We start from the raw sequence: 72089 nt of genomic DNA, 5'->3' as shown, positions 1-72089 counted from the left end.
TTAAATTTAATTATAGACAAATAAGTGATATGCTGCATCATACGTACTGTTTAAACGTCAAATACTTATATTTGCTAACACATCATCGAAGTTGCCGATTTAGGGGAGGATTATTAAGAACTTACGCAACATTCTTAATGTGCATATATATATCCGAAGTAGGTAGCTTGTAATTCAGTTGTTGCTTGTCTTTCAAATTGTTTTTTCCGTTTGTTTAGTCATCTGGTTGAATTGTTTAACATTTAACAATAATTTAATTTTGGATGTAACGCGTCTTCTGATTGGCTGACGTTATTTTGTTATGAGCCCATAGACATAATTTAGTCATGTGACCGTGACATCATCAACGTTTTTTCATGGTTTTCTACGGTTTAAAATAGAATTTAGAATTAAATTATAAGATATGACTGTAATATTTTTTCTGTCTATTCGAAATAACATAAAAAATGTGGTGCACACTGTTAAATAACCCGTTACGCGCGTTATTAGTGTGCACCAAATTTTTTATGTTATTTCTTCATAGACAGAAAAAATATTACAGTCATTCCTTAAATGTATGGGGCTTATAAAACTTACTTTACGAGTTTTGCTCATTGTTGAAGGCTGTACGATGACATATAGTTGATAATTTATGTGTCATTTGGTCTCTTGTGGATAGTTGTCTCATTGGCAATCATACCACATCTTCTCTTATATCAATATATCAAGTTGACGCTTCAAGTCGTAGTACCTATAATATTACACATTTTGTTGAATAAAAACCAAACAAATCATAAAAAGTATAAAACACATGTTAATGTTTTACTAAGATTGATTGCACATTCAGTCAATTGATTAAAGATGTATGGAGACAGCAATTTTGTTTTCATAAAAGCTATTAGGCGAGTGTAATATTTGAAAAAGACGTCTAGTTAAGGACTTTAATGCACCCACCTAACACACGGCTAATTTCTTTTTTAAATGAAAGAATAATGATTTAACTTTGATTTTTGCCCGGTCGTCACAAAATCGTACGGTGCAGTTTTTGTAAAATTGACGTTTATTTCAGAAATTAGTTGAAAATTATAAAATTACGACATGTTTTTCAAGCAAAAGAAATTAGTCGTTTCTCTCCTTTGAGACAGATTAATTAAGTGAATTAGATTCTTAAAATAATGAAAAACAATATTTACAACTATAACTCCGCATGCTTTTGCATTTCTTCTAAATATTTGACATTTTGTACGAAAATTGTCATAATCCTGACCTTTTCTGATCTACATTTAAATTTTTTATTTATGCTTTTGCACTCTATCCGTTTTTGAACACACCAAATCACTCATCAGTTATCGTTTTTTTTCATTCAAGATCAAGACTTTATCTCAACATTTCTTAAAATCACGAATTTCTGTAATTTTATGATGTTGGGTAACATCACTATAGTTTCCGGAATCCCTTATCTATTTCGTTATCGTTTTTTTACTGAATATATTAGTCGATTTCCGTGTACTTAATAGTGCTATTAGAGTACGATAAATCATATTTAAACGGTTCTATTTCTATCTTGAACTTCAGTGTAGCTTAAATAAATATAAAATCGTCCGAAATTAAGATCAAATCAAAGTAAAACATAGTTTTTGAGTTCTGTAGAATTCACCCATTTCTAAATAAGGAATCGTATCGGAAAATTGTAGAAAATCTTCCGAGTCAAGTCAAATTTTCACAGTCCAGTTCACAATGAAACCCTTCCTATGCTAATTTATATAAGAGCAAAAACTATGCATTGATTGACACAGATGCATAGTCTGTCATGTATTTACTACATAGAAACTATGTAGTTAAACACTTAAATGAAGATACAGTTGTATTGCAGCAGTGGGAAAACGAAAAGATGAAGTTTACAGAAGACTGGTCGATGTGTGATGAACATGGTTCATCAGTTTTATTTTACTAGGGTTCATCTTATTTCTTTTATTAGCTGAAACATTGTTATACGAACTTGTTATGTTTGAAAGTTGAACAGTTGTCTACATTCGGTTTTGTTTTGTTTACATTGCTATGGATATTTATAATATTTAGAATCAGTAACGGTCAGGTCGTGGTTAGCATACCCGGAAATATTCCGATCGGTAGTCGTAAACATAAGGGCCGTCATTCAAACGTTTTAGCATTAAGGGTTAGGTAATTATAAACACTCATATGAATAAGACATGTGGTATCGTCCAAATTAAATGGTATGGTCCAAAACCTTAGTATATAAGCTGATGTGCTGTCAGAACAAGGGTCGCTTGATGGATAATCCAGACGCCTTAAAGAAGGGAAAAGGTAATTATTTACACTTTATAAAAGAATTAATAGAATCTGAATAAGAATCTATCTGCGTACCTGAATAAGGTTGCAGGAGTATTAAAGTTGTATTTACGCACCGGGTAATAGGTGCATAGGCGACTGTGCGGAAATACGTGCCCTGGTTAGGCAGTGCACAGGCTGAATAAGCCAGATAGTGCACAGGATAGCGGTGCACAGGATAGTAACGCATAGGTAGACATTAGCAAGGTTTGGAATAGTGCACAGGTTAGCACTGGTTGTTGCTTAACACAAGGTCTGTTCAAAGACAGCAACACGTCCCACAAATTGTTATTGTGTTTCAGAGGCAAAAGTTAACAAATTAAAGATAAAAATATAAGAAACGGTGCAGCTTCCAATATCCAGGGGTAAACTTTGGTACGATACCCAGAAGTCACTACCCCGAGTACGTGACAGATGAATATGAAAAAAATGAAAACATCCCATTTGAAAATACAAAATATCATAAGAGTTGCTATGAATATTTCAAAAGTAAGCACAACCTATCATCTTCTGTTTTGTCTGTACAAAGACTTTGTACTACATGTACCAATTCTACCGACCAGTCTCTTCTCATATATCAATGAGGGCAGTAGATCTACAACTCATTCTGATTTGTCTGTTTGTTTATTTTGCAAATGTATAAAGCCTATAAGCAAGTTAAACAACTTCATAAGGTATCCTCTGAGTAGCAAACTCAAGCTTTAGTGGGTGTTAATAAATATATCTCCTACAATATATAAAAAAAAGATGTGCTATGAGTGCCAATGTGACAACTATCCACAAAAGACCAAAATGACACAAACATTAACAACTATATGTCACCGTACGGTCTTCAACAATGAGCAAAGTCCATACCGCATAGTCAGCTATAAAAGGCCCCGATAAGACAATGTAAAACAATTCAAATGAGACAACTAACGGCCTTATTTATGTAAAAAAATTTAACGAAAAACAACTATGTAATTAACACTGGACACTTTTAATTTGCAAAACACTCATTTGCAAATCCGCCGCCGCCTCAAACAAGAGCTACATTATCATGTATATAACCAAAATGTGCAGAATTACATGGGATTCAATAATTTCATTGGTTTTCTACAGTTACTTTCATATTTATTTTGCAATTTGAATTATAAAAACATGGGATTTTCAATATCCCATGGGACAGGGCAAAATCCCATGGGATTTACCATTATCCCATGGGATTTTGGTTAAATCCCATGGGATTTTTTTTTGTCCCATGGGATTATTGTAGTCCCATGGGATATTTGTTGTCCCATGGGACAAAAAAAATCCCATGGGATTTTTAATATCCCATGGGACAAATTAAAATCCTATGGGATTCTAATTGTAAATATATAGATATAAATAAACAGTAATGTGTATGTTACAATGTATTCTATTTGGTGGTAAATTATTATAAGATGATTCTTTTTAATTGAATATCTTTTTTTCTTGGGAAATGTTAATTTAGCATATTGTTCTTTAACTGTTCAAAACTAAACTTTTAAACAACAAAGCAGATAATATAAGTATCAATATATGTTTATTCATGAATCATAGAATACTTTCTTGAAACACAATTATTTGCCATTTGAAATCAATAAAAACTCTATTGTTAGGCTTAACATACTAGTAGCTATTCAAGTAAATCTATTTTTTTTCACAATATCTCTCAACACAAAACATTAATAGTTTCTTATCATCCAGCATTGTTTGATGGTATAGTCCACTTTTTGGACATTCGGCACAGAACTTTGACATTATTGTAGTTTCAATATTTTTTTGAATTTAAAAGAACTTCAAATCATTGACTGAGTGATGAAAATAATAACTGATCCAACTTTTGTCTTTGAATTTATTCTGGTCTTGTTTCTATGTTTTCTCCATTTATTCTAGGTGGTGAATTTCAATCCTTCTGAAAAAGAACCAATAAAATCTAAAGTAATGGATTATACAAAATTGTAAACCTACATGTAGCAATAATATGATTTTCAATAAAAAATAGCTATGTGGTATGGATTTTACTGATTGTTAAAGGTTGTCCAGTGTCATCAGTTGCTAACGGCCTACATCCTTTGGTCTCTGATGGAGGGTTGTCAAATTAGCAATATACCACATCTTCCTATTCTAATACCATATAACAATCAATAAAATTATTCTTCTTTATAAGATTTGGGTATTTTCCCAAGTGATATACATAATATATATATATATATACTGTAAATTCGGAATTAATGCAAGTTTTTTTTTATTGCGAAAAATGCAACAGAGTTGTAGACACAATAATTTAAACTCGCATTATGACAATGTATGAAGTATTTTATATGGATTAAACAGGATTTTTCTCAAAATTGTAAAATTTAAAATCGCATTTAAGTCTAAAATGACAGAATCACAATAATAAATGCATGCAATAATTTATGAATTTACAGTATAAAGATCAATGTTAAAACTTTAGACAACTATAATAACATTCCATTATTCACAAGAATTTGCAATATATTATACAAAATGCAGACAACAGAAACAATATTTCTTTAAGCTTTTGAAGTTCAGACAGATTTCATTTTGTGTTTTATTTCAATGAAAAAATACCTTGAACTCTTTGAACATATTGGAAATTATAACATTGATACAAAAAAAATATGTATGTTTTATCCTTATTTTTTGTGTTGTTGGCTTGCTGTCTCATTTTAATATACATTTAAACATACATCAATAATCTTCTTCTTTATTAAAAGTAAAAATGGGATATTTTTGATTTTGATATCCCAAAACATTATGGTTCTATCAAATAACTTATTACCAAGTTCAAAAACACCAATGTGTTTGATATTAATTTTAAGACATGTATAAATGTTCCAGACCATATCAGTATTCGGATCTTACTTTTACGGTCCAGAACTTACAGTCTCACCATATGTGTACAGTCAGACCATTTAAGTATACTTGTACTGTCTGTTACCAGCTCGACCAAACCTGTGTTTTTATTTTAACTGCAATTAAACTTTTTGTATTATTCTATTAAAGATTTCAGTTATGTTGATCTGATTTGTTTGTAATAAACTTGACCAACTATTTAAAATTGGGCAGACTGTATGCGTACAGTCCAAATACTTGTATGTTCTGGAACATAAACATGATTATACTGCAATCAGCTATTTTACTATACAGATAAAGCTATATGTATAAACGTAAGCTTTATACGTCAATGACCCCAACTAACCTATAAGCCTCGCCTCCTTATTGTATTTCATCAACAACGTCACGTCACGACCATGACAACGTAAAGTAACAATGACCAAATTTTTATGAATTTACACTTTTATGTCTTTAAATTGGTTATTTATATACCATGGTTATCAAATATTATCAATTAAGTTCATTTCCCCTTTCTAATCCCTTAATATGTCAATGTTTTACCGCCTGGACTACGCTCTTAGGGAAATACCCCAAAATGGTACCCCAAGAGGGAAATTCCAAACACTTTTTTTAACAATTTTTGTTACATAATTTTATCATTTTTAAATATTTTTTTTCGATTTCAGTATAAAAACAATATACGTATAGTGTCTTGAAATATGAAATTTATTTGTATTCGGCACGAAATGGGAAAATACTCAGTAGAACCTCGCATTTTCCCGTTTCTAAGCCTCATACAAATAAATTTCATATTTCAAGACACTATACGTATATTGTCTAATTAACAAGCATTTGGCAGGATGTCATGCTAAAATCCCATTAATATTAGTACTAAATTTTGAGTATATACATGTAAATCCACAAGTTACTTACTGAAATTCATGGTGAACACTCACCAAAATCTTACAATTTAGAGGAAAGACTGGAAAGGTGAATGCACTAACATTATCAAAACAGAGCATAAAACTTACCGAAAAACAAGATGTTTTACATTTATCCAGGAGCAGGATAATTGAAAAGTTGTTTTTTCTTTCTCTGCTGTCCATCATATAACCTTTGAATTCATTCATGCAAAATATGAAAATCTGCAAAGGTAAGACCTAGAACCTCAACTTATCCACATTTTGAATTTTGAACTGCATACTTGTCCTTTTCATCTTGCTGACAACCTAAACATAAAAAATGATAAAAACATAATTCTAGATTGACTAAATGTGTTTTTATTTTTGTTGGTACATGTACAAATAATTTTCCCAACTTTAAAACGAACACATCATCACCAAAGAGGAGGTCATACTAACCTCCGAAATATTTAAACAAACCGAAATTATTACTTGATTAAGATCTTGTAAATTAATGGCATAGATACTCTTATTTTTGAAAACTTGATGTCTATTGCATACTTATATTCCTTTGTACGAGAGTATGCATATTAAGATAGACTCCATGGACTTTAATGTAAGCATGATTAATTTTTCAGTCACTGACCATGCTGACAGTTTTTCAGCTCTATGTCTACATCTTGAGAGAATCTTGCAAAACTGTATATTCTGATATTCAGAACTTATTGTGAGATTTTTATTAATACAACTGAAAGCTGTATTTCGTTTTCATTTCTGATACATATTTATGAGCTGAAGACCAGTGCCGAATTTTTCTCACTGCATTGAAGACCCATAGGTGACCTTCGGCCGTTGTCTGCTCTTTGATTGGGTTGTTGTCTCTTTGTCAAATTCCCAGTTTCCACTTCCCATTTTATATCATGTATGCTGATTTTTCTTAAATTACAATATTCAATCATGCAATTTTGTCCATTATTGAAAATACGATAAGCAAAAATAAATGCACAAAAAATTTAACATTTTTATATATGTAATGTAAAAGACTTTTTTTAAAATTCAAAACAGTTGCCTACACTGTTAATTTCCTTGTTTGATTTCATATTTTTAAAGCCTTTATAGCTAGCTAGATGGTATGCCGGGGCGGATCCAGACATTTTAAAAGGGGGGGTTTCCCAACCCAAGACAGAGGGGATGGTCCTATATTCATTTGATTTGTTTAATAGTCTCATACAAGAATATATATGGTTTGAGGGTGGGGATCAGGGATCCTGAAATTTTTTCACCTAACCACTGGATGACAGGGGATCTCAACCATTTAAAAGTTTCTCAAACATGTGTGAACCCCATGGACTCTCCCTATATTTCCTTTGATTTGTTTTATTGTTCTATACAAGAATATATAAATATGGTTTAGGGGTGGGGATGTTGACTGTTTACAAGTTTTCAAACTAGAGGGGGTGGGACTTCACTTTTATTTTATTTCATTATTAATTTTATTGTCCCCGACAACAATATATATATGATTTAGGGGTGGGGATCTGGATCGTTCACAAGATAATAGCACATTCTCAAATTGAACAGGGTGGGGGGTAACCCCCTAAGACCTCCTTTTAATTTCATTTGATTTGTTTTATCGTCCCATTCAAGAATATATATGGTTTAGGGATGGGGATCTGGACCGTTTACAAGATAATAGCATATTCTCAAATTGAAAGGGGTGGGGATTACCTCCCATGGACTCACCCTCCCTTCTTTCTTCCCCCCAAAATACCTTTTAATAAGCCCCAATGCACAGATAGTTCACAGTATTTTCCCTTGATTTACACTAAAGAAAATACACTATACAGGTGTATTTTTTTTTTAAAAAGATAATACAACTGAAGACCACCATGACCACAGTGGTGGATCCAGAATTTTTCATAAGTGGGGCCCACTCCTGCCATGACTCAGTGATTCCATATATAATCAACTAATTCTTTTCCCAAACAGGGGGCCCTGAACTCCTGATCCCCCTTTATTTTCCTCATTTCAATCACCCTGATATAAATTTAGTTTTATCACTTACAATAGGAATGGTTTGAATTCCCCAATAATTCTTATATACCATTAATATCAACATATTTCATTGTTGATAAATGAAAGGCAAAAGTTTTCTATGGGTAGAAATGGATAGTAGGAAGCTTTCAGATTCACACCATGCCGGTGGCTGTGTTCAAAGTGCTGGGTTTTGATGACCCTCGTTGTTTGCGCACTAACTATTAAGGCCAGTGGATTATAGTGTGCGTGCATTAATCTTCTATACCTTCTTAATCAATATATTCAAATACTGACGGCAAGTGTTGTAATGATGTATCAATGTCTTTTGAGATCACCGTGCTATTTACATGTGGGATCGAGAATGCAGGGGATGGAAACTTGTCAATTATGTTTATTTCTAAATTTTTAAATATAAGCCAAAATAAAATGAGCCGCCGTAAAATTAACCTTGGGTAATAACAGTGCATGTAAGGCTCGTCTCGGAGGGGTGTCTTTTTTTCTGTCTTCTTTTTTTAGTTATATTTTTAATAACTTACACTTTTTCAACATTATTCTCTTTCTTTCACCATACTTTATTCCTTTTTTTCTTTGTCCTTTGTTCTCTATTCTGTTAATTCACATCCATACCCTCTTAATATGTGTATGTGGACTTACCGTAGTTTATTTTTTAGTTCTGGCAGAGATATAAGATACAATATGTATGTCTCTGGTTCAACTTCTGGTATTATGCGATAAGTCAATTTCTTTTTCATGCAGTGTCATGAAATATAATGGTTATATGCATATCAGCCAAGATTGTGAGAAACATTTTAATAAACAATTCAACACTATATACACGTTTTGTGAATTTTATTAAAAATCGATGAGGAACATAAATTTGGCAGCTGGTGCCCCTTAAACAGGTAAAGTTCAATTAACAAATTGTGATCTACTGGCATTCAACACCAATTTACTTACTTGCTGTATATTGATAAATGTGATTGTATATTGTCAATACCTCAACATCGAGAATACGTCATGCGAGGTGTTGGTCGCTACGTTTGAAACGGGGTCAACGGTTGCGGCTTCGAGACAGAGAAAAATATCCAGGTAAAAAGTGTAGAATTTAGTTTTTGAAAATTTGAGTTGTAAATTTTCCTAAAAAGTACTTAATTCCGTTCATCTAGTTGTAAATTTTCCTAAAAAAAAGTACTTATTTCCGTTCATTCATTATGGGTATAAACTAAACTGAACAAGAAAAGTATTAGTAAACAGACAGAAAGTCCGACGTTGAAATAATTATTTTACAATGAATTGTTTAAATATATGAGAGAATGTTTTAGGCGAATTTTCTTTAATTACAGATAAATGTATTTTAGGTTCAGGTAATGATTTATTCTTCGGGTACGCCTAAACAACCCCAGGACCTCCTGAGTGCACTCAGGACATACAAAGTGCACTCAGGACCCATTACCGTAATCATATCTGCACACATGATGGATGTTTATATTCGTTATACGCTTCTTATTTTAGAGTTAAATTTTGGTAGAAGTTGAAATCGCAGGGGCGGATCCAGCCATTTTAAAAGGGGGGGTCCTAACCCAGGACAAAAAAAAGGGTGGTTCAACTACATGTCCCCATTCAAATGCATTGATCGGTCAAAAAAAGGGGGGTTCTAACTCCCCGGAACCCCCCTCCCCCCTCTGGATCGGCGCCTGAATCGAACTTAGATAGATATGTTAATTCTTATAAAATAATGAGGGCACGTGTCACTGATTACACAACTACTGAGCCATGAATTATCCAATCAACAAAATTGATTGGATTATCTTTATTGTTTTTTAGGAATTGTATTGTTTAGCTCAGTTTTACCTTTAAAGGGGCACTAGCTACGAGATATATAAAAAAAACTAATGTATGATTTTATTTTTGTTCAATCAATAGTGAAAGTGAAATAGTGAAATAATAATTCGCTTTTAGCAAGCAAAATGGTTCAATTTTGTCAAATTAAGCGAAGAAACATTGATAATTACTCCTTCACTTGCAAGTGAAATAGTCGACCTCATTAAATCCGTATTCATGTGAACTTCAATTTAACCCCTTGCTAGAGATTGACAACGCATGCATTGTACGTGTACTGGTTATTTAAAGAAAAAGAATGTCAACAATGAAAGTGAAACTACGGTAAAGCATTTGATTACTGATTCGATCCATATAAAATCATTCTTATACGGTTAAAACAATGAGAAACATATATTTTTAATCTATAAAATAAACTCTAACGGACCTAAAAAAATCCAATTGCACGTGTTGATTTAATCTATTCATATCTTCATTCATGTTTACATCGCTTATATGGTCATCTGAGGTCAAATCGATAGTTAATTAGATGGCGTCTGGACTAAAATACACACGAAACGAACCTACATATTATCTACCCCATGCTCTGTATACTGTTTATATTAGACTTTTGGTAGTTAAGATAAATGTTTTACACTATTATAAATCAAATATGAGAATTTGAGTCAATTTGGTGACCACTAATTTGACAGCTAGTGCCCCTTTAACATGAATTTGCATATAGAAAAAATAAAATATATATCTCATTCGATGTGCTTTTTCAGTTTATTTTTCATGATGACGGGTAAATTAATTTGTTGTGTTATACGTTTTGCAGTCCTGGTGCAGTTCACGAATAAAGAAAATTATTTTATAGTTGCGGTTTTTTTTTCTGTAACAAGTTCGATTTTTGTTTTTCAGTGTGATTCTTCTCTCTCTCTCTAAATAAAGTTTTTAAACAAACACAATGTTGACTGAATATAAAATTTTATTACATTTGTATATCTTTATTCTCAACAAACCATTATACAAGAGAAGACAATTATGTACAATATTCAGTTTAACCTTAACTGAAATCTGTGCACGAAGACTTAGTCGTGGTTTGAACGGATTTCGTGTCAATAAACTGTCTTCGAAATAGTCTTTAATGTTTGTGTCATTTTGGTCTTTTGTGGATAGTTGTTTCATTAGCAATCATACCACATCTTCTTTTTTTATGATTTCTCGCTACTACAATCTAACTTACATATTTTTTAGAAATAATTATACCCAAAATATCATAATTTTCAAAAAAAACAAGACGAAAACAACGACGACAAGTTCATTTTCAGAATTTATTTCCGCATTGAAATTCGTTTCAGGCTTGTGAAACTGGACAAACGACTTTAATTAGAGAAAAAAAACTTAATAAAAACGGATTTCTTAAAATATTCGTATAACTTAAAAATAAAATTCCTGGAAAAGTTCGATAAAAATTAGAAATAACATCTAACTACATGTATATGAGTTTGATTGTTTGAAAAGTACGGCTTTTACCGTTAAGAACGGATTCCATATACAAAACTTTAATTAATATAAATTCTTTTAAAGTATGAACATTAATTTCCATTTTCAAACTCGTGCAAAGAATTAATTACTGGTCCAGGACATGATAATAACATTAAGAATAAAATTTAAAAATTTATGGAACGAAATTTTAATAAAAGACGAAAATCTTAAAACATCGTGATATGCATTCTAAACGTCACAATATTACTTCCCGCATGGTCACACTGTACTAACAACACAATATATAAAACAACAATAAAGATAATCCAATTAATTTTGTTGATTGGATAATTCATGGCTCAGTAGTTGTGTAATCAGTGACACGTGCCCTTATTATTTTCTAAGAATTACAAATGCAACATATCTATATATCTAAGTTCGATTTCAAATTCTACCAAATTTAACTCTAAAATAAGAAGCGTATAAAGAATATATGCATCCATCCTGTGTGCGATGACTATAAAGGGTCCTGAGTGCACTTTGTATGTCATGAGTGCAATCAGGAGGTCCTTCAAGGCTGAAGCGGTGTTTAGACGTACCGTTATTCTTCTGGAAGCTTCAATTTTTTTTTATCAATAACTTTTACACAAGGAGACATTTTTGTTTTTTGACAGCATGAACCCCAGTTAATGAGAAAACACAAATTAAGAAAGAAAATCGTTTGCAATTAAATTTTATAGAAGGAAAAAGGGGGGGGGGGGGGGGGTAATATTTTTTTTTTATTTACGCTCACATACTTCTAAACAGATTTGCATATGTAAGCTCTCTATAGATAATGTTAAATTATTTCAGGAGTTTTGAAAAAAAGAATATATACAGTTTAATTTCGACTAAAATAGTGATTCTTTTTATAAATTTGGTACCTCAGTTTCGACTCAACATTTCATTTTGAATTGTTAGATGGCAAACTCTTTAGGAGAATATTGTATCTGTTCTTTGTGTAATTATGGTGATATTGGCGATAATATTCATTATAACAAGGCCTTGTACAAATCCTTGATTATAGAATGTCTGGCAATATAAAAAGACGAAAGTAGACAAACCCTAATTATGCAGGGTTTCACAAGTTGATCTCCAAGCGGCCCACATTGTACATATAATAAGATCTATATTTTGCAACGTTTTCAAAATGAAATAACTTGAATTGAAAATTTCCCAACTGTGAAAATTTGTTATTTCTAAACGTCTTTAATAATTATTTCGGAAAAAAAAATATTTAGCATATTCATATATTTTCATAATTTTTTCTAAGGAAACCTTATTTTTTGCAAAGTTTACTTCTATATGTTTTTAACTATCACCAGCGACTTATTCTCTGCCATCTCCAATTAGTCCTAATTATTAAAGATCAATTGACCAAATTCAAATGATGATTGGTATATCGTATGGAATATGACCATCGGTCATCCGTGACGTATCCCAAATAACGACGCATGCCGATAGATAGATCATAGTTTATTAATTAGCGTCTCGCAATTTAAATTTCATCAAGGGGACTTAATTAAACCAGTTACTATACAAATCTTGAAAAAACGATGTACATGTACTTTTTAATATTTTAAAAACAAATTACGAAAACGTTTAGTGTAAAAATCACCGAATATAAATGTTTCTTTCTTGCAGGTTTTGGCATTTGTAAATAACATTAACGTTTTGGAATTCTAATGCAAAAGACAGTCGATTCAAATTGAAATAACTTCTTTAAAGATGGTTTGATTTTTTCAAAGACACATGTATTATATATGTCTCAATACATGTATTATATATGTCTCAATACATGTATCATATGTCTCTGATTTTATCAAAACAATAATTACAAAATTATAAAATATGTATACCCTGAACTCTTACTATTATATATTCATGTCCTAAGTTAATTAATGTCCCGTGTGCAACCAGGAGATCCTGAACGGTTTTTAAACGTACCATTATTTTATACGCATATATTCAAAGCTGTTCTTAATTATATGCATACTAGGTATCAGTGGCGGATCCAGGGGGGTTCTGGGGTTGGAACCGCCCCCTTTTTGAACGATCAATGCATTTGAACGGGGACATATGGTTGGAACCACCCTCTTTTGTCCTGGGTTGGGACCCCCCTCCTTTTTAAATGGCTGGCTCCGCCGCAGAGGTATATTTATATATATATGAGTGTACCAGCCCCCTCCTAAATCTTGGGAAACAAATGGTAGATTATATAGGGAATCACGGAAGCATGACTGGACGTGACCCCTCTAAGGCAGTCAATGAGTCCCCACTTATGAAAATTTCTGGATCAACCATTGCTTAGTTCTAGTTATCTTAGGTCCTAGTGTGAAATAAAGCCAATAGGTCTTTTTAAACACATCTTTATTCATACATGTATATATACGTTTTCTCACGGATTTGTTCATGCAATATTGAAATTATGTTTACTCAATGCGCAATTACTGAAGTTTATATTTGCTACTTTTCTTCTTAATTTCATATAATTTTTTTTTTGATTTTTTTTCTTCGAAAAATTAGTGGTGTTGAAATAGGGAATGGACACAGATACCTTATCACATTTAACCAAAGAAATGTTGTATAATGTCATCAATCTGTATTACACGTAGACAGGATGTTCTCTAGAAAACTATACGTTATACACACCCGAGAATACACGCACTGTCGTAATGGAAAATTACTGTATGTTATAGTTACCTGTAATCAGCTTTGCAACACCATGTCATGACAGTTCAAAAAGATTTTCTTCAAATCAAAATGGAATATTCATTTTTTCTGTAAAATTTAAAACTTTAAAAAGTAGACTTTGACAAAATTATGAAATAGCAAGAATTGAACAATTTAAAATCGTATTTTAACAAAGATTTAGATATAATTTTACAACGATCCTTAAAAAATAACCAAACAAACGTTGAATCAAACGATATGAACCTACGCAGTTTTATATTAGAATACTGACACACACCAGTTTGCCATCTCAGTATGCAAGGCAAGGGTGATTGGTGAGGTGCTGGAACTTGATGTACATGTATCATTAAGTTAATACAGTTCTGTTAGGATTGACTGCCTTTTTACAGAGACTTTCTATTCTTACTAGTTGTTATCAGTTAGTATAGACGGTTCCTGGCTTAGAATGATTCTCTGCTCAGCAAATGGTGCGTAATTAGCATTGGAATCAAATTTCTTGTAGAAGTAAAAAACACAAATTAATTTGACTACTTTATTCAGGAGCACAGTCTATATTATCCGGCGTAAATAACTTCGAGATTTATGTGGAAGTTTACTCTGTTGCTCGATCTATGCTAATCGATCGATGTTCCAGTTTAATTCATATTTATATTTATTCGTGAGGCCTCGTCATCGTTTATATTCACTAAAAGCACAGTCGCCTAAATATTTTATATGGCGAAAAAATTCCACGAAAATTGGGGGCAATAATATATTTTTAGTAGCCATTATTATATTTAAAATCTTAAGAGGTTGCTTGCAAATTTAACTCTAAAATGAGTGGTGTATGACGATCTATAACGAATATATACATCCATCATGTGTGCAGATACGGCGGATATATAGGGGGTCTGTCATGAGTGCACTTTGTATGCCCTACATGTGTGCACCCAGGAGGTCCTCCTGAGCGGTGTTTAGACGTACCGGGAAAATCTTATCTGATTCAGGATCAATTCATCGGTTACACTCCCCTGTCATCAGTAATTCTTTTTTGCTGACTTCTGAAAAAGTATTGTGTCCCTGTGTAAGTGTTGACTCTCAACTTGCACATGTGATTTTTTAACACTCCCCGGACTTCTGCAAAAAACAATTATTCAGTTCACTGATTAAGATGGAAGGTAAACGAACAGAAAGTCACAGGACATTCCGACAAAAAGTCACAGGACAAAAAGTCAAACACATGTCAAACTCAGACATAAAGTAACAAAGTTGATAGGACAAAAAGTCACAAACAATTTGTTGACAATTGATTGAATCTAAATGAAAAAAGATTTTGAAATATCTTCTTTTTATTACATATATATTCATTTTTAATTTTAGGAAATTGTTCATAATATAAAAAAGATGTGGTATGATTGCCAATGAGACAACTGACTGTCCACAAGAGACCAAAATGACACAGACATTAACAACTAGAGGTCTTTACGGCCTTCAACCATAAGCCAATATAAAGAAGATATGGTATGATTGCCAATGAGACAACTGTCCACAAGAGACCAAAATGACACAGACATTAACAACCGTAGGTCACCATACAGCCTTCAACAATGAGCAAAGCCCGAGGTAAAGCCCATACCGCTTAATCAGCTGTAAAAGGCAATCATACTATATCTTTTTTTTATATTTACATGTTAAAAAATGTGTGCAAATGTAATCAAAAGCTGCACTTAAACGTAGTGATTTTTGTGCGCAAATGTAATGGTAATGTGCGCAAACCTAATGCACTGATTTATTTGTTTTTAATAAATTTTAATTTAAAGTTGCTACATCATGTTCATGTATATATAAAACTTCAAGAAAAATACAAAAAGAGTGTTTTCTTGTTCAAAGAAAAATAATCTCAAAACTAAAATGTGACTTTTTGTCCTGTGACAGTGAGTGACTTTTTGACTGTGACTTTCTGTCCTACATTCAGATTGAATAGGGGAGTTTGGTTGACCCCTCTATCTGAGACTACTATCTCAGTGATGAGCTTTATGTTTCATGTACAAATGTATTGTGTTTTAATATCATATATGTATGTCGGATAAAAGCTCTACAGACATGACAGACCTTTAATATGTTGTATTGTTATATGTATAACCGACAATACATAAATAGTCCCTAACAAGTAAGAATTAGGTTTCTTCTTTTTGTTTTGACATCTTGCATGGGTTTTTATAGTCCCGTATTAAAATTATGCCCCCACTTTAAAAAAAAAGGGGGGGGGTATACTGTTTTACCCCTGTCTGTCCATCCATCCTTGCGTCAGTCAGTCCGTCCGATGAATATTTTTCGTCACATTTTCCTTATGAACTACAATAGAAGGATTTCTGAAATTTGGTTTCAGGGTTAAATAAGTCAGCTATACCGTGTGATGCATTTTCAGATTCATCACTCGACAACTTCCTGTTTTCCCAACACTTGTATGATTTAACACATGATAGCCAAGTTGAAAGTTGAAAACTAACAACCTAATTTATGTACAAAAAAAATGAAAAACAGATATGTTACACATAAACAAACGACAATCACTGAATTATCGGATCCTGACTTGGAACAGGCACAACCATAACAGATAAGCAGGGTATAAGGAACTTTGAAAATATTTAGTTTTTGTGGTTTGGTCTATTTTCCGGATACTGTAAGCAATAAGGCCCCTTTATTTAGTGAATGAAATAATTGTAAGATGCACTTAGCTGTCTGTCATATTTTATATGAACTTGACCTCATTTTCATGGTTCATTGGTCAATGAAACACTGCATTGTTTTGTCAGTTTATCATATGTTTAAAGTTACAGGTATATTATATTTGGTAGATATGAAACAATTGTAAGGTGTGCATGTCTGAATGGCAGATTCATATATATACCATGACCGCATTTTATTGTTCTTTGGTCAATGATAAGTTTTCTTGGTTTTGTCATTTTATCAGGCCACATTTAAAAGAATGTCTGTTTTCCCTCCCCCGGGTCTACCCTTTGTAAACTGACCAGGAAGGCAGGTTCTTTTTAGCTCACCTGACCTGAAAGGTCAAGTGAGCTTTTCTCATCACTTGGCGTCCGTCGTCTGTCGTCCTGCGTCTGTCGTCCTGCTTCCGTCGTCCGTAAACTTTTACAAAAATCTTCTCCTCTGAAACTACTTGGCAAAATTCTACCAAACTTGGCCACAATCATCTTTGGGGTATCTAGTTTAAAAAATGTGTGGCGTGACCCGGCCAACCAACCAAGATGGCCGCCATGGCTAAAAATAGAACATAGGGGTAAAATGCAGTTTTTGGCTTATAACTCAAAAACCAAAGCATTAAGAGCAAATCTGACAGGGGTTAAATTGTTGATGAGGTCCAGATCTATCTGCCCTGACATTTTCAGACGAATCAGACAACCTGTTGATGGGTTGCTGCCTGTGAAATGGTTATTTTAAGAAAATTTTGCAGTTTTTGGTTATTATCTTGAATACTATTATAGATAGAGATAAACTGTAAAAGCAATAATGTTCAGCAAAGTAAGACCTACAAATAAGTCAGCATGACCAAAATTGTCAGTCGACCCCTTAAGGAGTTATTGCACTTTATAGTCAATTTTTAACAACTTTTCATCAACTTTTTTAAAAATATTCTTCACTGAAACTACTTTGCCAAATTTAACCAAACTTGGCCACAATCATCATTGTGGTTTGTAGTTTAAAAACTGTGTCCGATGACCCAGCCTACCAAACAAAATGGCTGACATGGCTAAAATTAGGACATAGTGGTAAAATGCAGGTTTTGCTTTATATCTTTGAAACTAAGACATTTAGGGCAAATCTTTTAAGATTTAAATGTCTATCAGAATAAGATATATCCCCTCACAAATTTTCAGTTGAATTGGACAACCTGTTGTTGGGTTGCTGCCCTAAAATTGGTGATTTTAAGGTAATTTTGCAGTTTTTGGTTATTATCTTGAATACTATTATAGATAGAGATAAACTGTAGACAGCAATAATGTTCAGCAAAGTAAGATCTACAAATAAGTCAGCATGATCAAAATTGTTAGAGGACCCCTTAAGGAGTTATTGCCCTTTATAGTCAATATTGAACAACTTTTCGTCATTTTTAACCGGATTTTTGTGACAAAAATGTCGGTTATTGATTTGGGGATGTACGGCGGGCGGGCGGTCGGGCGGGCGGGCGGTCGGGCGGGCGGTCGGGCGGGCGGGCGGCAATCAAATGTTGTCCGTGCATTAACTCATGAACCGTTCAACCAAAGCTTTTAAAATTTTAATATGTTGTTACTGACAACTATATGAAGGTCAAGTTCAATAATGGCGATTTTGACTTTTACCGTTCAGGAGTTATGGTTCTTGAAAGATTGAAAAATGGAGTTTCCAGTCATGTCCGTGCTTTTACGCATGAACTGTTCTACCTAAGCTTCCCAAATTTTAATATGTTGTTACTGATGACAAAATGGAGGTCAAGTCCAATAATGGCGATTTTGACTTTTACCGTTCAGGAGTTATGGTTCTTGAAAGATTGAAAAATGGAGTTTCCAGTCGTGTCCGTGCATTTACGCATGAACTGTTCTACCTAAGCTTCCCAAATTTTAATATGTTGTTACTGATGACAAAATAGAGGTCAAGTTCAATAATGACGATTTTGACTTTTACTGTTCAGGAGTTATGGTTCTTGAAAGATTGAAAAATGGTGTTTCCAGTCGTGTCCGTGCATTTACGCATGAACTGTTTTACCAAAGCTTCCCAAATTTTAATATGTTTTTACTGATGACAAAATAGAGGTCAAGTTCAATAATGACGATTTTGACTTTTACCGTTCAGGAGTTATGGTTCTTGAAAGATTGAAAAATGGAGTTTCCAGTCATGTCCGTGCTTTTACGCATGAACTGTTCTACCTAAGCTTCCCAAATTTTAATATGTTGTTACTGATGACAAAATGGAGGTCAAGTCCAATAATGGCGATTTTGACTTTTACCGTTCAGGAGTTATGGTTCTTGAAAGATTGAAAAATGGAGTTTCCAGTCGTGTCCGTGCATTTACGCATGAACTGTTCTACCTAAGCTTCCCAAATTTTAATATGTTGTTACTGATGACAAAATAGAGGTCAAGTTCAATAATGACGATTTTGACTTTTACTGTTCAGGAGTTATGGTTCTTGAAAGATTGAAAAATGGTGTTTCCAGTCGTGTCCGTGCATTTACGCATGAACTGTTTTACCAAAGCTTCCCAAATTTTAATATGTTGTTACTGATGACAAAATAGAGGTCAAGTTCAATAATGACGATTTTGACTTTTACCGTTCAGGAGTTATGGTTCTTGAAAGATTGAAAAATTGTGTTTCCAGTCGTGTCCGTGCATTTTCTCATGAACCATTCAACCAAAGCTTTTGAAATTTTTATATGTTGTTACTGATGGCAAATTAGAGGTCAAGATGACGATTTTGACTTTTACTGTTCAGGAGTTATGGTTCTTGAAAGATTGTGAAATGGCGTTTCCATTCACGTTGTTGCATTTACTCATGAACCATTCAATCTAAGCTTTTCAAATTTTAAGATGTTGATACTGATGACAAAATGGAGGTCAAATTTGATATTGACGATTTTCACTTTCACCATTCATCAGTAATGGTTCTTGTGATATTGCCAGGACACAAATAAATATTAATAAATCCGGTTTGCTGTCGTTGTGACAGCCTCTTGTTGTAAATTGTATAAAATCATTTCTAAAACTACTTGGCCATATTTAACCAAACTTGGCCACCATCATAATACAAGGGTATCTATTTTAAAAAAAGTGTCTAATGACCACGCCTACCAACAAAGATGGCCGACATCAGTAAACACATTAACAGGTGAGCGACACAGGCTCTTGAGAGCCTCTAGTTTTTTTTAACTGGATGTGATTGTCATAGCATGGTCACATGAATGGTTTGACTTGTCCAGTCCAGGCCACTTGTCAGTTGTTTGTGCTCAATTTGAGTGTATTTATTTAGATTATCAATCCTTCTGCTTTCAAGCACTTTCCAAAAATGGAAACAAATTATTTTCAGGAAAAAAATAAATTCGATTTTTTTGTGGAAAATAATTTTTTGACCCGGGCGCTTATTTTTTACCTGTGTGGGGGGAGGGGAAACAAACATATTTTTAATTTTGGCCTTAGATTTTTTAAGCATAGGTCTACTTGTTGTATGGAATGACTACAAGGTATCATATAAAAAAAGATGTCTGCCTGCCAAGGTTAATTTTACTGTGACCTCATATTCATAGAATAATGATAATATTCATGATATTGAACGGCAAGAATGATGAGTAAGTTGATGTTATATACAAATAAGACAAAATTTTCAGTTGCCTACTAATTATGTAATACATGTAGTAGTTATTTTTGTCTTTAAATGATGTTTACCCTTTTATGTGTAGGGCAAGAACATGAAAGATAAAGGGGAAACTATAAACAGAAGAAATTATCAACAAAATAAGATTTACAGAGGTCAACAAAGCCTAAATGGTAAGTCCACTGTTATATAAGTTTTTGTCCTTGAATAATGATTAAATATTTATTAAAATAAGATGTGGTATGATGAATGAGAAAACTATCCATCAGAGTTCAATTTAGTGGATGTAAGCATTGTAATTACTTATTAGAGGCCATTGATGACCTGTAAGTAATGAGAAAACCCATACCCTATACATGTTATAGTAATCTATAAAAGTCAACACTAACCAAATTTGAAACAGACTAACAGAGCATCAATTCAAACGTCAAATATACCAGACTAATTTATAAAAACAAAAAATTATGAAAAATAAAAATGAAGGATATGAACCAACATCAACCACTGGACTATGTACAAGCTCCTGATATTAGACAGGTATAATATGGCTGGGTTGATATAAAAATAAGAAACACTTAGCAGTCTGATTTCCAATGAGACAGTCACATTTCTCCAATAGAGATCAAATGACATTTAAGGAGGCTCTAGGGTATAACAATTTCAGAAAAATGTTTAATATTTTTTTTTCATAACTCATTTTATTTATAACTTTATCATATTGTACACCAAATCATTCAAAACAATCAATTGGGTTTGGCCCCAGATGACTTTTAAAATGCATATATCATTGAAAAAGCTCCAAATTATCTCCCTTTGGTGCAAAAATGCCATTTTTGGCATTAGAAATGTAATATCTTATTTAACTCATTGGTGGCCTATATTTTTCATTATAATTTTAGATAAGCTGTACTTTAACTAAACTATTATAAAATTTAAGCGATTTCTGTAATTTAGTACTTGAATATTTAAATAAAAGTTTATCATATTAATCATAAACATGATAAAATAGCCATTTTATTGATCTCTTCACTGATAATTTTTGAGTTTGTGTATTTGTAGGTCAGACATCTCAATTTTCATGGTCATCATTCACAGATCAATACTGGACGGAAAACTGAATGATATTTTTCTCCATGGTGCGACTTTTTTTATTAATTTGAAATGGAACATGTTTTTTCCTACATTATTTGAAAGAGGAAATTTCAACATGCTGACTATAAACAAAAAGGAGTCATATCATCACGATCATTGATGCACAAGAACTTGATCATATAAATACAACAATGTAATTATCAATTGAAAGATGGAACGAATGAACAAGATATTAGAATGTTGTTGTCCAAATAAACTTGCTTTGTCTTCTCATTTGAATCTCTCCATTCAATAAAGATGTACAGAGGAAGATCTTTGAAGAACAGATTGAAAAAAATATTTTGTCTAAGAATTGCAGGAATATTCTAGTGAATGAAATTATTTATTGACTTCACTCTTATATAGTGGACTGAATAATTGTACATAGCAAGCTGTGAATAAAGAAAGCAAAAACTTTAACAAAAAGTGTTTATATTATAAATTTGCAAATATAAGCATACTATTATGTACACCACAAAGGTATATATAATTCAAATTGTTTGCCTATACAAGTATTGCAATGAACCTATAACAAAGAAAATCTTACCTCATGACAAGAGTGAACTATTCAGTCAGAATATGAAATATTTTTTCAGTTCTATTTTTCATAATAGAATAAACAAGACAAAGATTTCAAAACAATATTTTTTCATTTATTTAGAAATTTCATCATTTTGTTTCAGTGAAAGAACTTTATTCTTTGACTGTAAAATATTATTATTATACATTCCAAAATAAGAATAATCTTTATTGTCATATAAACAAATAAAAAACATGTTTGTGACAAAATTTAAAAAAAATTATATATATATGTATATATATATAAAAAATATAAAAAAAACTTGTATACATTTAAAACATTTTACTACCAAACAGCATTCATTGTAACATACACATAACTTTATATTTATATATATATATTTATAATTTTAATCCCATAGGATTTTATTTTGTCCCATGGGATATTAAAAATCCCATGGGATAATAAAAATCCCATGGGATTTTTTTTGTCCCATGGGACAACAAATATCCCATGGGACTACAATAATCCCATGGGACCAAAAAAAATCCCATGGGATTTAACCAAAATCCCATGGGATAACGGTAAATCCCATGGGATTTTGCCCTGTCCCATGGGATATTGAAAATCCCATGTTTTTATAATTCAAATTGCAAAATAAATATGAAAGTAACAGTATAAAACCAATGAAATTATTGAATCCCATGTAATTCTGCACATTTTGGTTATATACATGATATTGTAGCTCTTGTTTGAGGCGGCGGCGGATTTGCAAATGAGTGTTTTGCAAATTAAAAGTGTCCAGTGTTAACACATAAACAAACGAGAACCACTGAATTACAGGCTCCAGACTTGGGACAGGCACATACATAAATAATGTTGCGGGGTTAAACATGTTAGCGGTATCCCAACCCTCCCCCTAACCTGGGACAGTGGTATAACAGTACAACATAAGAACGAACTATAAAAATCAGTTGAAAAAGGCTTAACTCATCAGATGGACAAAAATACAAGTGGACGTAATGATCTGATTTACAAAATAACTCATGATAATTTTACTATTAAATCTTTATACCATCGAGCTTGCATCGCTAAATATTTGCTACAAAATTTGAAGTCGGAAAGTAAAGAGCTATTTTATTCTGATCATAAAACAGCTTTTACTAACATTTCCACGATTAAAGATGACGTGCTCTAGTACACAATGAAGTATTCTGGTTAATTACTTGATCAGTTAACCAGGCTTAATTTATGCCAGAGGATCGCCGCCGGGAAAACTACATAACATATTATCAGCTTCAACAAATACTAAAAATATATGGTCAATTTATAGTTACAATGTACATGTATGTATACAGCCTTAACAAGGCCAAGGTACATCCAATATTGTATACAGTAGCTCTATCATTTTGTCTTATTCTTTTTAACTCTTTTTCATTTAGATTTAGCATTACAAATGCACCGTATTTATGGACACACCTTTGATAACTATTAACAAGTTTGGCTGATCAACAGATTAGAAAAATTGAAAATGGGGCATACATTCTACATGGCATTATTTTTCTTCTGGGGGTCAAAATTTTATCCAAGACAATGTCGACCTAACTACAGAAACAATAAATGTTTTCCGTATGACTTTGGTTGGTTGAAAGGCAACATCGGTCCGGTATGATGTTATCCAACTTTCTACAAGATTTGATCTGTTCACGCAGAGGGAGGGTTTAGATTGCAAAAACATGTACAACCCCCGCCGCAATTTTGCGCCTGTCCCAAGTCAGGAGCCTCTGGCCGTTCTTATTTTTGTATGATTTTTTTTTTAATTTCTTGAGTATATTTCGAAGCTTAGTGTGACGTCCATTATCATTTCAAACTAGTACAATTTTGTTTGGGGGCCAGCTGAAGAACGCCTCCGGGTTTGGGAGTTTCTTGCTGCATTGATGACCCATTGGTGGACTTCGGCCGTTGCCTGCTTTTTGAACGGGTTGGTGTCTCTTTGACAAATCCCTCATGTCCATTTCCAATTTTTAATTCAATCTGTATATATATAGTAGATCTTGTGTTCGCTTTGAGCAAAACCTCTGCTGTACTGGTACATGCCCATGCCAAGGAAGTTGTCTTTGTATGGATATTTTGATCGATAAGAATGATGAGATTACAAGTTAAAATGAAGCTATAATAATCCGATATTGCAATATTCCGACACCTAAATGGTCCTATATCCCATTGGTCCGACGTTTCGATCATTTAGGTTATAAATACGCTAACGGGATTTTAACATAAGAAAGCCAAATAAAAGGTTCAATATTAGGATAACCTTGTCCTCCGTTTGAAGCGGTGAAACAAGATATAAAAAAGTAATACGTAGTGCCAAAGTAGCCGAAGGTCATCACTAGCGTAATTTAAAAAAGTGCAAACTCCTTTGCCAAGTGTTGTTTGATTAATAAGATATCTCAAGATACACGGCAGCCGACTAAAATTGTCAATTTGTTGATATAAATATACTAGAAGCACTTTACTCATTTTAGTTTTAGTAATGTTAGTTAGTACTCTTATCATATCTGATTTAGTGATGTAAATGAAATTGCGGTATGATCCAGACTCAACAGATTGCACTACAATAATAAAAAAAAAATCCGCCCTATGGTTGTCTGATCTTGAAGCGGTTGGTAGACTTTCAAACTAACAGGAGACCATACGCTTACTCAATTTTAATGTACAGCTCATCATGGGACTTTCTAAACAATTAAAAATACGTCATATGTTATATTTTCCCCTTGCTTCAAATATTTTGTTTCGGATTATTTATATCAAATTTGAAGATATATGTTTGTAAATACGTGCAATCAAATGATATGGAGGTATTATAAGATTTAGATAATGCAAGGGCGACTACAGATACATTTGTTTGACTTAATGGTTGATTTTCAAAGACTCCGAGAGAAAACGTTACGTAACATGCGTTACCGTTAAATTCAACCAAAATTAATTAATACTATGATAGAAATATATTTTCCCAACAGTAATACAGCATTCCTATAAAATTGTTTCATTTTTCTACTGGAAGTATCAGTGAATTGAAATTGCGCCCATGACCTTTGACCTCGATTTAAAAAAAAATGCACTATAATTTCTTTTGACGACCGGGATATTTAGAAAGTACACATTCTTAGCTTTCCAGTGATATATAATTTAGCCGTGTGTTAGGTAGGTGCATTAAAAATGTAAATTTGGCTCTGATATCACTCGCCTAATCAGTGATTCGACAGTTTTAACATTGTATCTATTTATAGTATCAGTTTTTGTCTTTCTTAAATTTCGTGAGCCTTGACTACATATGAATTAAAAAAAAATCAATTATTTCAATCTATGTTCAACTATTATAAAGGCGGAGATTACGTTATCACACATAAGATGATCGATAAATTTGTTTACATTTACTTTTGTACTAGTATGTCAATTGGACTGTATTGGACTGTATTGAATATTTGATTTATTTACAATCATGTCATATCTCCTTATTTTTAAATGTTAGTATTTTTGGTGAGCGTTTTGTCTGTAAATGCGACGCCATGGCTTTTTTCTACAACAATGTATGATTTGGAATTTATCGAATCTAATGATGTTTTGAAGTGTACTGTAGTCCAGTAATACCGATGTGTAGTAAAGCAGTTGAGAGCATTTTAGATTGATGGTTATTTGAAAAACGAAATTTCTAAGACGTAATACCATATTTCTTTGTTTATCAGTTTTGCCTTACAAAAATCATTACTAACATTTACTCGGATTAATTTGCACTTCTCATAAGTGCAAATTGAAACCACACTTTTTTTACTCGTAGAATCCTCAAATTTGGCAATAATGTACCTGGGTGATAGGTAACACAATACCAATTTTTTTTTTTGTGTGACTCGCCTGGTTCGGCAACTGGAGTGAACACAGTGACAAAATCCCGAAGGATATTTTTTCTCCCTTAGGATATTTAAAAATCCTACAGGAATTTCTGAAATGCTTATGATAAAGTCATAATCCCGTAGAATATTTTTTTTTTTATATCCTATGGGATATTTAAATCCTAAAGGATTTATTTATCCTATAGGAAATTTGATCTCCTATGGGATAACATTAATATCCTATGGGATTTTCAAAAAAAGTGTTAAATCCGAAAGGATTTTTTTTATCCTATAGGATTATCATGCACGACTTTTAAAAAAAAATGTCCCTTAGGATTATTTTTTCTTTTAAGGGATTTATTTTGTCCTGTGGGATGTTTTCTCTCCCATAGGATATTTTTGTTTCTCCTACCGGATTTTTTTCTCTCCCTTAGGATAAATTTTGTCCTCCCTTAGGATAAACTTTGTCCTCCCTTAGGATAAATTGTGTCCTCCCTTAGGATAAACTTTGTCCTCCCTTAGGATAAACTTTGTCCTCCCTTAGGATAAACTTTGTCCTCCCTTAGGATAAACTTTGTCCTATAGGATTATTTTTTTCTCCCATAGGATTTAATTTGGATACGTTTTGTCATCTAAGATGGTTTTGTGAGTTTTGTTGGTACTTTACAAACGTTTACTACAAGATGTCAATGCAAATAAGAGTGTTATCCAGACTAAGAATAACACAAATCAATAGGAAAGATATCAAGACAATAAAAACTGTTTAGCTTAATTGTATTGTTGGATAGCGGTTTTCTATAAATCAAAGCGATTCCGAAATAATTTACTTATATCAAATCATTATTTTTTTTCATTTTCAATTGTGAATCGTACTAAACAAAATGAATGACATTTAAATATCATATAAAATGATCACTAATGTAACATATACAATGACTATTTTCGGTAATTTCCATTTCATATATGGAATGTTATGCCCAATTTATGGGCATTATATTTTCTGGTCTGTGTGTCCGTCCGTCCTTTTGTTCGTCCGTTTGTCCGTCCGTCTGTCCCGCTTCAGGATAAAGTTTTTGGTCGAGGTAGTTCTTGATGAAGTTGATGTCCAATTAACTTGAAACTTATAGTACACATGTTCCCTATAATATGATCTGTCTAATTTTAATGTCAAATTAGAGATTTTACCCCATTTCCACGGTCCACTGAACAAATTGATACTAGTAGTGCGGATGGGACATCCGTGTGCTATGGATACATTCTTGTGTTTATTGATATTTGCTGGACGTTCCGTGGCAAATATTTCGTGCATGTTATTCTTGAAATCTTATAAAGACCAGACCATACGAAAACATTTAAATAAATCTCGCCAACAATTAAAAATTTAAACAGATTGTAACCCAACCTCTAATCAAACAGACCTAGATGCACAGGGTTCTTAAGAATATTCAGATAAATGTTCGTTTTGGTTATGATTGTTTTTTGCCTGTATTAAATGACACGCAAGTGCAACACAAGTAATAAATGTTCTCTATCCAGTCCGATTGATTAATAGATATTGTTTTGTTTGTTAGTACATTTATTAGCAATGATCAGAGGGGGTCAGGCCCCAATTTATCTGTTTTATTTTTTTTAATTTACAGGGATTGGTCGTTTAAACTTAGCCTGGTCCCCCTTTTAAAACTGCTAATAGAACCAAAAAATGAAGTGCCCACCACCCTAGTCCTAATAATTATGACGTCAGGCAAGGCTATTTTAATTTTTTTCTGGAACGCCTTCATACGACACTCAGTGCGAAGGCTTCCCAGAAAGAAAAAAAAATAGCCTTGCCAGACGTCATAATTATTTGGACTATCACCACCCATATAAATAAAAATCTGGATCCGTCACTGATGATTACAAGGCTTATCCTAGTCCAAATAATTATGACGTCTGGCAAGGCTATTTTAATTTTTTTCTGGGACGCCTTCCTACGTCCGAGAAAAAAATTAAAATAGCCTTGCAGTCGTAGGAAGGCGTCACAGAAAAAAAATGAAAATAGCCTTGCCAGACGTCATAATTATTTGGACTAGGCTTATCCATTCTATGAATTAATATTGGATTATATTAATATCTGTTTAACAATTATTGGAGCATTAAAAAATTTCTAATTTGACATGGAGTCAGGACAAATGATGGAAATTTATAGTGTTGTTTACCCTTGCAGCTTCTCTTTTTATATAGCCTCTTCTGATCTTCTTTGGAAGAACTTTGACATGTTGATGTCTCTGAGGGTGATAACATCTCCAGACGTGGAAGTGTGTGTTTCAGGGTCGCCGGTATATGTTGCTCTGTTTCAAGAGGCTTCTCCTTAACCATGCTAACTTGCTTTGCAATACTAGGACTATGTACAGTAGGTACAGCACCAACATTCAGCTTCGCCTTCTTCGGGGCTCTACCCATATGTTCAATCTCGAACCTATGCCTGAATGGGAAGTCATCAATGATAAAGTGAACGGAACACAGGGCTGAAAACTCCGTTGGTCCATCCCAGTTGGCTCTCTTAAGTTTCACAAACCCTGTCCATTTTCTCCGAAGATTAGTGTCTTTCGGGAAGGAATGCAAAGAAAATCCATCCGCATTTGTGTTCCCACAATTAGCTGCTACACATCTCGTCCCACTGCCTCTACTTGAACCTCCGCGATCTCCTCTCGGTATTGTCGTAGATGAAATCGTTCGTATATATCGGTCCGGGTATCATCCCAAGACCCCCATATCAGTCCGAAACGTAGTCGAGGTGCTGATTTGGGTCGAGGGATGATACCCGGGCCGATATGCGGGAACAGGCCATACATTAATCTCTTTATCATATACTTCCGACACTTGTTTTATTTAAGACAAATAAACAAAGGAAATAACTAAAACAATCAAAAAACTTTACAAAGAAGTTTAATTATGCATCCAACATATACACTATGATTGTCCAACAATGGCATCACTACCTCCATGTATATGTATGGTAGCATAGATCCTGTAGATCCTGTAAATCCATGATAAACTATCATCATTTTGAAAATCTTATCATTGGATTTAGCAATATTTACAATTTTGTTTTCAATAACAGCTGGTTCTGTACATACAGATTTACCACTGGATTCAATTACCCTCCTCGCTACTATTTGTCCGCCATCAATGGACACCACGAAAGTTCCCGTGAAATTTTGACGTCATAATGAAAAATATCTGACGCCACAATGCAAAAGTAAACAGACAATATCGGAAATACCGGAAAGAATTTGCACGAGAGGCACTGTTATGGTTTTTTTTTTGCACGAGAGGCCCCTTATAATAAATATCAGTCGGGTTTGAAAATATGGCTTGTCTTCTCTCGTTCATTACAAAGAAAACCTAGAGGTATTGAAAAATATTGCTATTTATATTAATAAATGTTTGGAACTGAGAAAACTATCAATAAAGTATAGATATTGTTTTATTTAAGACGTTGAGAATATTTGCCAGTTAATAATAAATATGTTGTTATGCCTTTTTATGTATATGGCTCTGATCTGGTTGTAGATTTAAGGGACACTAGCTACGAGATATATAAAAAATCTAAAGTTTGATTTTTTTTTGTTCAATCAATAATTAAAGTGAAATAGTGAAATAACAATTTGCAGCCAAAAAGGTTCAATTTTTTCAAATTACGCTAAGAAACATTGATAATTAGTTTTTTCACTTGTAAGTGAATGAGTCGACCTCTTTAAATCCGTATTCATCAGTGTATGTAAAGTGCGGATCCTAAAATATCATTTTCACTGTATATGCCAGAAATTTTTGATGTAGAATGATAAATAAACAGACGACTTTTTTTAATTTTTGAAGAAAATGAAGAAAATTAGTTAAAAAGTATATTTTAAGAAACACATAATACTAATAAAACAAAGTAAGAGATGCGAACGGGTTTTTTTCGCGCCTAAATCCAAATAGCTGTGAAATATATACCAAAATAGGTGAATATTTAGGACATTTCATGAACAGATCGTGGAGGTGTTTTATAACTAACAGGTAAGATGTTGTTGCAGAAAAAATATTCATTTCAACACAATTTTTAAAGTTGTATAACGTAGAATAAGTTTTGTCATTCAGTTTCTTCATATTGAACTGAATTCCACTATGATGCTTTCTTTATGCGAGTCATGTTTACTGTCGAATAATGATACTATTCTTTCATTTTCACTGTAGAGCGATTCATTAGTATTGTATATGCGGCGCATTTTCACTGTATGATATATTTTTTTTTTTATCTATTACAGCGTATTTTTTTAAGCATGTAAAGCAAGACTTTAGTTAGCGTGCTTGATTTATTTTTGTACAATCATTATGATAACACCCAATTTAATTCAAATATAATAATTATATAAATACAGGTTAAACTATGCCGATACATATTGTTTAAAGATGTAAATCTTATTTACAAAGTTTGTATAAACAATTATGCAAACTAAGCAATCAAGTCAACCAAAGTTTTGCTTTACATGCATGAGAAAATTAGCTGTAAAGCCTTAATTTAGCCGACTTGCTCAAACAATAGATAAAGTAAGAGACGGATTTGATAAAATTTAACTTACGGAGGAAAGTTTGGTTTTAAAACACTCTAAATAAATTCAATAGAAATAACATTTATTTCAAATGTATTCCATTTTTAAAATTTCTTATGAATCGTATAGGGATCTTTATCCTTGTTTTTTTTTATCCATTTCCATATCCTTGTTTTTTTTTTATCCATTTCCATGACACTTCACCACTAATTACGTACATCTTGATAAAGATTGAATCGTTGGTTTTCCCGTTTAAAAGGTTTTACACTGGGGCCCTTTATAACTTGCTGTTCGGTGTGAGCCAAGACTCCATGTTGAAGACCGTATTTTGACGTATAAAGGTATACTTTTATAAATTGTGACTCGTTTTGAGAGTTGTCTCATTGTCACATATGACATCTTATCTATCTGTGGCTCAACCCGAAACGAGACGGGATAAAAAGGGATAAAAAACACACTTTTTTAATATATTTATAATGGGCTCTATAATATGAGTCAGAAAAGAGTAGAATAGTGGGTCGCGTTGGGGTATAAGCGTGACGCGGAATTGCCGATTTTTTTGTAAGCGTGACACGTGATAGTCAAATGATTGTGTCGTGAAAACGAGAAATAAAGTATAGCGGGACACCGAAAATTTAAAAAAAATGAGAACTGCATAGCATAATCGGGATACGGGAATCTGATAAAGCAGTAAGCGGGATCAGGAATCAGACCCCCCCCCCCCCCCCTAATGAGACCCCAGAATAAGATATTTCTTTTTTATCTTCATCCTATTGTTACAGTCATGCCTTCAATAACAAATATATCCCTTGCATGCATTTTTATAGACAAAAGACCTTATGGATATTTGGGGTTCTTTGACATGCTGAATCTAACCTTGTATCCAGTTTGGGGATTTTTACCAAGTTACCGAAATAGCCCACATAGAGGTCCAAAGGGTCTAAGATCATCAAACATGAATTGTAGCATGCATGTTGTGTACAATTACCCAAATGTTTATTGTTTGACCTCTGTGGTAGTATCCACTCGCGGATCTAGAAATTTTTATAAGTAGGGGTCCAATGACTACCTAAGAGGTGGCCCGCTCCAGTGATTCCATATAAAAGTAACCGAATGTTTTCCCAAAAAGGGGGCAACCCCCTGTACCCCTAAATCCTCCTCTGGTATCGAGCTGTTCATTACGGATATTTTTTTTTGTATCAAGGGTGCTCTACTTCACGTACCAATGCAAACAAAAAAGTTCGCCCACACCTTACATTTCGTGTTTTAATGACTGTGGATAATTTATGTCACATACCGTTTCACCTTATACAGTTAAAATCATGCAAGCAACACTCGAGTCAAGAACATTTGTTCTACCAAAACTGTCTTTTTCAGAATATGGAAATTGAAGCAGTTGAGGGTACAACTGGGGAAAGTTAATCTTTTATTAGCTTTTCTGTCACCATTGCGTTTCAAGATGCATATTTCTCTGTTCGCAAGTGTATTTATTGCGTGGAAGATAACGTCCTCAAATGTACTCGTCTCTATTGTACACAGACTGCACTTAAACTCCGCAATATCAATCTTTGACTTTAAAAAAATACAGAAATATCTTTTAATTTTTTTTTAAATCAAGGAAAAACGTAATTTGAAGAATACAATATGACATTTTGAGAAGCGTTTTTGTTACAAGTTTGAAAAGCTATATTATTTGATAAAGAATGAATGAGGAGTTTGTATTTCAATTTGAAAATACATTTATCATAAATTCTAAAGTCATCAACTAAGTTTTTTCATTTGTTTCAAGTGCATTTATCACTTAATTCTACAATAAAAATTCCTCGCATCTTCGAAAATTCCACATCAGAAATGACTGCACAAACAGTGATAATTCATCGCATCTATAGTTAAAATGGATCGCTTTCAAAAATCGATATACTATATTATGATGCTTTTATAACACTTATTTGAACTTTAATGCTATGTTTGTACATAATAAAGACATATCACAATGAAAATATGTAAAAACTTTCCTTCAAATCAATTAATTTGGTATTTTCAAAACGTAAGCAAATACAGTTTTCCCATGATCCTTTATTCTACAATAGACATACCCGCATATGACAGTGAAAATGAACTAGCTGGATTCGCACTTTATATTCACTGTTCATGTGAACTTCAATTTAACCCTATAGCTAGAGAATGACAACGCATGCATTGTACGTGTACAGGTTATTTAAAGACAAAGAATGTCAACAATGAGAATGAAACTACGGTAAATCATTTGATTACTAATTCGATGCACATAAAATCATTACTATACGGTTAAAAGCAATGAGAAACATCTATTTTTAATCTATAAAATAAAAAATCAAACAGACCTATAAAAATCCAATTGCACGTGTTGGTTTAATCTATAATTCATATCTTTATTTATGTTTACATCGCTTATATGGTCATCTGAGGACAAATCGATAGTTAATTAGATGGCGTCTGGACTAAAATACACACGAAACGAACCTATATATTATCTACCCAATGCTATGTAAACTGTTTATTTTAGACTTTTGATAGTTTGGATAAATGTTTTACATTGTTATAAATCAAATATGAGAATTTGAGTCAAATCGGTGACCATGAATTTGACAGCTAGTGCCCCTTTTAGTCGAAAAAGCGAGAAAAAAAAGCGATCCTACATTCTGTCGGCGTCGTCGTCGTCGTCGTCGTCGTCGGTGTCATATTCACTCTGTGGTAAAAGTTTTTTAATAACTTTCTTGAACTATCCTGGATTTCTACCAAACTTGGACATAAGCTTGTTTATGTTCATAAGATAGTATCCCTGGAGGAGTAAAAATAAAATTCCATTTTACCGTATTTTACTTTTAAATGGACTTAGTTTTTCTGCTAGGAACCATTACTTTCACTCTGTGGTTAAAGTTTTTGAAATTTGAATTACTTTCTTAAACTATCCTGGAATTGTACCAAACTTTGACATAAGCTTGTTTATGATCAGAAGATAGTATCAAGAAGTAAATTTTGTAAAACTAAAATTCAATTTTTTCGTATTTTACTTATAAATGGACATAGTTTTTTTCTACCAGGAAACATAACATTTACTTTGTGGTTAAAGTTTTTAAAATTTTGATAACTTTCTTAAACTATCCTGGATTTGTACCAAACTTGGACAGAAGCATGTTTTTAATCATAAGATAGTACCAAGAAGTAAATTTTGTTAAAATAAAATTCAATTTTTTCGCATTTTACTTATAAATGGACTTAGTTTTTTCTGCCAGGAAACATAACATTTACTTTGTGGTTAAAGTTTTTAAAATTTTGATAACTTTCTTAAACTATCCTGGATTTGTACCAAACTTGGACAGAAGCATGTTTCTAATCATAAGATAGGATCCAGAAGTAAATTTTGTAAAAAAAAATCAATTTTTTCCCGTATTTTACTTATAAATGGACTTAGTTTTTCTTCCAGTTAACTTGCATACAGTCTGCAGTTATAGTTTTTAAAATATTTTAAGATTCTTAAACTAGCCTGGATATTTTCCAAACTTGACAGAAGCTTCTGATAATCAAAAGACGGTATCGACAGGAATAATTTTATTGATTTTTTTCATCATTTTTGTTGAGTGTGTGATTAACAGCAACATTAGACGAGACACTGGGTTCCGCGGGACCCTTACAAATTTTTCCTGATAAAACTTTTTAATACATAAAATATAAAATTGAGAATGGAAATGGGGAATGTGCCAAAGAGACAACAACCCGACCATAGAAAAAAACAAGAGCAGAAGGTCACCAACAGGTGACATACACATTTTAACAAGCTGTCCATATTCTAACTTAAGAGTTGTCGCACATCAAATCCATGCACACGAAAAAGTTTATCGGAAGAGAAATAAAACAAAAGCAACATGACTTGTCCTTTTAATTTTTGTTATTATCAGCATATATGATTTTCAACAAAATAAGTTTTAGTCACGATTAAAGTCATATGAAACCTCAAATTAAAAAAAATATGCATATGTTTTTTAAAAATAAATGGATAATTTTCATTATACAACTTATGTACATATACTTTTTTCTGAGGAAAATTCTTTAATTTGTCCACATTTAGAAGAAGTTTGCTAATTTTTAATTAATCGTAAAAATCCGGTGATAGCAATACGCATGAATCTGTAATTAAAATAAACAATTACCTGTCAGATTGTATATGTTAAACACGAGCTAAATACCCATGCTTTTTGTTGATTATTTACTATAAGGTGACAATCGGTAAACTTCGGCTTCAAAACACGGCATTCAATGAGTAGCCATATTTGTTAAATCATAACAGACAGAGAGAAAAAAAATTGACGATTATACGATATAATTGCGTAAAAAATTATAAAAACGTGCACAGAGGACTAAGTTTATGATATATACATGCATTGGTTCAAGAATTGAATAAACATTAATTTTCACCAGTCACTCGTTTCTTATGACTTTAATATTCTAAAAATAAAATTAAGGATGGAAATGTGGAATGTGTCAAAGAGACAACAACTAGTCTAGTCTAGTTGTCAGAGATGCACATAGACCTTGTTGAACAATACACTCCCTTTAGAACATCTAGTTTTTAGTTCCATGAAAGTTTAGTTATCATCAGATTTTGTTGAAGAATTGATAGTTGTAAGTTTTTGTAAATGTTCAGTTGCAAATACTACATACATATTGAGGACAAAATCGAAGAAGTAAAGTAACTGGCAAAACTATTCAGGCATCTCCTCCTGGAAAAAATCGTCACGGAAAGCAACCTATATTTAATAAAAAAAAAAAGAAACACCACTTATATACGATTTTGAAAAGTTTTGGTTAAAGAAATTGAAGTGTATTGGATAGATCTTTTGGACGCATATTCCGCCTTACCATTAATTTCAATAAAGAGCTGGTGGTATTCTTAGCCCCAACACCATGTGTTGTTTGCAATTGCTTTTGATTTTTTTCACAGTTTTTGTTTAGATGGTAATACAGTCTTATCTCAGGAAAAAAACAGGCCGGTTGAGTACAGGTGCCATGATGAGTTCAAAACGATGAGTCCTCTACGCAGAGAGAAAATTCCGCACATGGAGTCGGGCCTCTTTTGGTCACTAAACAATATTATATACTAGTTCGGTATAATGGTTGCTACACTAAACACTAAAATACGAGTTTGAATTTAAATTGAAAAAAAAGCACACAAGAATAACAAAGGATAAAGGTTTCTGCTTTAAGACAGGCGATAAAATGTAATTCATGACTTTTGATATCCCAACCTGCCCCTATTCCTTTAGCAAATGAGGAATAATCAACCACACTGCACAAAACAGGAGAAAATCAGTCGGAGTCAGATGTTAGAATAGATAACAGAAGAAACTACGCATTTGGCAATAAAAAAAATAAAATAACAAAGGACCAGTAGCAGTAACTAAGTGCAGGATCTATGCTTGAAGCACACTTATCGGGAATTTGTGTCATTGGTAGTAAAATTAACATTTCTTGAAAAATAATATCTGTGGTTATTTGGTCATATGAAATAATACTTTTACTTACTACAAAAACATATACAAATATTCTCTTTTCTTTGGTTTTGTTCACAGATAGATTTTTCTCCAATAGGATATTTCTTTCTCCCATAGGATAAATATTTCTCCCATAGGAAATCTTCCCCCGATAGGATTTTTTTCTCTCTTATGATTTGCTTTAATCTCCCATAGGATTTTTAATCTCCCTTAGGAATTATTTATAACCCTTAGGATATTTTTTTTATCCAACAGGATATTTTTTCTGTAATGAAATCCCTTAGGATATTTATTAATCCTATCGGAAAATTTTAATCCCATGGGATTATTTTAATAGACAAATATCCTATAGGATAAAAAATATCCTGTAGGAAATGCATTTATCTTTCTTAAGGGATTTTTATAATCTTAAGGGAGAAAATATATCCTAAGGGATATTTTTATTCTCCTATAAAGGGATTAGATTTAGAAATCCCTTGGGATTTAAATATCCTGTATGATATAAAAAATATCCCATGGGATTATGACTTTATCCTTTAGGATTTTAAAAATCCCATGAGAAAAAATTTCCTATTTGTATTGTGTTATTTATCCCCAGAGGTACATTATTGCTAAATTTTATGATTTTACGATAAAAAAAAATGTTGTTCCAATTTGCACTTATGAGAAGTGAAAATTAATCCAAGAACATGTTGACTAGTTTAACACCGCTAATAACTGATATATGATCAAAAAACATAATTTCTTTTTTTGAATATTTTAGAGTTTCAAATTCCCAATAAAGTAAATGGAATGGCTTTCAGAAAATCAGATGGAGATAACACATCATCCGAATTTCAATCACATCAACGGAATGATAACGTACCAGAATTTGATGCATTTAGAGCAAACCAATTATTTTCACCTTTGTTCAACTATATGGAAATGGCAAAAAAAGAAACACTTAAACAAGCTAGAGATTCCACAAGAGTATTTCACAATGATGGTACGGGTACAATAAGTATGATACTACAATACCCGGACTCGCCAACAGCGGTTAATTACATAAGGGCTTTTCACCATTTTACTTTAGCTTCACAAATATTAGGAGGCTACAAACAAGATACAGTTGAAGATATCGAAGACTGTGAAACTCTTTCCCCGGCTTTTGAGAGTATCGTGGAAGGATACCTTTATGAAAATAGCATGTTCGAACCGTTCGGACCACCAGGTACTACTTCTGTTCTAGTTGAACAGTACCTAAATCTAAGACCCAAGGATATGTGTGCTGAGTACGTCAAAGTAATCATTCTCATAAGAGCCTCATGCAACTCGGAAAAAGGAAAACATAATTTTTTGTCTGAATTTGAATCTGCAAAAATACGCATAACAACCCTAGAAATGTTTGCATCGAGACTCACTATGAATACAGATTATCACCCATTGCAACAACGAATTCTTATCGATGTGTATTATCATCTTGGTGCAATCTACGTATCTACGAAACAGCCTGAGCGGGCACTTGATTCTTTCCAGAAATGCTACGACTTAGACAATACACATTTTAGAGCACTTTATGGAATTGCATATCATCATAGGTTCAGTGATGAAGCAAAGGCTATCGAATTGTTCCAGAAATATTTAAGTTTGGCCCCCAAATGTGATAAGCAGTATCCGAATGCTTACTATATGATTGCGTCGGTATATTGCAGGCAAGGAAAGTACGAAGAGGCATCTAGGTTCTGTATTTTCGCAGAAAATGCTGAGAAAATCCGTTTACCCTTCCTGTCGCCTGTTTCTATACCACAGAAAAGAATGGTGCTCAATTTAAAACATATGTTTAAACAGATACAATCATTGAACAAACAATCTTCGACCAAATGATTTTTTTTTTATCTAAAACACTTTTGAACAAGTATCTACATGAACATGTATATAACAAACAAAAATTAGACATATTCCATGTCATACAGCTATAGTAGAAATGACGAGAAAAAAAGAATTTATTTCATTTAATTTCTATTTACCTGTATTGATCCCCCTTTTCTTGCACTTCATATGTTTCTTTACGCAAGAGTCTTAAGATGCTCATGTAACATAGTTGTATCATTTAAGATAATTAATCTGACTGTAATATTAATAGTGCATGCTTTATTCAAAACACACATATGAAAAATCGGCTACTTTTATTTTTATATTTTTATGTCTGTTATAAACTGCCGATGTCACTTTTTATTTGCTGTTTGCTGTTTACTTGAAACTGTTACTGAAGTTTTAAAGAAGTGGTAAAATTTTGTTTTCGTTTTAGTTTACGAGGTTTGAAAGTGACCGATTTAAATTAACAGTTATATTTGGTTAAAAAAAAATTGATCACATTTGACGCAATGTGCAATTTCTTTTATTCCTGAGATAATTTTTCTTTCTAGCGCATTTAAATATATATCTTAAAGAAAAATGTATAATTGTAAATAATAAGTTTTGAAGAAGGTTGATAATAAAGGCTGCAGATCGTCCACTTTGGGGATTTGCTAAGCAAATTCAGTGGGAATGGTCAGATTTTTACGGATAAGATATGTTTATAGTTATGTTTGGTGGATAGTACATTGAAATGGCTGATATATTGCATGAAAGGGGATGGACATGTGCCCTCACTGAAGCCGATATTGCAACACATAGAACGTCATATTACTTTCATTTATATTCAAATGTACCTAGGACTAGACATGCACATCAGATAACTGCGTGTGTTTTGCTTGAACCATTATTGTCTAAACGCAGAAAATATATCGCATGACTCGAAATCTGTGTCGTTCGATTATTTGATAGACTGGTGTAAGGAAAGAGAGTCATCTCGACCACACTTTTATGTTTGGCGTTCAAACTATAAGAAATTCTTGTGCTTTCGGTCGTACGCTACATTTATGAGTCAGATTTCGTACCTCACAATCAGTGCATATCAAGTATGATACCGTATTTGTTTGGTCTAGATCGAATAAATTATACTCGATGGTTACTGATCCATCTCCGAGATATGGCTTCCCTTCACGAACATCACTCACAAGGTGACAATGGGATTTTCAAATGGTAATTTCGAGGTACGTACGACCAGCAAGTTGTTTTTTTATATCACAATTGATCAGGCACAAACACAGAATAATGCAATTGTGAAGGGCGGTGTTGGAACAACCGAAGATCCCTTTGAGACGATGGATGGATAGAAGTCAGTAGACTGGTAGATGAATTTGAAAGATCTGGTGGTTCAATCATTATAAAACAGATGAACGACATCATAGAGACTCTACGAAACACAAAAGGATTTCTTTGAAAAGTATTAAAGGCTTTCTAAAGTGATGAAGGAGTTTGGAAATCCATTTTTTTCTTTTTCTAGAACAGTCGTCAGATTTGTACAAAATTGACTCTTTTAAGAAGTTTTTGACTCGGAGGCCGGTGAGATATGTATATAAACTCCAAGATATTGGGTCCAAACAATACGAAGATCCTTTGAAGTAAAAGCAAAACGACGGAGAATCTGCTTTTTATAACCAGAAAAAAACACAAAACTAGTTTCTATTAAAGCCGTAAAATGAAACTGGAAATGTCTATCAAAAAACAAAGCTGAAGAACATGAAATGTGATTGCGATCTATTTTCTAGACTATTATTTTCTTGTCAAAGTAGACAGGTTGACTTGTAAGATATCTTTATCCACGAAAACTAAATTACTTTTCTGTCTTTGTTAAAGGATGTCACTTTAAACAGTGTTATAAGATCGCAGCAAATTGGTATGCTTGAAACATTGTGCGATTTGCCTTGAACTGATCTTAATTCTGACGCATTTATCGTTGGTTGGCCAGCAATGGTTAATTACAGGTCACCACGTGCATATATATTTGATGATTATGCAAATGATGTCATACTGCCTTACATAAAATCTTGCACCGATAAGTATTTAAGAGTAGACATTGTATTTGATGTTTACTAAATTAATAATTTAAAGGCTGGACCGAGAAACGACAAGGTGCTGTTGCTAGATTGAAAGTTGTTGGTTCTTGCAGAACGCCAAGGATTTTGAGTAGTCCCTATGAAGATGACAACAAAACGGAACGGTTAAAGGTTCTAGCCGACATAATAGCTTCTTTAGAGACTAATAAAATAACTTGCCAGCTATCCATTTATAACCACGAACAAGCAGATACAGATATGTTTGTCCATGATAAGCTTGCTGCTGAAAATGGTTGATAAAAGTAAATTTAAGTAGTACTGACACAGATTTAGTAGTATTAGGGATTGCAGCTCTCGCAGTATTAGGTATGAACAAATTGTGGATAGGTCTTTGAAGGAATAAAGACTTTAAATGGCTTCATGTTTATGACATATCAGTGGATGTCCTCGTGCAGCTGATATTCTTTCCTTCCATGTACTCTGTGAATGTGACCCTGTGTCAGTATTCGTTGGAAAAGTGAAGAGGTCAGCTTGGCAGACATGGGAAGTATTTCCAGATGTAACGGATATTTTTGCTCGCTTTAATTTTGAACGAAGACACAGACATGGACATCATAGAAGCATTTGCTTGCATCAAGTACGGCAACATCAACATTTGCTGTTAACAAGGCACGATTTATATCGTTTGTCAGGAAGCATTGTCCTTATGAGTGATATGTGCTGTTCGGCCTGCACGAGGTTCTCTTCCGGAGCACATCAAAAGAGAAGCATATCAAGGTGGACTCAACAGGATGGATTTATGCATTCAACAAGTTCAAGTACCAAGTCATGAGCACTGGGTTTGGATTAAAGAAAAATAAATGTCAGTTGGGACCAAAACGGACTACTTTGGCTGCCGTTGCACCATCATATCATGAACTTTTGAAATGCGGATGCAAAAATTCAGCGGTGTTGATAACTGTAAACGCTACTGTTCTGGCCTTCTAGGGTTTTGTGTATTGGCAACTGTCAGATAATTATAAGAAATGCAACCTGTCTTGTCTAACAAAACTAGGTATTTGAACTTAACCAAATAAGTGATATCTCTTGTAAATTAAAAGAAAATGAAAATAAAATATGAAGTTTCAACTTTTTGGTCGCCATTTTTGAACCAGAAGTCACTTTTTCGTCTGGTATGTATTGTTTTATTGTACTTTAGGAACTGTAATCTACGTTTTATCAAAACTTATATTGGATGTTACCTATAACACAGCTTTCAAAGGATTTACGAAATGTAGCCATTTTCAACGTTTTTGCCACCATTTTGGAACCGGAAGTCACTTTTTCGTCAATTATGTATTGTTTCATCGTACTTTAGGAACAGTTATTTAAGTTTTATCAAAACTTACTTTGGATTATACCTAAAACTCAGCTTTTAAATGATTTATGAAATGTAGCCAGTTTCAACATTTTTGCCGTCATTTTGGGACCGGAAGTCACTTTTTCGTCATTTATGTATTGTTTTATCGAACTTAAGGAACTGTTATTTATGTTTGATCAACAATTAATTTGGAATGTACCTATTACACAGCTTTCAACGGATATACGAAATGTAGCCTATTGGATATGACGCCATTTGCAAAATGAGCGGTGGCCATCTTGAAAAATGGAAATTTTTTATGGCCAGCAGCTGATTTGTTTTAAGTATCGTTTAGTCAACCTTTATACCAAATTTCATGCTTGTATCACGATTTGCAAAATTATTTCCATAATATCTCCCACTATTAGGACAATCTTGATATTTGTATATATATATATATATATATATATTTATACCGTTTTTCCGCCATCTTGAAAATGGCAGCCATATTGGATTTTTCAGAGTGGGTCCATAGCTGAAATCAAGTGGTATATAACCAAGAACTACTATGCAAAGTTTCATGCTTTCCTCATCAAGTGAGCAATTCTGCTCTATATCTGGACCAATCGGTGAAAAAATTGCTCAAATAATGAGGACAACACCAATTTTTGCATGTTGGCACATTTTGGGGACTGAGCAATATTAGCTATGGACCCACCCTCAAAATTCAATATGGCGGCTTATTTCAAGATGGCTGCCGTACGTTCTAAAATATTTTCCAGTATTGCACAAACCACAGTGGATTTGATGGTGGAAGCCCAAACACAAAATATTTGAATGACTTGGTATTCTTAGCAAGATTTTGTTTTGATCTATCTTTGAAATACAAAATGGCGGCTATTTTCAAAATGGCCGCATTGAAAAATAAGCAAATATTCATTATTGAGAATTGACCTGAACATAAGCATTTTGTTGATATATAGTGTCTTTTAGTATATGTCCAGGTTGTGTCCTTTTTTGATTTTGCCTTGTTTGTCATTTCATATACAAAGTAGTAGTTTTCATAAAAAGCTGCAGTAGTAGCTTTCATAAAAAGCTGTAGTAGTAGCTTTCATTAAAAGCACTATTTGTTATCTTGGGTCACACATAAAAGCTGTGATTTGGGATTTATTGGCCTTAAGATATTATGCAGTGCCTATCTTATTTCTTGGGTCGCAATATTTTGCAATTTGAGATATTAAACTGAATTGAGAATCATTTAAACACATGTCAGTGAAATGGCAGGAATTGAGGACAACAAGGACAAGAACATTGAAATGGCAGAAACTGAATCACCTGGGGATGTGGAGAAACCCACATCCGAAAACGCTTTAACAGAGGACAGCTCAGATATGACTTTTAAACAATTATACCAAGAATTTTTAGCAGATAGTGAATCTAATGCTAAAAGAACAGCTGAGATTTACTGCATTATAAAACAGAGCGAAGTGCGAATTGATAAAATATTTGTTGGTCTCATTACGTTTCAAGGTGAACAGAAAGAAGATATGACTATTGATAACGAACAGATGAGAGCAATATCTCAGCAACTTCAGCAGTCTGAAGACAGGTTAGACCACAAGGCTAGTAATAATTGCATAGCGGAATTGATGGTCAGACCAATAAGATATTCAATGTTGTGGTGAAACGAATGGACAAGCTGACAACAACTGAAGAAGGAGACACATTTCAATTTAAAAGTGAATTTGAACAGCAGGATACCTTCCAACAACTGGCATTTGTTGAAAATGAATTAGTGGACAATCGAAATAAAGAATTTAAATTTCCTGCAATGGACACATCATCTAAGCCAAAATTTGACCTTAGCCAGTACAACGCAAGTTTACCAAAAGTACACAACAAAATTCATGCCTTGGGTCTTTCTCTTATTGTAGTTCGCATAAACCATCAACCGCTCCAACTCTGTTGGAGTAGTTAGTAGTTATCAAAGGTACCAGGATTATAATTTTGTACGCCAGGCGCGTTTCGTCTACATAAGATTCACCAGTGACGCTCATATCAAAATATTTATCAAGCCAAACAAGTACGAAATCAAAGAGCATTGAGGATCCAAAATTCCAAAAAGTTGTATCAAATACGACTAAGGTAATCTATTCCTGGGATAAGAAAATCCTTAGTTTTTCAATAAAATCAAAGTTTTGTAAACAGAAAATTTATAAAAATTACCACCTAATTGATATTCATGTCAACACCGAAGTGCTGACTACTGGGCTGGTGGATTGAAGGTGTCTTCACCTTAAGTCAAAAGTCCTATGTCAAGGTCCTTGGCCCTGCATGACACAGTTCAAATTATTCAACAACAATCTCCATTTAAGAACATACTATAAACCTCTAGTACTTATCAAGGATACCAGAAAAAGGCTTGTGTCTTCTTACGCACACTTACCATCTACTATGAGTCAATAATATTTGGTTCAGAGCAGCACACTTTTACAGAAACAATTGGCTGGAGTGGATTCTATCAAGTTTCTCCAATGCTGAATGCAGTGCCTACTTACGGTAACATCCAGGTCGAGTCAATGGTAAATCCCACATTTAACACTCCAATTATGACAACCAATACAAATATTATTTATCATAAAATTGAACGTCTTCGAAGCATCAGATCTTTCATGATCCTTTTCATGATCTTCAAAAAAGCGGTACGTGATCTTTCACGATCCAAAAAATCAATTTTGTGTAAATATTTCTTTTTTTACCTAGTTTCAGATTATGTTTATTCAAACTAACTATGAGAACCATTTGATTCATTCAAATAAAATGCCCTGATTTGGATAAAAGTTTATTCTATTCGAATTTGTGAAAAAAAAAATCATGTTTGTTTACAATTTTTATGTCATTGAAATGTCTAGAAGCAATCTGCCTTTTGTTGTTTTGTAAAAACTATACGTACTTTTAAAACTGGATTTTCGCATATACTGATCATAATGTTGAATCATTTTGACAGTTTTATTTTGTTGTAAATATGTCTGTGTTATAACTTAAATTAGATTATTTCTTGACCTTTCATATGTCTTTTCGATAAAATGACTTTCACGATCCGTTACCAGAGCTTTCACGATCGTGTCGCAATACTTGACCACCGTTAGATATTCTTTCACGATCATTTCTCTCGTTAAACCGAAATCAGACACCCGTGATATAGCGGTGTGAAATTAATAAACAAACACAAAATTGTATCACTGGTAAGTTATTAAGTGAAGCATTTCGTTACCGCTAATTCCTCGAAACCTTTGCTTATGTCTTTTATAGACGCAAGGAATGTATTTGGCAGTTTGGTCTCATTTGTATAAAACTTATTATATACTGGTGACCACAGTCTGTTTTTTTTACCCTGATGTTGTTTTATGTTGGATTAAGAGCTTCCTTATTAAAGTCGTAAGAAACCTCAAATAAAAAAAAAATATGCATATTTTTTTTATAACTAAATAGATAGTTTTCATTATACAACTTATGAACATTTACTTTTTTCTGAGGAAAAGTCTTTAATTTGTCCACATTTAGTGAAAGTTTACTTATTTTTAATTGCTCCCTTACTGGAAGCAATTCGCCGACATATTTTCCGTATGCATAGTGACCTGAGCGTAACCCTTCTCGTAAAAATCCGGTGATTGCAATACGCATGGATCTGTCATTAAAATAAACAATTATCTGTACATGTTAAACACGTGCTCAATACCCATGCTTTTTGTTATTCGTTTACTATAAGGTGACAATCGGTAAACTTCGGCTCCAAAACACGGCATTTAATTAGCAGTCATATTTGTTAAATCAAACAGAGAGAAAAAAATGACGATTAAACGATATATTTGCGTAAAAAATGAGAAATTCGTGCACATAAGACTAATTTTATGATTTATACATGCATTGGTTCAAGAATTAGATAAACAATATTTTTCACCACTCACTCGTGTCATATGACTTTAAGATCACCCTGTATTTTAAACGACCCCTTTCGTGAACATATCTCAAAGGTTATGACAGAAAACTTTGTAATGCGATCTTTGAATATTGGTTTTATCAGTACTCACATTCACGATCCTATCGATAAATAAAAACATAACTAATATAAAAAAAAGTAGATGTGGTATGATTGCCAATGAGCGAACTCTCCACAAGAGACCAAAAATGGCCCAGAAATTAACAACTACATATCATTGTACGGCCTTCAACAATGAACGAAACTAATACCACATGGTCAGCTATAAAAGTCCCCGAAATGACAATGTAAAACAATTCAAGTTTGTATAAGTATGTATTGCTATAGAATATATAACGGCTAACTGTTCTACAACCTGTCGATACTTGACGATATTTTGTCATTCGGTTATGTTTTGTTTCCCTCGGTTTTAGTTTGTAACCAGGATATGTTTTCTCTCAATCGATTTATGACTTTTAGCATAATAGTGTTGTCTTTTCTTGAAAGACTGTTTGTGAAGTCAATTGGATGTATACTGATTATTTTATCAGTTGTTATTGGTTATGAGCTTATCAGTCAATCCTTTTTTAATATATTTTTATAGTTTGTTCTTATTTCGTGTTATTACACAATTTCCCAGGCTAGGGTAAGGTTTGAGCTTCCCCAAACATGCTAAACTCCGCCATATTATGTATGTGCCTGTCCCAAGGCAGGGGCCTGTAATCCAGTGGTTGACGTTTGTTTCTTTACATCATATTATTTTTTCGTGCGTTATTTTACACTTGAATCAGGTATTTTAACTTTTCATTAAATTGTTTTTGTATGCGCCCACAACTGAACGTTTGGGCATATTGTTTTACCGTTATCCGTCCGTCTGTCCCATTATGGGTATATAGGTATTCCTCACAACTCTTCCTACAGTTTGAATCCTAGGAAGTTTTCACTTTGCTGTATGTTTGTACATATATAATAAAAGTGTACATGTGGTCAGGGTTTCTATGTTTATTAATATTTGCTCTTTGTTTTGAGATACATGTAGTTGAACTTTGTTATTTTTGGAGTATATACAGTACTTCTATAAGAGGTGCACAGCATTTAACTTTTCATACAGTCTGAAGGCTAGGAAGTTTTCACTTTGCTGGCTGTTTGAACATATATTGCAGATGTGCATGTGGTCAGGATTTTTATTTCAATCAATAATTGCTCTTTTGGGAGAAATTTGAACTTTAGCATTTTTAGAGTATTTATTTGTAGAGGTAGTCCTACAGTGAAGCATAAACCTATGTGCTCCCATGACTTTGTGTGTATTTTTTAAATGAAACTTTGCAATTGCGGGGGGTTGATTCATTTGTGTCTCCTAGACACAAAAATATACTATAGAAAGTCTCGCATTGACTTTGTTATAATACTGTTACTTCAAAGTGGAATAGGGAGTGGGGCATCATTTTGTCTAGTTTTGTGTTTCGTTCTGTCGAAGTCTTTAACAACTTGGTATTAGGTTAGGATTTTAGTAACATTTATAGTCATATGATGAACATTTTTCTCATTGTCGATCATACTACATCTTCTTATGTCGTATGTAGCTATCAATCTGTCAAACATTTATTGACAATCATGGAACGGTATGAGAATTCTGGTATCGTAATAAACATTCGCAAGAACATAGGTGTTGGACTACTCGGACAATTTATGCTATGTTGTTAGTCGTGTCATGCATTTTTCTTCGACTTTATCTGGGTTTGTAACACTGCGGTGTGATTCGAACGTAAGAGGTTAAAGAGTTGTTTCCATTTTGTTACCCATGTATCTTTAACTGGCGATTACAAAAACGTTTTGTTAATTTCTTTGTTATTCACCTTTTTTTATGTTAGATTTATTTGTTAGTCAGTTGTGTGGTAAGCCTGTGATGTATGTTTCCACATAAGAAAATGCCTGTTCAAAGTCAGGAATATGACAGTTGTGATCCATTCGTTTAGTGTGTTTGAGCTAATGATTAGGGAATATCCGTTTTGAGTTTTCCTCGGAGTTCTGTATTTTTGTGATTTTACTTTTTACACAGGCTTGACTGAAGGATCCTAGTTATTGTAACATTAACCTGCCATGTCTGTTTTGTTGACTACATAATTTTGATAATGTTACGGAACAAAAGACAACTGTCATACAAGAAGAAGGAAGAATTAGCTAGATATAAGACCAGGTTTGCCCACCATACTTTTGGTAAATCTTGTACTAAGTCAAGAATATGACAGTTGTTTTTTCACTCGTTCCATTGGTTCATAACGTTTGATTTTGTCATATGTATGGACTTTTCCTTTTTTTAATTAACCTTGCAGTTTTGGATTTTAGTCAAAAGTTTTAACAGTACATGATAGAAAGGGGCAGTCACATTAATAATTTAGTCTTCATTTTTCTAGCTGTGTTTTGTGTGCTATTGTTTGTCTTTCTGTCTGTATGTCCTTTTGTTTTAGCCATGGCGTTGTCAGTCTTTTTTCGATATATGAGTTTAAATGTCCCTCTGATATCCTTCGCTCCTATTTTATTTATCATTCATCCTTAATTTGCATGTGACAACGACGACGACGACGACGACGACAGACAACGTTCTAAATTGGATGATCAATAGTTAAACATAAATTATATATGTAGCGTTTAATAGGGGACCTGTAATGCATCCAAACAATTCCAGCTCTCTAGACCATTTGACCAACTTATCAATATAATAATATAACAATGTAGCTTATGTTAGTCGAGTCATGTTTTCTCATCGACTGTATCAAGGTTGTTACACAGAACATGTTGTATAGGGTCAATGCGATGGTTAACCGCTAGAACATTTAACTATGCAATATCACCAATATTTAGTACTTACATCAATATATGTGGCAACGACAAGGTTAACATCATAAATTATATATACTTAGACTGAACAAACTGTTGTTATATTTATTATTGTGTGTTCTTCCCTCAACAGAATTCTAACTCCTGCTTCTATGACATTGATCGTGGTAACACCGAGTGTGCATTAGAAAATTTGGCCAACTATGATATACAAAAATATAACCTTTGGACATTTGCTTGTCGAGTCAAGCCTTTCCTCGTTGCATTATGTAGGACTGTTACACAGTTCATTGTGTGCATTCGCAAGTAGATGGCAAACTGGTAATTGTACTAACCAAACACACATTGATTTTTTTTTCTATTTACGTCTGAATTTTTGACAGCAACAGACATTGTTGATCGGATATCCTATGGTGGCTGCATTAAATTCCGTAACAAAAACCCTTTTTGAAAAAAAAAATACTTGACAAAAAGAATTATAGATTGTATTGAAGAAACTACTTTCAAAACATAAAATAATAGTTTTTTTTTTGAAAATGAGAATACTATAACATAGAATATTATGAATTAATTACAAATGTATAGACTGACCAGTATGAGCTTTCACCATTAGGTTTTCCTGACAAACTTAATTCCCCACTTTCTCCTGTTGTAACTGTTACTTTCCATTTGTCTCCACTTTTCTCTGAGAAACTTTTCTTGTTTGCAAGAATACTTTCGAAAGCTGGAGAGGTAAACTCAAAACAAATTTCAGAATTTGGCGGCAATTCTCTTACTAAAGGTTGAAAAAGCTGGCACTTGTATTTTGAAGTAGATTTGTAAGTAATTGGGAACTTTGATTTCACATCCGATTCAGCAGTGTTTAGTATGAGTATTGTATATGCCAAAGTGTACGCCTCGTCGACTTTGCTGAAAATAGTAAGTTTATAATACCCCTTATTAAGTAAACGTGATCTAATATTGATTGAGGAGTCATTTGTTTCTACCATTAGATAATCTTTATGATCGATATCTTCGGCATCGTTTAACTGAACTAGTAGCTCAGGTGTGGATGTTGTCTTTAATAAAAGATGAAACTTGCCATCTTTGCATTTATAAAAAGAGTTTATGTCGGACTTTTCAAATCCTCTATCCATGAAATCAGGTTCCGGACCATAGTGACCGGTGTTTTTTGGAAAAGGTTTCCAATCCGATTCACCCGTGTTAAGTATGAGCACTGTATATGCCAAAGTGTACTCCTCTTCAAATTTGCTAAAAATTATAAGTTTATAATACCCTTTTTTCAATAAACGTGATCTTACATTGACAGAAGTATCGTTTTGCTCTACCATCAGGTTTTCCTTATGGTCAATATTTTCGGAATCATGCAATTGAACGAGTACCTCAAGAGTTGATGTTGTCTTCAATGAAAGATGGAAATTACCATCTTTACATGTATAACAGGGGTTTATACTAGAAATTGCGAACCCTCTTTCAGTAACATTTGGAGTTGAGCCATAGAAACCACGGTAATTTGGATATGGTTTCCAATTTGGTTCGGCAGTTCCACAACTAATGATATAATCGGCTAATGTTGTGTTTTCATCTTTTATTGTTGCATGCAAGCAAAGTGTATATTTTCCTTTGTATGGAGGGCGCACAGTGGTCTTACATTCTTTACTAACCTCACAAAGCATTATAGCTGCTTCAGTGCAGTTTGAACCTTTATCATCATATAAATCAAACCAGCAGTTTTGAAATGGATTCGCTGATGACTCGACTATAATTGTACACGGAGAATTGTTAACAAGGATTATTTCATATGGATGAGATGAAAATTTGACGCCATATTGTCGTGCTTTTTCAGAAGGTCTTATTTTTTTTGTATATTCTTCTATGCTAATTGGTTTTTCAAGTAGTTGCCACTGTTCACTTTCTTCAATATTGTTGCCGAAGTACGGAAAATGATCGAAAATAAAATTTTCTGGGGAAGTAAGAAAGGAATAGTTATTAAACTCCTTGATAAATTCCTGATTTTTGTCTACATGACCTGCACCCCATGTAGTTTCTATGAACCTCCATACTCCTTCTAGACGAACGGCGTTCCATGCATGATTGGTTTTCTGGTTGAAGGTAATGACATCACCAGGCTTATGGCCATATCCTTTGGCATATCCGCTAATTTTTTTACAACTTATACCAAGTGCTCTGCAAAGAATAAAACAAATGTTGATGAAGTATCATTTTTCATTTTCTGTCGGACATTTATTCTACCTCTTCAACTTGCGCATTTCAAACTGTGAAAATTGATTTCTTTTCCTAATGCTACGTAAGAAACAAATGTGTTTGTAGGACACCAGCCCTTTCCCAAACTCTATAATTTAAATATTCAATGAACCACGAAATTTGAGTCCAAACACTTGATCAGAATATCCTACCTGCATGACAAATATGTTGTTGTCCTCACAGATAAAACCCCAAACAACATCGTTGTTGTATGTAAATCTCATTACATTAACTGCTTGATAAACCAATTGGGTATTGACAATTCACTTGGAAACTCAACATATACCCTCACGACACTTACCAACGATGTAATCCTGGATAATCTTAGGTATGTTCTATGTTACTGTGAAAGTACTTTTATTCGTGGGGTAACACTTTTCGTGGTTTTTGTGGATGACTTTATCCCCGAATTGAAGTGTCCAACGAAATAAAACAACAATTGTCCAAATCAAGATAGGGAAAGATCCCCATCGGTAGGTTTGACTACTGATATGATCTAGAAAATATATTGTATAACGCCAAATCTGAGAATACTTTAATAGCAGTCACAGAACTACAACCGCATGCAGGATTATACCCAAGTAATCTTTAATAACCTAAACTGTACAACTTTTGATCTTTTAATTCTCATAAAAAATATTTTTAATCGATGAAAGTCAGATTTCCGGTATTGATATGTTAGTATGATAAAGTGTTCATTTGCAGTTTATATCCTCATAGTTTTCGTTCATATGGGAAATTGTAATTTCATGCTGGGCTTGATTTTGAATTATTTGACAATTCAAGATACGTTTATAGCATTTGTTTATTCTAGAGGTGGCGTGAATCAAATGTGGTACTAAAGAATTTCAGAGATCTTTTACAGTACATACAATCTAACTCTCTTTCATCTTGCAATAGCATTAACACATTTGACTTTTCTACATTTTACACAAATATTTCACATTCCAAACTAAAAGACAAATCGGAAGAGTTGGTATTGCTTTGTTTCATAAAAAAGAATGGCCAACGTAGATATAAGTATCTTGTCTTAGGAAGGGATAAATCCTACTTTCTAAAGGATCACTCTGATTCAAACAAAACATTCTCTGAAACTGACATTATAAAAATGCTTGATTTCTTGATTGACAACATATTTGTTACTTTCGGAGGAAATGTTTTTCAACAGATTGTCGGCATTCCAATGGGAACCAATTGTGCCCGTCTTCTTGTCGACTTGTTTCTTTATTTTATTATTATTACGAGGCTGACTTCATACAGGAATTTCTTAGGAAGAAAGATAAGAAGTTAGCAATATCCTTTCATTTTACTTTCCGCTATAAAGATGATGTTCTCTCACTAAATAATTCAATATTTTGTGACTATGTTGAACACATCTATCCCATCGAACTAGAGATAAAGGATGCAAGATATACAGTTAAGTCTTCCTCATATCTTAATTTACATGTAGAAATTGACAATGAAGGTCGGTTGAAAAAAAAACTTTACGACAAAACAGATGATTTCAGCTTTCCAATTGTGAACTTTTCATTTCTAAGTAGCAACATCCCAGCAGCACCTGCATACGGGGTATATATCTCCCAATTGATACGATATTCTGGTGCTAGTTTTTCCTATCAAGATTTTCTTGATAGAGGTTGTTGCTCACAAGGAAGCTATTTAAGAAAGAGTTCCAAATTGAGAAGTTGAAATCATCCCTTCGTAAATTTTACGGACGTCATCACGAGTTGTTAACCGTTATGGAATAACCGTTTCACATATGATACCGGATAGTTTCCTTACGTCGTTATTACAATCCCTTTCCCTTTCATGAATGTGACCTACCGAAATAGACTATTTACCGGATTTGTTATAAAATGGTGGGATTCGTGTTGATTATTCTTTAGTTTTCTATGTTGTGTCAAGTGTACTATTGTTTGTCTGTTTGTCTGTTTGTCTTTTTCATTTTTAGCCATGGTGTTGTCAGTTCATTTTCGATTTATGAGTTTGACTGTCCCTCTGATATATTTTGCCCCTCTTTTAAAATATTCACATTTACATGAACGGTTGTGCCAAGTTCAAAGTGATACGACTTTAATTTATGATGAACTACCATAAGGACGATCGGGTGTTTTCCGACACCACATTGGAATGTTGAATAGCAGAAAAAAATTGGTATAAGTATTTATCGAAATGTCAATTTTTTACAGAACAATGATAAACGTTTTCTTTGTGTACTCTTTTTTCAAAACTTAACAATTTTCGTTTCAATTATTCTTTTTTTCACTAAACCTTGTAAGGAGGCATAACAAAGCTAATCCTTTTCATAAAGGCGTGTGATGCCCTTTGACCGTTTTACTGAATGTAAAAAACATTTTCTTTTTTTTTTTATTTGCTTACAGCTCATAATCTATTTAAATTTCTATCGTTAAGGTTGTTTTTTTTTAAACATAAACTTTTTTTTTCATGTAAAAGATCTTTCTAATCTGACTGTTGAACCGCCATAAACCATACCTTCTATTTTATGTTTGACAATAGCATGATATAAACTACATAAAGCCAAAATATGAATTATATTTATCGTTATTAAATTTGACGCTAAAGATACCTTAAACCAAAAGTTAAATCTGATCATGAGTCAAAACCCTAATTTGCCATATTTATAAAAAGGTTTGATTCGTATTAAACATAATTATGTACTAAGTTTTAATAAGATATGATGTCGCTAATTTTATTTTGGCCCTCCTTGATAATATGGAATAGATCACAGTTACCAGATACCAGTGTAATATCCACTAGGGAAGTTCACATTTTTGAAAAGGAAAATTCTACTGCGTTGAAAGTTATTTAAAGACGTTTAAATTGTAGTATAATTAATGTAACTTTTAACTTTCAAAATCTGTTACATTAATGTGATTATTGATGTATAGGGTGGTCGATTCTCCGAGTAAAATTTGGACCATAAAATAGAGATATAAATAGAACTGATAAATTCTGTAGTTAGTTTGATATATGATAAGGGCCAAACAGTACTTAGGAGTTCTGATGCGTTCTTATGTGCAGTTTTATATGAGACGGTCAATGATAAATCATCTAATTTTTTACAATTTTCATTACAATTGTTAAAATTTGGAGGAAGTCACTGTGTTCCATTTTCAACCGTGTAGAACGCCACATGCGGGGTGTTGGCTATGTTTGAAACGGGGTGGCAATTTCGAAACAAAGAAAATATATCAAAGTAAGTTCAAGTATCAAAATTTCTTTATTTAGAATTATTAATACCATATAATGTACTGCACGGAAGGAACTGAAACACAATCTATTTCCTGCAAGCAAAACAGTCGTTTTCAGTGCTTTGTTTTCTCAAACACCTCTTCCTAGTTTTCCGTGTTGCAGATTTTGAGGCTTCATATGCAAATTTCTGGATAAAAAACTACTTTAGACGTCTTCCCTCTGCATCATTTATATAGAATTGATTGCTATACTATGACAACAAATAAAAAACTAAAAGTCCTTCATTTTGACTGTTTTTAATCATATAAGACATGTGCTTTTGATTTCATAAATAGTAAAAAATGACTCAAAATATTTTGTTTAGAAGATGAAATTTTATTTTTCCTTTCTAGTCACTATCATAGTCATATAAAAAGTCAATGATGTGGCTCAATCCACCAGAACATGGAGGAAAATCAGAGAGCAGACCCCCATATAAGATTTTGCCGAAGCCACTAACAGTCAAACTCTATCATTGGCATCAAAATTCTTCATCAGTTTCCTCTCAAAAGCGCTTGTGCATCCTGCAAAAACCACTCACTTCGAAACGAAATCGATTACTCTCTAAAATGAGACACTCACCGGCATCTTTATAATCAAATGACAATACAGTTTCAATGACACTACTATACATAACAATTTCAAAAAGCGAATCAAAATTTAAAAAAAATATTATATGGCTGTTGATTTTCTATCTCTTATCCGAATGGTAAAAGCAAATAAATATCCTTTCGACAATATTTCTATTCGTATTTTCTTTGGGACGGTCAAATTTATGTCAAACAGAATAACACCGGAAATATGGTATCGGGAAACAACTAAGAGGTTTTGGAAAACTGACTACAGACTTTTTCACTGTAAAATTTTATTGGATACATTAGCGAAAACGTGTATGAGCGCGTAATGGGCAATCCCCAAGATACAGGAATTAATTTTGCAGTTCCAAGCAAAACGATACTATCAGACCTCATCGCCCTGGACATTGATATCCCAAAGTCTGACCTCTGTTTTAGATATCTTGATTCTAACGTTCTCAAGGCATTCGTTTCCTGTATTGAATATTTTAGGTAACCAACAATATAATGAGTTTATGTTATGTGCTGACGGTTTTGAGGATGGAATAAATTTAAGGAAAGAAAAATAATCCTAGAAGACCTAATAAATACAAAGCAAACAGTTGTGGAGTAAAGACAAGTTTTTGAAACTTTTTCTTTGTAAAAGAGCACACGAGGCGCTTAAAGATTTAGTTCTACGATAAAAAAAAAAAAAAAAAAAAAAGACCGCAAAGAACTCGCCATCCGCCAAAGTAATGGTCTTTATAAGTTTGAAGGAATGGCGGATGACAATTGACATCAATCGCGATTTGAGTTTGTGATCAGTGGACTACAGGCGTCATTGTTTCAGCTTACGGAACTTAGTGGGGAGATGGCCTTTCTTGTATCAAATTTTTAGTGCCAGTGACATATTTGGAACACAATCACATTATATTAATGAAAGCACAGTAGACATCTTGTATCAAAGAAACCATGTCAGCCTCATGGATCATGATGAAATATTTCAATGTTTGAACCAAGATATCTTAAACAGGAGTCAGACTTTGGGTTACTAAGTATCAAGGTCCATGGCGATGAAGTCTGATACGAGTTGTATCTTATGACTTGGAACTGCAAAACTTATTTCTGTGTCTTTGGGGTCGGCAATTCTGCGATCCGTTATGTGTTCAATACTCTTTGGTCCACCTATAAAATTTACCATTTGGAAAAAAGTTAGGAAATCAGCAGCCAAATTGATTTTTTTCAAGATTTTGAATCGCTGTTTTGAAATAGTTAAGAATAGTAGTGTCATCCTTTTCATGTCTCCTTGAAGCTGTATTGCTATTGGATGATAAAGATGCCGGTGAGTGTTTCATTGAAGAGAGTAACAGATTTCGTTTTGGAGTGAGTGCTTTTTGTGGTGTGCACAAACGTGTTCGAGCGGAGCCTGATGGTGAACTTTGATAGAGTTTGTGTGTTGGCGACTTCGGCAAAATTTTATATGGAGGTCAGCTCTGTGATTTTTCTCCATGTTTCGGTGCATTGAGCCACAGCCGTGACTTTTTCTGACCACGATAGTAACTGAAAAGGAAAAAAAAATCATTTTCCAGCTTCAAAACAAAATATTTTGAGTCATTTTTTTACTATTTATATAATCAATCGCACATATACATAAACAGACAATGTGGAGTACTTTTAGTTTTTAATATGTTATCTTAATATAGTAGATGTGTTTGATTTAAAATAAAAGCATCAGATAAAGATCGATTTACATGATTCATATGCAAATCTATTCCTTTTTTATTGGAAGCCTCTACCCCTTGAGATGCAAAATTTGACACCCCGAGCGACACTTTATATTTGAATGAAAAACTAGTTTAAAAACAAATCAATTATAAGGATGCTGCTGGGTTTTGGTTAATTTCCATAATAGGAATTCAATTTTATATAAATGATGCGGCAGGAAGTCGCCTTAAGTAGTTTTTATCCAGAAATGAAGCCTAAAAATCTGCAACACGGAAAACTAGGGAGAGGTGTTTGAGAAAACAGAGCACTGAAAACGACTGATTTTGCTTGCAGGAAATAGATTGTGATTCAGTTTCTTCTGTGCAGTACATTATATGGTACTAATAATTCTAAATAAAGAAATTATGTTACTTGAACTTACTTTGATAGGTTTCTTCGCCTCGAAACTCCCACCCCGTGTAAACATAACCGACAACCCGCATGTGGCGTTCTACACGGTGTTTTCTATATATGAAAATAAGCTTGTGAGTTTCAAGACATGCTTATTGGACTATTTCATTAATGATCTAAACAATGGATACATAAGCATATAAAATGTTATTGTTTCTTCAGCAATTAATAAGAATTGTACCAATTCATAACATAATCCAATAAACTTTTCACAAGGTTTTCTTGCAAATTAAATTAAATATTGCCACTGAACTGATCTGCATTTTACATGTATACTTCACATATCTATGCCCGATTTTGTTTTGTTTTCTTGAATGTTGTAAAATTGAAGAAATTCATATTGAAACCACAGTGAAACACACATGAAAGATATCTCATTTAACATACATTTACATATCTATGAAACAAAACAATAAGTGTTTGGAGCTCATAATACAGAGAAATTTAGTTTACTTTTGCATGGTATTGGTTGCAAAAATTTGTTACGTTTCATTTGAATGCAATATTTTAGATTTAAATGGTACATTTCTTCATTTAAATGCAATATGATTTATGCAAATGGTATAATTTGTCATTTAAATGCAATACTTTTTTTATTTGAATGGTATATTTTTTTCATTTTAATGCAATATTTTTATTCACTTGGTATAGTTAGTTTTTCAGTTATATGCAATGCTTGTTTTATTGGAAATTGACTGACCGTAATAAGGTAAAATTTGTAACAACGCTTATGATTGTGTATCGTTTGAACGATATATATCTTGTTTTTGTAGAATTTAATTTAGCATATTCCAGTATCAACACTGTCGTTTCTATCCCCATTATTAACAATCCCGTAAATGAATGACAAGGCGAAACACATAACTTGGGTGTTTTATGTCAATGCGTAAGTTGAATTACAGATTAAGAACAGTTATTTAACAGTTTCGTGTACAGAACAATGAATATGAACTGATAATTACGTTTGTTTTATATATGAACATGATTCGAAGATGGTATTATGTTACAATGATCAACGTTTGGGAAAAACTATGGAACGCATGAATAACATTTACATATCAATACAAAGATCAACGTGTGGGAAAAACTATGGAACGCTTGAATAACATTTACATATAAATACAAAGGACAATCGGAATCAATGATTAAGTTGAAAGTGAATTTACGGAACATTTATGGGGTTAATTTGATTTGAATTATTGTGTGTATTATGTGACTGAAAATTTGTTTTTTGTTTGTTTGTAGGTTGAAACGATAGGAATAAATAGTTACAACCTGACAATTGATTTCATGCCCAAGTTATACATTTCAACGCAAAGTCATGCCTACAAATAATGGTGACAAACCTGGAGATGGGAAGAAAGTTTTGAAAAAGGAGAGAAGCAATGCAAAGGGAAAATTACATCGAATATTGAATCGGTTCAATAAGAGTCATCACAACAATGAATCGAAAGAATCACTGGAACTAATCCTCAAAGACCTTGAAGATGCTTTTTCTGAGATGGAAGGAGGTCATGCCTCGTACTTAGAAGTTTTGGATTCTGACGACGAAACAGATAGCATATTATTGAGCACAGTAATACAGACATGGATCATCTTTACCAAGAACTTTGTGAAGCAAGGTCAATGATGGGCAAAGTGGTTGAAGCAGCAAAGGTCAAAGACACAAAACCCATTGAGGAAGTAAAGTGTACGAAGGATAATATGAGAGTGAAAAAACTGGATGCACCTATTTTTAGTGGGAATATAAGAGATTACCCAAGCTTCAAACAAGACTACAACCTCCTCATGAAAGATGACCCGTTTACACTTAAACAATGTTTGACGGGAGAAGCACTTCTTACTGTCAAAGGTGTTGACAACGATTTTACGGAAATGATGAAAAGGTTAGACATTAAGTATGGAAAGCCAGAGAAGCTTGCTGATGCTGTACTTAGTGAAATTAAAGGACTGAAACCAATGTTTGATGGTGATTATATGAGCTTTATAACCACAGTTGATGTTGTCGAGAGATGTTGGCTCGATCTTAAAAGAATGAACATGGAACTTGAAATGAACACAGCTACGATGATCAGTCAAATTGAGAGACTTTTACCTCCATTGCAGAAGAGGGTATGGGCTCTTCGTAAGCAAAAGTATGGATCACATACATTTCCGGAATTACTAAATTTTCTTTTAGAAGAAAAAATGCTATGGAATATATTCATTCTGATTTACGAGACAGTTCTGCTAGTCGAACATTACTTAAATCAAAGGTTCACAATACAACATTGGAGGAAGATTCAGCCGTAGAATCTCTCCAAGCACAAGTAAAGCAAAATCAAGAAACATTGAAGCAGGTAGTTGATGGATTGGCACAGGTAGCAGAGGTTATGTCGCATGGTAATAAATATAAACAGAACGGTGATGGAATGAACTCGAAGAATAATATGCCTATGAGAATAAACCGTAGAAATTGTTGGTATCATGAGACTGATAATCATGATATTGGAAAATGTACAGCATTTAGTAGATTGGATGGTCAGACTAAAATAGATTTGATTCGCAAACAAGGAGGATGTTTTAGTTGTCTCAAGATTGGACACTTATCAAGATACTGTTCAAATAGGAAACCGTGTGATGTCCTGGATGAAAATCAACAAATGTGTTGGGAGGATGCACCATCAAGCTTTACATGGAATTCAAGTCAATGGATCAACGTTTCACAATTGTATCAGTATTGTTAATGGAGATAAAGGTAGAGAAGACGTTTTGCTCATGATAAGCAAGGTTCCGACCAATGGAAACTATTTGACAGCACTATGGGATCCGGGAGCTAACATTTCACTTATAACACATGATTCTGCTAGGAGACTGAACCTCAAGGGAAGAGATGTAACATTGTCCGTGACAAAGGTCGGCAACACTACTGACTATATCCAAAGTAAAGAATATATAGTTCCACTAACTGATTTAAATGGACAGGAATGGAAAATAAGGACGTATGGAATGGATCAAATTACGACAGACGTGACTAGGGTGGATTTCCGTGGCACTGCTAAGCTATTCAAAAGCGTGACGGAAAAGGATGTAGTTCGACCTGAGGGAAAAGTCGACATATTGATAGGCAGTGATTGCTGTGTTCTTTTACCAACAAAGGCAGAACAAGTAGGAAATCTTCAACTGATGAAAAACCAATTTGGTTACTGTTTGAGAGGTAGTCACACGCTTCTTAAAGTTGGTACGGTGTCTCATCATTATGTACGTATTCATCATTTATATGGACAACAATACGACACTGGTAGCATACATATTGCAAATTTTAATGGACTGAAGGAAAGTCTGGATAACTTTTTCAACATTGAAAGCTTAGGAACTCAATGCAACCCGAAATGTGGAAACTGTAAGTGTGGTAAATGTCCGATCGGAAATGGTAATTATACTATAGCAGAAGAACGAGAACTGAACATGATAAGAAAGGGACTTCATTATGACAAAGGTGAAAAACGTTGGACTGTAACTTATCCATGGATAAGAAAATCGGCAGAATTGCCTAACAATATAGGGGCCGCAAACCATCGTCTTGAATCAACAGAGAAACGCTTACAACGCACGGGACAAGCTATGCAAGAATGGATGAAACGCACTTGGAATCAAACTGAATTTATTCTTTTGCCAACTTCGCATCCGTTTATCAAGTTGATTGTTGGTTCTTTTCATTCGGAGGATCATTCAGGGGTGGGTACAACGTTGGCCAAATTAAGGAGCAGATACTGGATTCCTGGGGTACGTCGGATTATTAAGCTCGTAAAGAAACGATGCATCATTTGTAGGAAGCGAGAGAAAAAGATTGTAGCACAGCAGATGGGTATGTTACCGATAGAGAGACTACAACCTGACTAGCATTTTATTATTGTGCTGTTGATTTGTTTGGACCATTCATGATTCGAGATACTGTGAAGAAACGAACACTTGGTAAAGCATATGGTGTCCTTTTTAACTGCTTGACCACAAGAGCAGTATATGTTGACTTGGCAGAGGGTTATGATACAAGCAGTTTTATAATGACATTAAGAAGATTTGTTACTGTTAGAGGATATCCAAGAAAAATGATATCTGATTCAGGTTCACAACTTGTGGCAGCAGGCAAGGAACTACAGCAAGTAGTTCACAAATGGGACTGGGAACCAATTAAGTCGTTTGGTGAATGCAAAGGTATGGATTGGGTCACTACCAAATCAGCAGATGCCCAATGGGAAAACGGAGTCAGTGAATCACTAGTCAAATCTGTGAAAATGAGTTTGGAGCTTGCCATAGGAACATCGGTGATGACGTTTTCTGAGTTACAGACGGTGTTATTTGAAGTATCTAATCTATCAAATAAAAGACCAATTGGAACAAAAAATTCGGACCCAATGGAAGGATCATATTTGTGTCCAAATGATTTGTTATTAGGTAGATCAAGCATTCGTGTTCCTAATGGAAACTTCAATGAGAACAGCAATTATAGATTGAGGTGGAAATTTATTCAACAAGTAGTCCAACACTTTTGGAAAAAATGGACACGAGACTTTTTTCCTACGCTAATCCTTCGTCAAAAATGGCATACCAAACAAAGGAATGTAAAAGTTGGGGACTTAGTGATAGTGCAAGATTCAAACATTGTCCGTGGACGATGGAAAATGGCACAGATCATCGAAGCGAATGCCGGAAGAGATGGTTTTGTGAGAGATGTGATTCTCAGATATAAAAATGTCAAGAAGTCTCATACAATGGATGCGAGGATCAAACCATACGCCGTTCCGTGCACAGGCTTGTTGTAATATTACCAGTTAAGGAACAGTTACAGGATTGCTATTTGCCGGGGGAATGTATCGTTTGAACGATATATATCTTGTTTTAGTAGAATTTAATTTAGCATATTCCAGTATCAAAACTGTCGTTTCTATCCCCATTATTAACAATCCCGTAAATGAATGACAAGGCGAAACACATAACTTGGGTGTTTTATGTCAATGCGTAAGTTGAATTACAGATTAAGAACAGTTATTTAACAGTTTCGTGTACAGAACAATGAATATGAACTGATAATTACGTTTGTTTTATATATGAACATGATTCGAAGATGGTATAATGTTACAATGATCAACGTTTGGGAAAAACTATGGAACGCATGAATAACATTTACATATAAATACAAAGGACAATCGGAATCAATGATTAAGTTGAAAGTGAATTTACGGAACATTTATGGGGTTAATTTGATTTGAATTATTGTGTTTATTATGTGACTGAAAATTTGTTTTTTGTTTGTTTGTAGGTTGAAACGATAGGAATAAATAGTTACAACCTGACAATCGATTTCATGCCCAAGTTATACAGATTGGTCGGTAATTGTTTGGATTTCTCTTCTTCTTTCTAAATATGAGTGACCAAGAATTAAAAACTGACGCGTCGGAATATCGTCCTATCTAACTTAATTTGGCGTTCGTGCACTGGCTGTTATTGGATAGAAACAGATGCCTGCGTGCATAGTAAAAACGCCTCCAATGAAATACCTTTCTGCATATATTATTGCATTTAAATGAAAAAATATACTATTCAAATAAAAAATATTGCATTTGAATGAAAAATTATACCATTTAAATAAAAAATATTGCATTTAAATGAAAAAAATATTGCATTTAAATGAAAAAAATATTGCATTTAAATGACAAAATATACCATTCAAATAAGATATTATTGCATTAAAATGAAAAATTATACCAATTAAATTAAAAAAATTTCAGTTAAATTAAAAATATCATTTTTTTGCAACCAATACCATGCAATAGTTTACATAATAACTTCTTCATCAAAAAGTTCTTTAAGAGATGAAAAATTGAATGGACTGAAGGAAAACTATGTTGAGATTTCTTTTGTCAAAATTATTTCTGAAAACTTACTCTTTTATACGTTAAGGGGTCACGTCTTGTAATCTTCAAAAGCAGATCATTCGGTTTTGCAATGAAAACCGTGAGAAGATTTTCCGTTTATGCTTGAGTGGAGTCATTGTCATCACTTCACAAGGCATGTATACTTCTAAAATCGCATTTTTCTATTTCAATTCATTAAATATTGCAAATCGAGGAATGCTTTACTATGGTAAATATTTCCACGAAGAACCTGTTGTTCATGCGCATGGAGTTAAACTCCTACAAAACCAATCGTCGACAAAGTGACATTTAACTTTTGATATTTTTCTATTAACAGACCTGCAAGTTCAAATGTCGTTTTTTTTTCTGTACACGATACTGAAAGTCGTTTTGTTCGGTATACACATTGTCAGTTGTTGTTAGACGTCTATGATAAAAAAACAAATGAATAAATGCGGCTAAAATTTCATTTACAAAATTGTAAAAAAAAACAACGTTTCAAATAAAGGCAAGTTACTTGCATAGTTTCAGTGAAGTTCATACAAAATATGAATTGACCATGGAAACGGCTACAGCGTAAATATAAGTGGTTTATATTTATGAATGATTATTTTTTGTCCTGCAGTTTTCTCTAATTTTTGTGCTATTTTTACATTGCCTGACCAGTGTGAGAAAAACATTTCTCCTCACTTGTAGAAAATCTGTTCTCGGCAAATGATTGGTTGAAATTTAATTGTGACGTTACATTTTCTTGTTTCCTTCTTAATTTTCTTATTGTGACGTCATGAAAAAAGGCGACCATGCCTGATGACGTCACATAAAAAGTACACAACTTTCCTAAAATCTTTGAAATGGAAGGATAAAAATCATAAGAGAAACAGATTCCACGGCTGTTACTCGTGTATTACGATATTTCTCCACTCTCAACAGTTAAATTTTAATTATTTAAAATGCTCGGCAAGCCTGGTGCTTTAAAAATTAAAATTTAACTATCTCGAGTGGAGGAATATCGTTATACACTTGTTGCAGTTGTGGAATCTATATTTCTTAACGTCGAAAGTAGAACTTCCAACTAAAGCTGGTACATGATATAATACTAGGCACAAAGAGCAGCTACTGTGACAAAACGTTTTCATCTAACAAGTCTATAGATAGTAAATGAAACTCTGATCAATATGGAAGCCGTCTTGTCACACTAACGGCTCTTTGGTTTTTAGTTGTCCTTTACCATGCCTACCTGATATTTGATATGTAACTGTGTGAAAAATTGACCTTCGAAAATGCATTATAATCATACATGAAAATCTAGGCCATTTTTTCAAATTAACCAGTATGTAAAATTATTAAAAGTAGTCAATAGTACAACATCGAACTACTTACTGGCACAAGGACTCAAACAGGTTTGCATATCCTGCACAAACACTGCTTTTGCTGGTTAAAACACCTTTTCCACTTGTGTCTAGAGATGAAAGGTTCCCGCCAAAGTATGCATTGGTGTCATATCTATAATGTAGAACTATATAAAACTTGCAGATTCAAATTGTTATAACAAACAAAAAGATACTGTTGAAAACTAACTTTTACAAAAACATGGATTTATTTCATATTTTCTTTATACATGTTATATATTACATTATTGAGTACTAGTATCTATCGAGTAAGAATTTCAATATCATATCAAATCAAAATAATTATCAAAAGCATAAAATTAAACAAGGCGTAATTGTAACAGGATGCTGTTACGAAGTCTCCCAAACAAAGCTTCCATATTGATTTGATTTGTTTATGTCCCATACAAGAATATATATGGTTTAGGGGTGGGGATCTTGATCGTTTACAAGTTTTCAAACAAGAGGGGGTGAGGTGACCTCCTAGGGACGTCCCTTTTATTTCATTATATTTGCTTAATTGTCCCATGCAAGAATATATATGGTTTAGAGGTGGGAATCTGGACCGTTTACAAGATAAAAGCACATTCTCAAATTGAACAGGGTCAGGGCGACCCCCAGGGACTTCCCTTTTACATCATTGAATTTGTTTTATCGTCCAATTCAAGAATATATATGGTTTAGGGGTGGGGATATGGACCGTTTACAAGGTAATAGCATATTATCAAATTTAAGGGGGTAGGGATGACCCCCCAAGGATTTCCCCTTTATTTCATGTGATTTGTAATATTTGCTGCATAAATTTATATATAAATGACTTTTACTTTTATACATTAATTTAATTTTAAATTCATAGATTCAGGAACTTTACAAAGTCCCTGATTGATTCAAATACCACAATTGGACATTAATATACGATTTCTAATCACTTATTTATATGAAAAGTAAAACATACCCCAAATAAACAAAAAATGATGTAAGAACATTGCATATCAATATAGAATGTCATTAACAAATAAAAAAATACTGCCAATATTTTTGGCATTTCCACATATATGCATTACTAGGAAGTTACCCCTTTCATGAATATTAGGTTACGTGAAGCTATATCTATAGATTAGCGTTGTTTATAAAAAGCAATCGAGTTGAGATGACAAATGATAATCTGTTTATCGCTATTTTACCTATGACGACGATGTCAATTTCATGTCAATTTTCATAAGAATGCCACCTCCTCCTTGTTTCTAGCGATAATTTTCCATCTCAAGCGAGTAGCATGATATGAAAAATTATCACAAAAAAGACCAAAGGAAAAAATGCACAAAATAGCGATAAAAGACTTTACATACCAGCCCATAATTAATCTTTTACATTTTACCGTAAGTTTAGCAACAAATCAAAAATAGTTTAAGAATATATTGAGAAGTACAATAAACTATGTATTAGATGTAGATGTCAGTCATTACAAAGATGAAAATTGATAATTCCAGGGGAAAAGTTGGAAATGTCAAGTTGATAGTTGATAATTCATAAATTTAAGTTGGAAATTCTTAGGTTAAAGTTGATAATTCCAAGAGTAAGTTAATAGGCTAGGATGAAATTTGAAAAAAATGGACAGGAGAGGAGTTTTGAGTAAAAAAAGGATGAGACGCTTTGCTCCAAAAAAGCAGGATGACAATTTTAGAGAAAAAAAAATTAGTGAAAAATAAAAAGGCAGGACAGAGATTACAACTAATAAAACCGAAAAAAAACAGTTTTTATCCTAGCCCTCCTTAAAATCAAATGGTAGCTCCCTAAGGTAAACAAGTGTCCTATACTTTCAAACTTTAGACAATCTATATCGGTTAAACTTAACGAAAGAATGACTTATTACCATTCTTAAGTTTACGAATAACTCTTTCACTAGCCTAATTATTCTGTAATTTCTGTAAAAGTCAAGATTCATATTTATTTTTTAGTAATTCAGCATATGTCAAATTTAATATATCATATCACTTATATTGCAAAATTTTGAAAATTGTGAAGAGCCATCACTTTCGGATACAACGCCACTATTAATGGTAAAGGCATATCCAGGTGTAGTGACACGGTCACCAAAAAGTACACAACCTATATATATCGTTTGTTGAATCATTGAATCTTCTTCTATTCAATACGCAAGAAATTGCAGAACCTTTAGGACCGAACATTCCGAAAAGTTTTGTCAAACACAGCTTCGGCAGTCTATTCGTAGGGGTAGATATCCTAAGTATATCGAAAGTATATAGTTTTAAAAACAGTTGATTATTATTTGTAAAAATGACAATATCAATGCATTTCGTACGTAGCCATTGTATGCATTTAAAGTTAAATTCCGTTTCTTTGTCCAAATTTTCACATACCTTAGTCATACATTTAATTCATTTGTAAAGAGCGAATGCACATGTTCACATATGAAGGTTAGTGTCTCTTTAAGCTCGAAAAATGCAACTAAAATTTTGAAATTACACTTCAAAATATGACTAACGGCCCATTGTAAATAAATCAATAATATGCCTTATGTGCCTCAAATAAAGGTACTTAATTATAACATTATGTAAACAACAAAATATCTCTGTGGAGTGATATTTGTCATATTACTATGTTTAACAAGTGATTAGAGCAGAGGACCATACATCAGAAGGCTTATTACCATATAGGAAGTAACGGTATTTCCAGAGAACTTATTGTGTGAAAATGTGGATATTTTAAAACTAGGTGCTTTATCATAAATGGGTTAAAAAATAAGCAGAAAAAATCGATATCGTTTTGTACTGCGAAAATTGCGGCACATGTTTGAAAATGTCTCAGCCTCAAAACGAGCCATCATACATACATTCCTATAATGTATTACGGATATTGACAAAAAAATGTATTATATTGTATATCCGATCACTCTAATGTTAAAGTTTAATCAGCTTTTCTGGGAGCCTTTTTCTATATTCAATATCAATCAATTTATTTACCTGATGTTTTCACAAATCCAAACATAAAGTGCTCTCACAACTTCTATATCATTCTTTGCTGGTTTGGCAAGATATTTAGCTAGTGTTTCTATCGACTCTTCTACAGATGTTGGTGCCTGGAAGAAAACGCTCAATGACAATAATTTTAAAGACAAAGCTCGACGTTTTGATCAAAGAAACTTTTTACAGACAGTCAGAATAAAAAAATAAAAATTGCTTTATTTTTGTTCTTCTTCGAAAAACACAAAAATGACAGAACATTGAGTATGATAACTTAAATAAATCATAGGTGAATTAAGAAAGGACTGTAAAAGTTTACCTGCCTATGAAGAAATAACATAAAAAATGTGGTGCACACATATTTATTTTATTTTGAATAGACAGAAAAAAAATTAGTCATTTCTTATAATTTAATTCTAAATTCCATTTTAAACCAGAGTAAACCATGATTTAACGGTCATATGTCAAAATTATGTCTATGAGCTGATAAACAAAACAACGTCAGCCAATCAGAAACCGCGTTACATCCAAAATAAATTATAAGGTTTAAGAGTGGATTAATATCCCTTGAAAAAACATTGTCAACATTGGTGTCGTCTCAGTCTGGTAACAATCTGCTCTATTTCCCTCTCATCAATGTGTAGTTTATATAGCAGGGACCTTACATTGGTTGGGGGCGGTTCTAAGCAGTTAAAGGGGTTCTACATGATTGATTATTATTTCACTTTCTTCGGATAGCAAGTTAATTTTTATGAACTTCTGTGTAGTATTACCGTAGCTTTGTAGGTCGGTAGAAACAAAAGCCACTGTGCGAGTACTGAAGTCTTTTTTTATATCTTTTTAATTTAAGAAATGGGAATATTAGTTACCCTTTTTATCATTTTCGAAATTATTTACTCAAACGTGAAATTCGAAAAAAACAACAGACTATATAAAAGCTTTCAGATGTGTGTCAATTCCCCTTCCCCTTCCCAAATGTTTTAAGTTCAATCCTACGACATTGGAGATTTCTTAGTTTAGTTTTCTGTTAAAACCGATATTGAAGTATAATTTTACAATTCTACAACAGTGTTCATGTTTATCTTATCATGTGTCTGTCAGGGCAAGGATCCGGCCCAATTTATAAAATCTTTTGTGGGTGGATTTTACGTAGATGAATCAAATTGTATAATGAAAAAACTAATTAAGTTGTTAAATTTGATGTAAGCCATTTTGTTCTTCTTTCTTACATTTGTTTGTCTTTATAGTGATTTATATTATAACACAATGTTGACTGCTGTACCCCTATGTTTCACATTTTTAGCTGTTGTGTCTGTTTGTATTGTGCGCGCATTGTTGTCATTATTATGGAATTTGATGCGACTGTCATTCAGTTGGGAGGTTTAGATCAATCCACTATTTTCTCCAAAAAAGAAAATGCCTGTAACAAATTAGGAATATGACTGTGTTGTTATCCATTTGTTAACTGTGTTTGAGTTTTTGATTTTTCCCTTTGATTAGGCACTTTCCTTTTTGAATTTTTCTTTGAGTTCAGTATTTTTGTGATTTTGCTTTTTGTTGTTGTTGAAAAAATATAATTTCAACCATATATAATAAAGATGGTTAAAGGGTTTGCTAAGTCAATTGATAAAGAGTGACACCAACAAAATTCCTATATTGAACCGTAGCATTTCTTTGATAAAGGAATACAACAGAGAAAAAGGAGAAAATTATATTACATTGTTTGATATCTGTTCTCTAAAAAATTATCACCTGCCAATTTACCAATATAAATTATCTCAAAAACTCGAATTACAATATGTGAGTATTGGTCATATCCTTGAGACAACAAAAGTGGAATTATATGTACATGTAAGATTATTTTAAACCCATAAGAATGACTAAACAAATAGTCCTATTTAAGATCGAACATTTATATTTATTTAACAATAAACCAAAAAGTTTAAATGGTTCAAAACCAATCGTCAGATCTTTATTCATGTCGTTTTTATTTCTCGAAGTATGGCGCAGTTCAATCTTACAGAAAAGATCCATATTAATTTTCCCACCTGTTTTGGGGTTTTCTTGTTTTAAGGTAGCACAATACAAAGATTTTTTTACTTCCAATCACTAACCTTTGAAATGCTGTAACTTTCTTATGAATGCATAGAAAATAATAAAAGAGGTATGTATAGATAGATAAAAGATTAATCTTTTAAATGAATGCAATATTTTTATTATGCAATCATTATGTAATCAATTATTATTTAATTAGTGACAAAATCTGGGTAAGTTCACTTGAATGAATTTAGCTCTATCATCTCTTTAACTATACAGAAAATTTTAACGAAATCTTAACCAACACATCATGGGCTTCAAAAGGGTGTCTCAGATTGTCTCTATGGTATTCTATTCTCTCATAAATCTCTAATTAATGTAAACATCCTGACCACATAAAAGAAGATAATGTTTAATTAGGTGTAAAATTTGTTCTATACACTCTATCTGAAATCTGAGACACCCTTTTGTAGATAATGGCCATAGGAACAACATATAATAAATTCAACCCTCTAGGGATACCTATGCAGAAGCTAATTTCATTTGAAAGTGGAAATTTGGTGAAAAATATTTTAGACACAGTTAACATTATATTTGGTTACATAATTGTTGCATAATACTAACATTGCATTAATTTGAAAGAGTAATCTGTTAGCTATCCAAAACTACCACTATTATAAATTGTCAAGCATTATTAAGAAAGTTACAGCATTTTAAAACTTGGGAGTTGGACTTATAAAATCTTTGTATTGTGCTACCTTAAGACAATATCTAACAACCTTTTTTGTAAGCAGGTTAAAACTCTCTGTTTATTTTCTTTTAAAAAAGGTCAGAATAACGTTTACTAATATTTACGGGTACTGTGCTTTTATGATTATATTTTGTCGTATAATTTGTTGAAAATCTGATTGTTTTTAATTAAGAAAAGAAATATATGAAAAGTAATTAATAAATGGTAAACTTGATAACAAATATACTTTTCTAGTAGTAATAACATTTTCAAAATATCATGGTCAGGGTCATAATGTTGAATGTATAGCCTTAACTAAAGACTCGAAAGCGCCTGTGTCGCCCACCTGCAGCTTGATTGAGATTGTGTCACGGTGATGTCTGTTGTACCCCTATTTTGACCATTTTACCTATTATGTCTGTTCACGCATCGATGTAAATATAATGGAATTTTATGCGACTTTCATACAAGTGAGAAGTTAAGCTCTATATAAACAGGTTCAACCCACCATTTTCTACATTTGAAAATGCCTGTGCGCAGTCAGGAATATGACACTTATTGACCATTCGATTGATGTGTTTTATTATTTGATTTTGTCATTTGATTAAGGAATTTCCGTTTTGAATTTTATTCTGAGTTCAGTATTTTTGTGATTTTACTTTTTTCTTCAACAATGACCAAATCTTGGTAAAATATTAACATGAAAAAGCAATAACTCTATAAAGAGTTAAATGCTTATTTCAGTCATTTTGACGTAAAGGTAGATCTCGATCATTTATACTTTTTTTAAAAGGTTTCTGTCTACCTTTCTATTTGTTATATTATATATTCAGTGATACACCTCTTTGAACTGACGTTTGGATAAAAATAAGGGACTTTTGGATAAAAGAAAGTGACGTTTTGATAAGAGAAAGTGACTGTTGGGATAACAGACAGTGACTTTCGGGATAACAGACAGTGACGTTTGGAAAAACAGAGTGAAGTTTAGATAAAACAAAGTGACGTATGGCTGATCAGACACCATCGAATGTCAAATAATTTTAAACGGTCGAAAGTATATGAAATTACGGTTGAAAATTAAATCATTACCTGTCTTGCATGCTCATCTATATCTTTAAAATCGTCATAGTTCAGTTTTAAATCTCGAGATTTTAATTTACTACTGGTTATAGTTCGACCTTGGGATAATGATTGGTCATTGTTCGTGCTTGTTGTTGGACTTAGGGATAATGATTGATCATCGATCGTGCTTGTTGTTCGATCTTCGGATAATGATTGGTCATTGTTCGTGGTTGTTGTTCGATCTTCGGATAAATATTGGTCATTGTTCGTGCATGTTGTTTGATCTTGGGATAATGATTGGACATTGTCCGTGGTTGTTGTTCGATCTTGGGATAATGATTGGTCATTGTTAGTTGTCTTCACTGATGATAACTGACCATTTGATGATTTGATGACAGCTGCCGTAGGATTGTAGTTTACTCCAACCTCCTGTTTTGAAACCACCTGTTGGTTTTTAACTTTGTTCGACTGTTCCGTACCAGATGACGAAGATGAACCACACCCCATAGCTAGCTACAGCTTAGATTGTAAGAACCTGTGAAAAATTGATGGCACATATGTCATATAGTGAACCTGATTATTGTTGCACCGGATACAGTTTATAAGATTGATAAAATTATTATTAGTTGTAACCTTTTTTTCAATTCATAAAAAGAAAGTTGAAATTAATTTGCATTTGTTTCATTTCTTTATTTTGTTCAACAACGTATTGTTTTTTTTCTAATTTAAAAGCTTAATTGTCATTATGCCATAAGTCGAAATGAGCATGTAAATAAACATGGAACAAAATGCAACTTACCCAAGGAAGCACAGATCGTCGTAATTACTGGTCGTTACTGGATATTAGAGTTAACGAAGTTCCCAGGAGAGCCGTTGTAACTACCGACATTTCAATATTTATTTGTTTATAAATTTTTACATCCTTGACAACTATATGTGTACAAATCGATTGAGTAATTATTTTATAATAAGAACATGTTTGAGATCAAAAGATAATCATTTATGTTTCGAAATTGTATCTGTTAAAAATGTATGTGTTTAAAAACATGGATTTTTAAATTGATTTAACTATTAAATTAGCATATTTCTTAATTGAATCTTGTGTTTAACCTAAATAGTACTGTTTTTTTTTTAGTTTAAACATATTCTATTTGCTTAATTAAATAAAGTCATACGAAACGTGTTTCTTAAAATCTTTATGTTATCGCAATTATTGAACCAATGCATGCATATATATATATATATTTATATATTACAATACAATAAATTAAATACAAACAAAGTTTGAATGGTTTAGAAACAATCTGCAGTGATATTCATGTCGTATATGTATACTAAACGATGTCTTGCATGGACTTTTTTGTTTATATTTATTACACATCTATAACGTACGTTGTATCAACAAATATTATGATATTGATAAAAATTAAAACTGTGCCCATGGAAAGCACAATAAATACCAGAATTGAAAGGGCTATGACATTTGTTTATTTATTTTCCATGCGTTCCAAT

At 33.0% G+C, this 72089-nt stretch overlaps 1 protein-coding gene and 2 long non-coding RNA genes across 4 annotated transcripts; 1 reads left to right on the top strand and 2 right to left on the bottom strand.

Annotated features, from left to right (window-relative positions):
- Positions 1 to 3854: 3854 nt before the first annotated feature.
- Positions 3855 to 8490, bottom strand: LOC139493497 (uncharacterized). 2 transcript variants are annotated; one of them, XR_011657017.1, is made up of 3 exons: positions 8398 to 8490; positions 6225 to 6422; positions 3855 to 4246 (listed from the first exon to the last, which is right to left on the bottom strand). It is a non-coding gene; the product is annotated as an uncharacterized lncRNA (long non-coding RNA). The 2 variants fall into 2 exon arrangements; XR_011657016.1 differs by lacking the exon at positions 8398 to 8490 and having other exon boundaries at positions 6225 to 7262.
- Positions 8491 to 15197: 6707 nt separating this feature from the next.
- Positions 15198 to 22071, top strand: LOC139493496 (uncharacterized). The gene is made up of 3 exons (XR_011657015.1): positions 15198 to 15328; positions 20600 to 20687; positions 21574 to 22071. It is a non-coding gene; the product is annotated as an uncharacterized lncRNA (long non-coding RNA).
- A 26235-nt stretch (positions 22072 to 48306) lies between these two features.
- Positions 48307 to 71596, bottom strand: LOC139492358 (kyphoscoliosis peptidase-like). The gene is made up of 6 exons (XM_071280565.1): positions 71377 to 71596; positions 71022 to 71112; positions 70605 to 70658; positions 66749 to 66864; positions 63757 to 63879; positions 48307 to 50423 (listed from the first exon to the last, which is right to left on the bottom strand). Exons 2-6 carry the CDS (start codon positions 71082 to 71084, stop codon positions 48797 to 48799), a joined length of 1983 nt encoding a protein of 660 aa, XP_071136666.1. The 5' UTR covers positions 71085 to 71112; positions 71377 to 71596; the 3' UTR covers positions 48307 to 48796.
- Between the last annotated feature and the right edge of the window lie 493 nt (positions 71597 to 72089).

The sequence above is a fragment of the Mytilus edulis genome, chromosome 10, assembly GCF_963676685.1.
Source record: "Mytilus edulis chromosome 10, xbMytEdul2.2, whole genome shotgun sequence".
NCBI lineage: Eukaryota > Metazoa > Mollusca > Bivalvia > Mytilida > Mytilidae > Mytilus > Mytilus edulis.
This window is presented reverse-complemented; position numbering and strand designations above follow the sequence as displayed.

Excerpts from the sequence above, each read along its gene's own strand:
- LOC139492358 (XM_071280565.1), bottom strand. The coding sequence starts at position 71,084 with ATGGGGTGTGGTTCATCTTCGTCATCTGGTACGGAACAGTCGAACAAA. Across the intron at positions 66,865-70,604 it reads TAGATGAGCATGCAAGACAG|GCACCAACATCTGTAGAAGA; the intron begins GTAATGATTTAA and ends GTTTTCTTCCAG. Across the intron at positions 63,880-66,748 it reads TGGATTTGTGAAAACATCAG|ATATGACACCAATGCATACT; the intron begins GTAAATAAATTG and ends TCTACATTATAG.